The sequence below is a fragment of the Pezoporus flaviventris genome, unplaced genomic scaffold, assembly GCF_033815535.1.
Source record: "Pezoporus flaviventris isolate CSIRO_AGI_PZ_B2104156 unplaced genomic scaffold, CSIRO_AGI_Pfla_v1 ptg000041l, whole genome shotgun sequence".
NCBI lineage: Eukaryota > Metazoa > Chordata > Aves > Psittaciformes > Psittacidae > Pezoporus > Pezoporus flaviventris.
In genome coordinates, this window is record NW_026892589.1 from 13,212,899 (window position 1) to 13,267,933 (window position 55,035).

Below are 55,035 nucleotides of genomic sequence, written 5' to 3' on the forward strand. Positions count from 1 at the left end.
AGAAATCTGCTCTTAATAAACTGTTTCTAGAACGTTGTTGCTCACTTTTTAGCCTCAGTCTCTCGAGGTGCCTGGGTGCTGTGTTGAACAGATGCTGGATGCTGAAGAACTCTCCCTTAGCTATGAAAGGCAAGAGGCAGCCTGTGTGAGGGAGCTGCTCCCTCCTAGGAGCCTCATTCAAGTCTGTGAAGGTCTCATGCCCCCTGCTGCCCACCTGAGCACCAATTCGTTCCACCTCACCGCACTGCTGACATGGAAGGAGCGAGGATGCAGCAGTGTCTCTATAGCATTCCCCAGCATGTTTTTCACCAAGCCACAACGTGCTGTTAACTGCTGTCCGTGGCAGTTTGTGCAGTTCGTTTATCCTGCCTCCGAAGAGCTGCTCTGTCATCATCCAGTTTAACCAGCATCACCTCCCAGTGCCTAAAGGGGCTCCAGGAAACCTGGAGAGGGGCTTTGGACAAGGGCCTGCAGGGACAGGCCAAGGGGAATGGCTTTAACCTGCCAGAGGGGAGACTGAGATGAGCTCTTAGGCAGAAGCTCTTCCCTGTGAGGGTGCTGAGGCGCTGGCACAGGGTGCCCAGAGAAGCTGTGGCTGCCCCATCCCTGGCAGTGTTCAAGGCCAGGTTGGACACAGGGGCTTGGAGCAAGCTGCTCCAGTGGAAGGGGTCCCTGCCCGTGGCAGGGGCTGGAGCTGGAGGAGCTTTGAGGTCCCTTCCAACCCAAACCAGGCTGGGATTCCATTATCTTTGGGCTCACCAACATAGGATGGAACTGCACACATCAGTGAGAAACACCACAGTGCTTTAGAAGCAGCTGTAATTACTCTGTGCATTACTGCAGGAGGTGGTAAACAGCTCTGTCCTCCAACCCCTTCCACCCCCTTTCCCAGCCATTTTCCTATGGAATGCTTACCCCAATTTCCTCCCCTCTCCAGCAGTAACACTGACCTGTGTAACTTTATCATCCTAAGCCCCAAGGCGCAGCTCCGACATCTTCAGTGTAGAGCTGAGGTTTTAGGGACTCCATCCCAGTACAAGAAACCTGCACAGAACCTCAAAACCCTCCATCACCCTGCACGTCAAATATCAAGGGATACGGTGCTATGGGGGGGTACACGCACAACAGCCAAGCTTACCTGATGCCACCCAAGTCCGGAGGAGGCCACGAGGATGATCAGGGACTGGAGCACCTCCTGTATGAAGACAGGCTGAGGAAGTTGGGGCTGTTCAGCCTGGAGAAGAGAAGGCTGCGTGGAGACCTCAGAGCAGCTTCCAGTGTCTGAAGGGGGGCTATAGGGATGCTGGAGAGGGACTCTTCATTAGGGACTGTAGTGATAGGACAAGGGGTAACAGGTTCAAACTGAAACAGGGGAAGTTTAGATTGGATCTAAGGAGGAAATTCTTTCCTGTGAGGGTGGTGAGGCACTGGAATGGGTTGCCCAGGGAGGTTGTGAATGCTCCATCCCTGGCAGTGTTCAAGGCCAGGTTGGATGAAGCCTTGGGTGCCATGGCTTAGTGTGAAGTGTCCCTGCCCATGGCAGTGGGATTGGAACTGGATGATCTTAAGGTCCTTTCCAACCCTAACTATTGTACAATTCTACATAAACCACTCGCTCCCTTTGGGCTGGAAAGCTGCAGGAGGCGTTAAGGCAAAGCAGAGCTAACACACACGACACGCACGCCGAGGTCAGTTTTTAAAACTTTTTTTATTTTTTAATTTTTTTTTAAGTTTTTATTTTATATTATCTACAAAGTAAAAGTTTTTCTTAACTTAAAAGTTACATCACTGTCTCACGATAGTGATCCTCTCATCAAACGTGATTTATAAATAATAACTCATCAGTTTGACGATTAGAATGCTGGGGTTTGGTGGTGGTGGGTTGGTGGTTTTTTTTTTGTCTCTTTTTCTCTTTTTTTTTTTTACTGAACCTGTTTCAAGTTTAGTGAGAAGTAAAAGGGATCTCCGAGTCTTGATTTTTAGTGAGAATAGCAGCAAGAATCACTCTTGTTACTTCTTTCGCTAGCTGATGAGTTCGTAACTTTGAAGGGTCATTAAAAAATAAATAACTTCCAGTTTTCAGCAAGCAGAGTTGGGGCACTTGCAGGACTCAAAAAGATACAGTGCATGGGATTATGGAATAGCCCACAAGTTCCTACATGCCTCTACTCAGTCCGAATCTCTCCCACTGCAAGATGAACTGTTAGCATTCCTAGTGGATGTTACAAGAAATCAATTTCCTTTTTGTGTTTTGTTTTTTTGTTTTTTTTTTTTGTTTTTTTGTGATGGTTTGGTTTGTTTTTTTTTTAAACAAAATAAAATGAAATTCTAGGTTTTCTGTGCTTCCAGTTGGCAGAAGCAGTAGAAGGAGGGTATTTGGCCTACAAAAGGTATCCAGCCTTTCAGTTATTCCAGATGAGCCTTACAACTGCTGTTGGTGGTGGGCTTGTACTGTAAAAAAAAAGTTCAAATGTAAATAATAAATTGGCAAGCCACACAACAGTTTGCTATTAAGTTGGTCACAGGACAACAACTGAGCGCAACTTTGTCTCTTTTCCTTTGCTTCCTTTCTGGTTTTGCTCTCCTTTTCGTCTTACATTAGAGAACCAAACAAAACCCTGCATAGCAAGATGTCCTTTGGATGGTTTCGCTTCCCTACCTAACCCCGCAGACAGCAGCTTTGTTCTGCTCACACATCCCCCAAGAAACAAGAGCAAGGTAACTACTTTGCTACAATAGTTCAGAGGCTGTTTGGAAATGAGTAAGAAAGAAACCTAAAGGTAAGGTTAAATTTAAAGCAGAAAGAAGTCATTCAGCACCTCCTCTTCCCCCAGAAAAGTAAAGCTGCAGAACGTTACTCTGAATTAAAGGCTAGACTTCAGCTGTCACTTTATTCAGTCTAACAGCTCTACCCCCAAGCAACGTTTTCACTCGCATCCTCACGGCCGATCCCTTTGCATTTAATAAAAGCTCAGAGCATTATAAACAGGCTACACAGACAGTCCATCCCCCACGGCCAAACCATGGCAAAACCTGGAAGAACTCATCCCACAGCGTCTGCAGAGTTAGCTTCTCTCTAGCTGGAGTAGAGAAGTCTTTGCTCAATTAGCTGCATCTCGTAACGCTTATCTAGGCTCACATTTGGGTTGGCAATGCACAAACGCAAACGCAGTCTGCCTTCAGCACTCTACCAGGACATCTTTAAGGTTGGTTTTTGTTTGTTGTTCCTTTTTCCCCACATCTGGTTTCTAACAGTTCTTTTCACTACTACGACCTGGCTCAGTTACGGTGCAGGTCTCCCGGGCACACACTCCTCACCTGAAGGGTGCGTCATATAGGGGAAATGTGTTGTTGTCGAGACTGGAATGGGCTGTAGTGCACTTTGAGCGATGGCGGCTTGGGGACCACCAGGTGGCTGTGTCGTCATTAGCATCATTGGAGCATGGGCAGTTGGGTGAGAAGGAACCATTCCTGACTGTACATGAGCCTGAAACAAAGAGCTCTTTAGTATAATGGTCACAAGGAGGCATCACTCCTGGCCACATGACTGTCAAGTTTTTCTCCAGCTGTAGCAGTAAAGCTGGAGATTTACTCCATTTTAACTAGATTAGCGACAGGGATTAAGTCAGAGATCTTAACACAAAAAATAATAACAAAACAACAACAAAAAAAGGGCTTAAATCTTTACTGCTGGCTCCGAGTCACAGTCTTAATTTTAGCCATTTGGACAGTGAGCGCTGGGAGAAAGTGCCAGCATTAAACAGCGGGGTCAAAACCAAAACACACCCAAACAAACAAAACCTCAGCAGCAAATCTTCAACACGTTTCTGTTAGTTAACCTGGATCAAAGCACTTCCTACGCAGAGAATGCGACGGGTACAGACACGAACTTCACACGTGCTGGGAGTCTGGCATCCCTTCCTCATTGCACAACTCCACATTCTTTGGTGGCTCCCTGCCCTGGAAACCACTCTCTCCAGTGACCTGTGCCCACGTTATCGTTCATCGAAGCAGTCCTTCTAAGATGATTTAATCCCTTTATACTGTTAGGGCAGCTTTGTTCTGTTTCCAGTTAAGCTCATCACAGTTAAAGTCCTTGTGTAATCTAAAGCAATCAGAGTTAAGTCTCAGAGGAAAAAAGAGATTACTCTTTAGGATGGCTGATCACCTCCTGGCAAACAAGTTCAGTAACTTGTCAGCTGGCTTCTTTAGCTCAGACTAGGACTCTAGAGGTCATCAAGTTTCTGGTTTTAAAAGCTAGTAAACACTAGTTTCTTAAAAGCACAAAACATTAAGGAACTCTTAGAGCTCTCAGGGGGTTTTCTCCTGGGGGTGGGCGGGGGAAGCATTTATTATCTAAGGCTTGCTTTGTCCTTCTACCATATCCCATCAACAGAGCACCACGGGGCAGGAACCGCAGTCTCCCAAGTTTCACATGCCAGTAAAGACAGATAGCAGGGTGGTGGCTACAATTTTATTTCTTCAAGACAAAAAGGGTTACTTGACTCATCACAGACATTCCTCAAACTCTTTATCAGACTTGCGCTGGACTAGTAGCACTCAAGAAGCCTTTAAAGGCAGGAACTGCAATTCAAATCTCACTCTTGCTCTAAAAAAGGCTTAGAAGATAAGGCTGTGAAACAGAAATACCTTTCAGGATCAGCACCATTTTTCCTTTGACAAACATGCTATTATAGCAGCCATCGTTATAAAGCAGCTATTCATATAGCAGCTGCATTCGATACACACATTGGAGGAAAGTGTTCTGCTGTGGCTCAAAACGCTTTGCAAATTGGCAGCTGACAGGACTCTAATGAATTTTAAAGTACTGTTTCTCAAGTGAGATATCTAACAGCTCCAGATTCATCTGTTCACTTAAAGGGACATTCAACCCATCCCCTGTGTTAGCCTGACTGAGATTCCTACCACATGGTAGTTCAGAGTGGTGTTCGGAAGTTGGAAATGAGGCTGCTAAGGAACTATTAAATCCAGTGATTAGTTTCCCCACCATGGAATAATTACATGCATCTAAAATTTCTTAACACAACTGTAGTTGTTCCTTCACTAGAGATGTCTGAGGAAGCCACTTTGTTTGATAAAGTCAGTTAGTTTGGGGTCAATCTCATGGAGGATAGATCGTAGTTTTCATCCTATGAAAACTACAGCAGAAGAGACTGCGTAAGTCAAAAACCCAGGGGGAGGCAGGCATTCCTTTTAGCAGGCATTGCTAAAAATCCTGACTGAACAGACTAAAAGTTGCATCTGATTTGCTTTAGCAAGTTTTGCTTATTAAGTGCTTGGCACACAGAAAGGAAGGCAATGGTCACATCCGTAGCGCAGGCACGGGCCTGGCCGTGATGCGTACCTCTAAGCTGACCTTGAAACCAACATGTTTCATGTTGCAAGGCACAGCACTGAACATGCCACTAACCCAGGAGCTTGCAGCAAAGACCCTTCCCAAGGGTTGCATGCAGGGCACCCCGAGAAGCTCCTACAATCTAGGCATTCACACCAGTGTCATCACACCAGAGCAGAGAAAGAAATCTTGTTCCTGGCAGAAACCATAGCCTGGGAGGACAGGGCAAGAGTAGTCAAGTGTGGACACCCTCCTTATCCTCCCAGAGTAAAGAAGCAGAGATATTAAAAGCCCAACAGAATAAAAAAGCTCAAAACTCAACATCAGTAAAACAATTCCTAAATAACTAGTAGTTCATTGGCTTAATGAAGGGACCAAAGCAAAGACCTGATCAGAATTCTGCAAGGGACGGGACACCTATTAGACTAACCTCCCTAATTACAGTTAGTCATGATATCCCAAACTATTGTTAACCTGTATGAGAAGACCAAGTACTTGGTCTGAAGAAGAAATTGTGCAGGCAAATTCCCAATTAACTGTCATTCCTTGACAAAGCACACTAAATCCATGAGATTTAGATACAAAGAAAATCTTTGTAAGGCTGCTTTACGCAGAGCTCTTTATTAATCAATCACGTGCTTCCCTTCCCAAAATCCAGGGGTTTTTTTCAGTGAGTTGACCACAAGGGAGCAGTTTAGAGTAGTGGGTTTCTGATCCTGAAGCAAGGACTGTCGCTAGGTTGCCCAACAAATACCAGGGATCTTCTGCCTAAGCAGGTCGTTTAGAACCACACACAGACATACACGCGCACACACACACACACATGGAGGCACACACTGTTTTCTCTTTCAGCAAGGATTGTCTTGCAGTCATCTGAACTGAATCTCACCTATCTCCCATTGCAGTGCCTTGCTATTCCCTAGAAATCCTGTGTTACATCCTTTACTGGATGTACCTGTATATATTTGACTACAATGCAGAGCCTAAAACTGCCACCAAAAGCAGCAATTCAGCCTTCCTCCGCTCAAGCTCTCACCTCCAACCTTTCTGTATGCCAGCTCTTCCTGTGCTCATGCAGTGAACCTGAGTAGTGAACTGATCTGACTGAGGAACAGCCTAAAATGGGGGCAGGGGAGGCACACTTCAGGTGAATCATGTCCCCAGTCTGGTTTGCTGCATGGCCAAAGAGTTCTGTGAGCAGAATGGTGGGGCAGGGCAGGGATGGGAGCCAAGTACTGGGAAGAGAGCTCAATTTCTTTCAGTAGCAGTGCCAGCTTAAGATGTCTTCATTAAACTACAGTTGTAGATGCACTGGGTGTTGGAAGCTGAGGTCCAAATCTCTTGTAAAATGCTAAATAAAAGGCAATGTACAGACAGAAAACCTAAATAACACAACAGGTAGTCTGTGCTGAGAGGTGACAGAATGGAAATCACTTCAGCAGGCCCGACTGTCCTAACTTTTGTGGCATTAAGACATTTAGTCTTGAAGGTTGTTAAACTGTGTTTACCTGGGGGACATGGGCCATGTGTGGCGGATTGGTATATGCAGGTTGAACATGGGAGGGATGAATGGTGAAGACTGTTTGTTGTGCTGTAGGAAAACTATTTTGTGGAGACTGCGTATTGGAGCCTGGCGTCATGGAAGGTGGGGTTGGAGCTAGACCTGCGTGGTAAATTGCCGACTGCTGCTGTGGGTTTGCCAGGTGGAGTGCCTGAGCAGCCTGGTGCTGATGATGCTGCAAAGAAAGACAGAAGATGGTTTAGCTGATGCTCCAGAAGCGAGACACATCTGTTCTGTTAACTACAGTAAGAAAGGTCTGCACAACCGCTCTCAAAAGTGGCAAAAGGGTCACCACATCTATGGGCATGTGGAAACTCATCTCAAATCCACCAGGCTCACTTTCTCCTTGCACTAGGAAATCATGTAAGCACAAATCTGGGAAATAGAACCTACACTGCCAGGTAAAACCAAGGAGAACCTGCCACCACGGAGCTGGATGTACTTCAGATTTGCACTCAGCAGCCCAAAGTCACTACCAGTAGGTAACTCAGGCATGCAGCACTATCGCAAGGACTGTTTCGTTTTCAGCTGCTTGTCTTTGACAAAATACAAGCAAACAATTCTTAGCATTGATCTGCTGTTTCCCATTGTAACCCCACTCGTATTAAAGCTCTGACAGAACTCTGATCCCTCCTTAATCGTTAACACAGAAACAAACTATGCCTCAGCCCCTGCGAACGGGGAGAAATGGATGCTTGGACTCTACGATGTTAGTCCTTACTAAGGAAAAAGGACTTCCATGAGTTTCCCTGCTGGCTCATCTAAGAAAACTACATTATAAGATAATCACCTTGCCACTGCAAGCAGAGAAAGATTACATTATACAGCTCTATTTCCAACCTTCAGAAAATAGAGGGGAATTTAGACAAGTCCCCCATGCGATCTGTCACAGGCAGTTTGTTTCCTACCATTTCTCCTCTCAAATAAATCAATATATCAATGCCAAGCATCAGATGCAATACCTTCCAGCAGAGCATGTCAAACACAATGCAAAAACATTCACTCCCTCAATTACCTGCACGGGGCTAGGAGCAGGGTGGCTTCCAGCATGTTGGCTTTGCTGCTGGCCAGTTGGTGTGGCAGAAGGCTGAGGATGCGGAGGATGCGGATGCAGGGTAGCATTAGGGTGGGCATACTGCTGAGCAAGTGAGCCAGTGGAAACTAGGATGAAAGAGAAAAACATTTAGCAACAGATACAAGACATGCATCTCATCAAGCTACCATCTGCACTTGAAGGTTGCACTACAGCTCAAACTATAAATACTGTAAATATATTCCCTCCCCCTTCTATAAAAAGTATTTATCTTGCAAATAGCTGAGTTCTTACCTTTTGTGTAGTTTGGTTTTGCAGGAAAGTCTATAAATAACCATAATTAGACAGTGCATCTTCCCTAGTTTGACAATGTAACAGATACTACACAGAACAAAGCAGCATTTTGGTTTCGTTTAAAATATCAAATTCATCGTTTTCATACAATTTAGTTTTTCCTGAAGCAGACTTTTCAAAGGTCTTACAAGCCATTTTTATTTCCACCATCCAAAAAATTCTTTGGCCTTATACCTGGCTAACCTCACCATGCTACTCTTCTGGAACTTGCTCACAGTACAGTCAGTGTAAAGTATATGCACTGCATGTAGAAGAGCTACAGGGACACACAGTATATACAAGAACAGCTGAGAAAACTGAGGCTGCTTGAGCATCAAAGTTTTGCTGAAGCCAGTATCTTGTACTACAATAACGTATCTTGCCTTTCCCCTCAAGGCCAATTAGAGCCTGGTCTGGATCTTCACATTCTATGAAATCCTTAATTCCTTGAAACAGTAGCAAATAAAAAAGGAATAACACCACAGAACTTTCACACCAGTAAACGCACATCTGTCGCTACAGCCATACCAGTCTCCAACAACAAACTAACATCAACAAGCTCCTCCTTGAAGAGCCCTGCTCTGTTCTGCTTCGAAACGGGCCACGTTAGGTAGTTTAGGGTTTTTTCCTTGAGGGAATCTAAGTATGAAAAGCCATACTGATAGCAAGCCTTCCTTTAAACACAAAACATGCAACCAGACAGCAAGGCCCTAAGGAAATGAAGATGCTTTGCCTGTTCCCCTCATTGCTTTTAGATCTTCTGCAACAACCAGTTTGCAACTACACTTCTGCACGTGACAATGCACGCTACCCTCTCCTATGTTACAGCTTGCCAAGACAGAGGCTGGTTTTACTGACAAAACAGTCCAAGCAAACTATCAACCTGCTCCTGCTACTCTTCTTTATTTCTTTTTGTAGTTGTGACTGAATCTAATTACTGCTTACTACTGGGTTACAGCTTATTTAATGGGGCGTGTATTAGACGAGAACTTGATAGCCAATGAAGTGCCTGTTGCATACCTTTAGCAGCAATGGGTTTTCAAGTGGTGTTTCCTTCCCCTAGTAAATAAACTTGAAAAGCAGGGCATAGGGAGAAACCTTGAGTTACGCTGCAGCCATCTGCCTGGTGTATTCACAGCTAGTGAGGTGTGGTTTATCTCCCTTTCACAAGGAACTGGTTGCTGCAGCTCCTGAAGAGTGTCACTGTGCTGGCCTCCGAGTTCATGAATACACACAACTGCCTGACTGCATAGAAAGGATGAAAGGCAAGATGGGTGGAGAAAATGGACAAAGATGGAGCTGCATCTGAAAGCACGATACTGTTCAGCAAAAGCAAGTCTCAAAAAGACAGCAACCCTACTGTGCTCCATTAACCAGCCCTGACACAATACTACCCTGTGCAAATACTTGTTTTCCTCCAGTTTGGCTTGCTATTAAGCATACAAATGCTACTTCTAACAATCAAACTTGCCAGAATACATCCAGACAGCATCTTTTTGCCTAACTGAGATTCCTCTCCCAGGCCATTATGAAAGTCTCTCCTTTAGGAAACAACTGCCTACCACATTTCACTTAATCCCGCCCTGCTGTCTTGAAAGCTCCATTAAGTCTTCACTGAGCAAATGGTCCAACAGTGATGTGCACTGCAGTTTCAGGCTATTAATGCAGATGAACTTCATAGATATTTGTATCCCTAAACTCCTACAGTCTGGAGGTGATAGTAACATACATATGCATGAGCATGTAAGTGTACTTAAGCACGAGTGCACATACTCATACACCACGAGCACCTCTGAGAAGTGTTTGAAAACATCTTAGTGTTTTCTATGCATATTGTCAAAACCACCAATATTTTCTTCCACAGCACTTTGTTAAGCTTTCAAATGCAAGAAAAGGCTTTATATATATATATATATATCACTACTAAAACTTATTTTGCAGCAGCATCCCCACCACGCTTCAGTCTGGCTTTCGAACACTGCTCCTTACAATGACTGTGTGAAGATCATCAATGGACACACTGATCATTTTTACAGCATGAAGTTTTTGGTTTCCCAGAGCAGGCAAATTTCTCAACCTCGTTATTATCCACACTCTGCAGAAGGCCAGAAGTTATTACCTCTGCCGAAGTAATAGAAATAAATGCAGAGAGGGATTGACTTGCTTGCCAAAGGGCACTGCTACCAGCAATCTTCCTCAGCTCTCATCCCACTGCCTCAGCCACAGCGCTGGCATGCCTGACTACAAATTGACTTCGACTCCATTCAAGAGGCTTTAAAATGTATATGAAAATTTAATTCCAAGTTGTAAGATATTCAAGGCTCCCCACATCCTGCCACATTCCTTGTTAAGAGCCACTGAAATAATGCAGTGCTCTCCTCAACCATTCCTGCAATTCATCCTTCACGTCTTCATAGCCGAGAGAATAATAAACTGAGTTACTGTGAAACAGATACATTATACAATAAAACTTCACAAAGAACTTCCCTCTTAAGAAACCACTTAAACCTAGGAATAGTACCCTAAAGAATAGATACAGAAGCAGGGGGAGGATGAAGGTTTTGTCAGAAAGCAGCTCTTCCATAACCTTTTAACATCTTTTATCTATAGCTTCGCACTGGAAATACCGGGTATTTTACACTGAGGCATTTTTATTTCCTTAGCTTCTCCTCTCCCCCATTTTCTCCTTAACAAATTACTCCAATAAACTCTGCAAGTTTGGTTAAAACTACTTCAGATGCTGCTGCAAATCATGTTTTAATAGTAGCATTAAAAGTGCCTTTCAAAAAATGGTATTTGGACACTTATCTAAATCCTGGACTGAGACTGCATACAAATGAAGCAGGGCTCAGGGCGAGTGGCAGCAAGTCTGAAATACATGCACGGATCTTTGTTAGCTCAGAAGCAGGGTTCAAACTTCAACTCCAGGGATGTAAAAGGGTTTCCACGTTGAGCTAGTGCAATTAATAGTTCGTGACAAGCCAGTGAGCTCTATGAGACTAGCAAGCCTGTGAAAGAAGCCTTGCAAAACAGCCATGAGAAATTCACCTGCTTAGCTGCAACTAAAGCACTTTCACTGTGACTCATGTCAAGGATTTTCGCCTGCTCATCACACCAGCTCACTCCACGTATCAGAGAGCAAACAAGGTAAGACAGGAGGTGAAGAAAAACCACAATAAATCACCAATTATCCAACATTTTCTCCCAATTCTTAGTGCTTTGGACATTTTCCAAATGGCCATCTAGTATCCAAGAAAGTGCTGAGAAAGCTCTAGGAAAGGACAAAACAGCTCTGTGTATCTCCTTGCTGCAAGTAGCCTCAGCTCACTCCAGTACAAACACACTGTTTTTCTCACCCTTTCTGCCTTAAACTCCCTCTCCCCCTAAAATACTCCCTGGGCTAATAATCTGCTTCACTTTAGCATCTTTTTGATCAAGCTGTTTCCTACCATGAACTATTCAACTGCACCAACCTGGCAGGGGTAGACAGTGAAGGAAAGTGACTGGGTAATGAAGTGAGCAGAAACATCAGATGGACTGAATTACTGAATTCAACTCTACAAAAGTGCAACCCATTTCTCTGAGAGGCAAACAAGGAGCAGGCAGCCATCAAACCCACAGAAGGAGCTGAAATCAAAAGAGGTCAGAGCAGCAGAAATCAAGCAGAACTCCCAGCTACGAGGGTAGATACAAAAAAAAACCAAAACCCATATCCTGTAATTTTGTGCTTGCCCTGGTAGGAAATTTCAATGGTGCCAATGCTGGTCATCGTTGGTCATCGTCCAAAGATGCACTGAAGAGCCTATTTTCAAGAACTGACCAGTGAACAAACTTCAAAACTATTGCCAGACCCAGTAAGATGGTGAGGATAACTACATTTAAAAGACCTGAATGGTAGGAAGCAAAGAAATAGCAAATGTTTCTTTCATAACACAAACATTTCAAGAAGTCATTTTACACAGGTAGAGTGGACTCCACTTAAAAGATTACTCATGAAAGGAACGAGCTTAGTAAAGTTATTTCAGTGCACCAAACCAAGAGGCATGAAAACAGGACAGGTCAGCATCCTCCAACACCAGCTCACGCAGAACCAGGGCTGTACAAGAACCACAGGGAGTCTGTTCCAGAAGAGATTTTTGGAGAACAAGTGGTATTTCTCACATCCCTCTTGCATGAGCTAACTCAAAAACCCCCAGGAGAGTGCCTGGCATGGGCTGCATGGACTTGCAGACACACACAGCAACAAGTCTCACTGCAGGACAGGAGCAAGCACGGAAGTACCCTGAAACTGCAAGTCCTCCTTTCCCGTGTTTCGGGTGACAGCGACAGCTCATCCTGCAACGACACCCCCAAACCCCAGCTTCCTCAAAGTGCCACGATGAACACCAACAGACAAGGCAGTGGGTATCAGTTAATCTGCCTTTCCCAGTATACGTACGTAACTGAAGGCCGTGTTAGCTGTGGCGTACCATGAGCGTGGAGGACATCAGCACCTCTCCCAGTGCTCACACTGATGTAGGAACCACCACACAGGAGTGCTGGAGCCAGGTAACAGATACTGTTCATCGGCCAAGGAGGAAGCATCTGATGCAAGGAGCCCTCATCTACTCACTCTTGTTACAATAAAGACAAAGTACATTGCTCACAGCTCTCCTTCCAAAGCAACTCTACAGAAAGCTTCCTTCACCTCAGCTGCAACTCAAGTTATTTCCTCCCTGGGGCTCTGAACTTGAGCCACAGCGTTTTAAAGAGATGAGGCACAAGACACTTCTCCTTTTAGGAAGATGAATAACTTGTGAAGTTTTAAAAACCCCATTTGAGCCATGAAAGGAAGGGAGTGAGGCAGTTCAGTCACGTTTTAAGGAAAGGCCATCCACATGCAGTGCTCACTTTGGGTTGTGGATGAAAAGGCTGGGTAGTAAAGTCAGATTATTCAACATGCAAAACCAATTTTAAAAGCCAACAAATCAGCCTCCTGTGCTTGTATCAATCTGCTTCACGCCCCTGTCCATTGAAAGGAACCTTCCTGAGTTTTCCACACACTGGTTTGGTGCAAGGAAACTTGTTCCCTCAACACGTCCCATTCCTTTAACATCTGTTCTTTAGAAAGTGCTTTTTCTGTACAATCAAAATTAGTACAAAAAACCCAACTCACTGGCAAAGTAGAAAGAAGGGCCTGTCTCCTTGCTGTATGGTATTTTGGGACATGCTGAATTTGGGAAATAGAAAGGTAAATTAGCCTCTTGCCACGTGCATACTTCCCGTCTTCTGGAAAGGTCAGTGTCAATGCTTTAAGGTTTTCTTTTTTAAGCTTGTAGAACCATGCAGATATTTTTATTTACTTAGGTGCTATCAGAGGTGGATATTTAGTTTTACAAAGGAGTGGAGATGAAACAACACAAGTCTCAAGCAAGCCTTCCTTAACTGTGACACTGAGGTCTTCAGTTCTTACGTCACACAAAAATCAACTTTATGTCAATTAATGGTCTATTACAGTCCACTGTAATAAGAAGGTTAAAATGTCATCACACTAAAACAGAAATTGGCCCCCTGCTTTTTCAGCTAGATCACTGTCATTCTTAACAGTTCCAAGACACCTTTGGTGACTGGTTCACTCTTAGTCCCTGGAGAATCCTCTGAGGCTTATATTATATCCACCATTGTACTATCAGGGTAATAGAATTAACTCTACTGCTGAGACAGAAACCAGATAAAAGTTAGAGACAACACCAGACCAGTAAAACATATGCAGAAGGGGAAAGGGGAAGGGAGAATGGGGACAGGAATGAGAGCACAAAAAACAGGGAATGCATCTGTATAAAACCAAGGTCTGGTTTTACCCAAGTTTGGTTTTAAACACAAAAGGTAAGCTTTCCAGAGGACTCCAGTTATCTGAAAACACAGGCAATTCAGCTACACGGTAAAACTAACACAAGGTCATTGTCACAGGAACGAACATATCCACCCTCTGCTGAGACACCCACATTTTCTCCTAACAGCACAAGACAAGTTTGGGTGTTTGTGCAACACAGACCACGGAGTCAAACTGCAAACCATGGCCAGCAGACTCCAGCCCAAGGACATTGGTATCAGGGAGACCACACAGAGCCGACACTTCTGAGACAGACAATACATTCTGAAACCAACATGCAGTTAGGTAGGGTGAGAACAACAACTCCATGGCCAGGTATGTGAGTATGGCTGTTAAAGGTGCGTGTACTGCTCTGCTTCAGCAGTGCCTGCGTTTCAAGCTCTCCTTGGTAAGGACATCTAAGTGGCTCACGTCTCCAGAAGTTACAAGCTGAAGTGTGTAATTAGATGTGTTTAGCACCTGGCTGGTAGATGGGAAAATAGATGCTTGAATACTGTCCTTCCCAACTGTGTTTTGAGGGGGAAAACCCAATGGTTTATACACTCCTCCATCACAGGTTTAGGTGGGTCTATTGGTGACCACGCTCCTCTGCTTCTCTTGAGCTCTTGTCAACAGCGGGTTGTCAAACAGAAGCAGGACACTGTAACGACTGGCAAGGAAATCCCAGAAGTGCAGAAATATCCCATTAAACAGCATTAGACAAAAAATACTTTTTCTTTAAAGTGGAAGAGTGCTTATCAACAAGTGTAGGTCACAGCATGTGTTTTGGATTCAGCTATCTCTCGCCAGGACAGGAAGGAAAACAAAACCCAAACTCTGGCAGTGAGGGCAGTTCACTCAATGGATCAACAGGCATTTCTCTTCGCTGGCAGGCTGTAACTGCTTGCCACAGACTTGCAACTTGTCCCAAACCATGGGTGGAGATGGGAGTTTCAGGTCTCACCAGAAAACATTTCACACCTTTAAGAATGCTCCATAAGCAGTGCCCCCCAACCCCCAGGTCTCAGTAATGTTGTCCTTGCAGACCTCTTCTACCACACATGCAGGAAAAAAGGGGAACGTTCCAAGAGTCGTCTCAAAGAAAGCACTAGCACCTTGAAGGATAAAGGGGCAGTTATAGCCCACAGAATCCTGGTATCAGTGGGGGCAAAAATGAATTTAACCATAAATAATACATATTTTTAAAATCAAACACCAATTTTAAAGAGCCAAAAGGAAATCTGAGAACTTGTTGGAGCAAGTGCTCCAGAAATCAAAAGCAGTGGTTGTTGCTCCTCAGGAAGTTGTTATTCTCTCAGATTACGTTTAGAAGAGGACCAGAATCAAAGTGCATTGGTATTCTGAGGCCAAACATACTGTGGGCAAACTTAAGATTCCCAAAATACAGAACATAAGTTATGGATACGTTCTTACAGTCACTCAATCAGATGTGAATGATTCCAGCACGTTGTTCTTTAGCAGTGTACTCCACAAGCAGCTTATATTTATCACCTCAGGCATTTCTATGCTTTCCCCAAGAGTTCACATATTGATAAATGGAAGCTGAAGTGCATCTGTTACAGATGGACACATTTGGAGGAAACACAATCCATACAGGCAAGGTCTTCAAGTACTCAGCACATGGAAGACTTGCAAAAGGCTGAATTGAGACAGTGCTGCACTACATCAGAAGTCAGCTCGTGTGTAGCTAACTGTAAACCTTGTAGGTTAAGGGCACATTTGAGCCAATTCATGCTCACCAGGCAATAAACACATCTGCACATGGCAAGAACATACTCTTAAAAGTGTCTCATATGGAGTTCATGATCCAGCTGTGTTGAACGGTTTCAATAACAAGAATTTCAAGCACTTGATCGTTTACTGGGAAGGTTGGAGAACACTTAGAAGAGTCACCAAGTAGCTATTTGAAAGAACACAGGAGGACATGCAACTTCTGTTAAATTAGGTGCTCTTGGAAACGTAGTATTTAATTACATGGCAGAAAATACCAAAGAATTCGAGTTTGACCCAACTTAGTTGTTTGCACTGGTAGGTAGTCACATACCTACAACAGACAAGCTGCAAAACCAACACAGAAATGAGATCTAACAGTTGTAAATGAGGGTATCAGTGATAAAACTATACAGACATCTACAGATCAAAGCCAACCAAGGGTACTGGGCTTGTACTTCAATGCTGTAGAACCCACTGGCTACAGAAGAAAAGGATGGTGCACAATGAGAAATTGCTAGGAAGTCACATGCAACCATTCTGAACCGTATCTCAGATTATCTCATGTTTGGTTTTTATTTTCATTAGGATTTGAGAGGAGAGTTTTCACCAATAAAGGTCTGAAAGCCTTTGATCATTCACTCTATTTAATCTAATGAAAAAGAAGATCTGTTTACATGGACACCTCAAGCACAAGAGTAGAAAAGATCAAAGTTACACAATTAGCAAGGACCTGTGAAAGACTTAATCTCTACCAAGTAACTTCCATTTCAGCTTCAGCGCAAATGAGCTGAAATGTTCTTCCTCCAAGTGTCAGAAAAGGTTTCTCTCTCTCAGTTTGGCTTCTCAGCTCTATTACCATCCCACTGCCGAGATCTGACAGGATGTTTTCAGATGGGCAAGACACAGACTTTTTAAAATCAGGATTAATTCCACACTAAACTTCAGATTCTCAGCCTTTGTAAGTTTTCACGACACATCATGGACTTCCATTAAGCAGCAGTGTAAAACTAAGCACTGGAACACATACAAAGATGTCTAAAGGTACAGAAAATCTTTTATTAGAATCTAAGTCAATAATATACGTGACCCAATAAAAGGCTTCTTCAGATGCTATAACAAGTATTGAAATGCCATGTTTTCAAGAGACCATCTGCTGTTTTGACATTTTATGACAATTTCCAAGCCTTCTAGCAACCTTGATTCTACCTCTTTCAATAGCATGTTTTGCAGTGAGGTTTTTTCCTCCAAACTGGGCATTGATTTATCATACATTTATAATGCTTTAGAAGTTCTTTCACATTTTACTCTGTAACAAGGTAACCCACATTTTCAGCACTTCACTGTATGTGAAATACGCCCATCTGGTAATGCTGGAGAATAACTGTCAAAGTCAGAGCAATACATGAGCTGTTTCATATATCCTTGACTTACCAAAAAAAAGAAAGGTAAGCAACACATGTTTTATTTTGCTTAAACAGCAGTGTTCATACTGTTAATAATGCTAGTAGTATAAGGACAGCATTTCACTAGTTGTCAGAACTAAAGTCAAGTTTTGAAACTGAGGTCATAGCCTTGCAATAAAACAAGTCCTAATTATAATCAAGAAACAATCAAGGGATGTTGTGTCAAGAGCATCAAGGGAACTTGAACAAACTTCTTTCGGCAGATATTCTTTAGCAGCTCCCAGGTTGAAATTTCATCTTGGTCACTGGCATCCTACTGAAATCAGCATACTTGAGTTTTCATTTTAACCCGGTGGCTCAGTTTTCAATGCTCTCTGCTCATCATCTTATGAAATATAAACCACATCTACTGGTGTAATCTGAATGATACCCATGTTTGAAGCTTGAGATTAAATACATCCCTGCGCAACGTTAAGAACTTAAAAAGTTACATATAACACAAAACGTTTCCTACCATACATAGCATGCGTCTGTTCATGCGCACCATACTGTGTTGCAGAAGAAGATACTAAACCAGGCTGTGCGTGTGTTGGTGGTGCCATCATTCTAGCGTTGCCCTGTATTACAGGGCTATAAACATGAGGATGCTGCAGTCAAGAGAAAGAAGAAAACAGTTAATTGGAGGGCTATTACAAAGAACCTACTGTCATCTGAACAAGTATGTACTTAGAAACAGTAATAGCAATAGCTTAGCCTTACTAAAATACAGAGCAAACTACAGATTTCATACTAGCACCATTATCCCAGTTGTTCCTAAAAATTAAAGGGTATTTTCTGCAGTGGGCTAGAAAGTACCAAAACCCACTGGCATATCTGACTTTTGCTACTCGAATTATGTACTAAACTTATGCATCTAATTCTGTATTTATCCAATCATGTCTATTTCAAAGCTTTTGAAGTAAGAGCAGTACACCGAATTGTTTGTTTTTAGAACACCTAACTAGGAGCTGTCCTGGCCTTGACCTGGAAGGAGCTAAAAAGGTAGGATCAGTAATAAATGCCAACTTCTAAACTGACCTTACAGCCTGTTACAGGCTTTGAAGCACACCATGACACCATCAGAACACAGAAACTGCTCTAAGCGACTTCTTATGACTGAAGACAACTTAGGACTGAGCCATTTAATTACTTCTGGTTTGACTTACCACGTAGAGTGAAAGGACTCTTACCTGAGATTGGTAATGTGGCACATGCTGCACAAGAGGCTGATTAGGAAACTGTTGGGGACTATATGCAACATATTGTGTTGAATAAGCAGGTGGCGTAGCTACAATTGGAGGGCCTGCTGCTGAGGCAGGATGCATCATGGTGCTCTGATGATGTTGGTCTTGCCGTTGCTGTGGCATATTTGGTACTACAAAGCAAACAGTGCTTCATATTAGAAACACAGGACAACGAATGACCATCTTCCTGAAGGGTTTTACATTACAATGTCACTGTGACCAAGTGGAACACCCTTGCCTCAGCTTTAACCACATAATAGAGCTCTATGAAAAAGGAACAGCATGAAAAGGAGCTCCTCCAACAAACATCTGATTTTCATCACCGCCTCTGAGCCGTGTATACATGCACAAACCCAGGCCTGCTCTTTTTGTGAAGGAAGGAACAAAGGTGGAGGGAGAGAAGGACTGTCAAGAATAAGTAGAGAAGAGAAAGGTTATATCAGCATACCTACGTTATTCAAATTTGATCCTGTCCCCTTCAAAAGGCTTAATTCACCCTCTATGGGAACTACTCAGCAACTGTTCCATCAACTGGAAATCTGAGTCTGTTAAAATTGCTTGTGCTTATGGCTGAGGAGAGCAGAATGAAGGTCTCCACACAGCCACAGTCAGAGCTATTCACATCTTTTAAGCTCTGTGCTACCCCTCAGGATAGCAGAAAGCAACTTTTAGGTCACAGTCAACACTGAAGGGGACAAATCAACCTACAAGAAGAAAAGGAGTAGGAATAATTAGAGGAAAGAAAGAGTAAGAGAGCAGAGCGCTGTAGTGTGGGACCACCTGGGCTATCCTGGTAAGACAATCAACCAAACCACAGCAGCCAGGCACTGAGCACAAACTAATTCAGCCTACTAAGCAATAGGGCATGAGAGTTCAAGGTGAGCTCCAGCTTGCTGCAGCGAGACTGCAACTAATAACTATGCTAACCCAAGCACCTGTGAACTCCACTGCAGTGCGCAATGTAGACAGAGCCCTTAGAGAGAGGCAAGGAGGGAAATGTTGAAGATGTCAGTAAATTCCCTCAGTGATGACTGTATTTACACTGAAAATCAACAACAGAGAAGAGTAAATACAGGATGGAACTGGAACAGCGTAAAGGCCCTGACCTTCAACCCATGCAGCTCCGTCAGGACTGTGCTGCACACAGGATGGATATCCAAAACTAATGGAACTTGAGAAAGGAATTCAGAACAGGAGAGCAGCCTCATGCAGCAAGTGGGTACCCAGCAACATATCTCTGATTAAAACAATCAGTGTCACCAACCAGAAGATTTCCTGGTCAGACCACAGTGAAGTTAGTGTGGTTTAAAACAGAATTACATTGTGGGGTTTTGTCTTCCCTCCATTCATAAAGGCTACTTGTTTATTTCCACACAGCAGAACTGCTCTTTTAAACAATTTCCTCCTCCAGTGACTGGAGCTGCAGCACTGGAACCTATCATCACAACCCACTGTATAAAACTGCAAGAAAGCATGCACTGTGTAGAATCAGAGCATTATGTGAAAAACGACTATCAAAACAAGACCAGCATTTTTCTGCTTCTTCACTGCACTGCCCAGAAGAGAGTGCATCTCACCACACATGTTCTCCCCTCCACAGCCACAGGTGTCACTTCTTAAAACCATGGCATTGTTAGTCCAGCTGTTCAGTGTTGCAGAAGGAATGCAAAGGAACAAACTGGAACCAGCAGTAAGCTCCTTCCAGAAGAGCAGCATCACATACTCTTTCTGAAGTATCTCCCTCTTACTCTGAATTTCTCTCTATACTCTGAAGCATGAACTCTTTCTGAAGAAACACTGATTTTGCTTGTTGACCACAACAACCCCCTCTACTAAAGCACTACTGAGGGCTCTGCTGTAAATCAGTGGAGAAAACTGGTGCAGAAAGGTTCCCTTTACACAAACCCATGATGTTTATGAAATATAGGAAATGATCACCTTACCCTAACATTCCAAGTGAGAGAGACATTTTCCTGTTTGACAAATCAGATTCCAAACTAAGCAACTCCCCATTACTCCAACTTAGCATGTTTTGGCTGAATTAGTTTATCTAGATTTTCCACTTACTTCTCTTTATTAAAAATAGCATTTAAAATAGCAATTGAAAGCAAATTAACACAGATTTGAAAACACATAAACATCTGTAATGTATTCATGCTGCATGCAGACTAAGAACCAAACAGGCAGTATTATTCTCACCTTTACCTGCTCTATATGTCTTGGCTTGGTTCACTGGCATGGGCGTCATGGGAATTGGATACAAAGGCTGAAACAGAAGGAGGTGAAGCTGTGATATGCCTTCCAAAAGTGAATGTGTGTCAGGGTGGGGGCCCCACTCAGCTTTGATGTGTTTTACTCGGTTATGTTACATGGTTTAGTGAACTCTGTCTAACATAAGGTATTTTCTTGGCTCACCGTGATTAATCTGTGTGTACAAACAACTAAGGGCATATGGTTTGCAACAACCACTTAAGTCATGCTACTACTGCTGCTTCAATGTACTAAACCAGTCTGCTTTATAACAGTTAGATTTGTTATTTTAGTAATCCCTACAATGACCAGAAACCAGTGGGACCCAGCTGGAAGAAACAGTTGCTTAAAATTTAAGAGAGCTTGGAGGAAGGGGAGGAAGTCTAGCTAAAACTTAACAACAATGCAACTGTGCCCGTATTTACAAGAGTATTATAAGCTGTACCATCTCCCTGTTTTAACTTGGATCTCCTAAGTGTCCTCGACTTGCTGACACCCATCTGAGAAGTGTAAGCTTGCATCTTACCTGCACGCCTGGACTCACTGGAACCGGGTACATCATATTTGGTGCAAAACAAACGGGCTGCGTGTACACTGGGGTTGGCTGCTGATGACCCACCATGGAGGGGCTAGGCTGAGCTTGTGGACGAGGGGAGGTTGGTGTAGTAGAAGGTTTCGGCTACAAACAGAGTTCAACGAGGCATAAGATTAGTTTGATTACCCTCCAAGTACAAGTTTTACTTAGAAAGCTCTACTCAAAAGCAACAATAAACAGTATCAAGTAACTTACTTGAGCAAAAGATCGAGGGTTGAACTCTTTTGCATTAGGATTAAGTGTTGATTTTCTAACTTGCCTAAACATAACAAAAAAATGACATTCAGCATTATTCTTCTATAAGCATATCTGTAAAACTCCCTAATGGTTAAAAATTTAGAGATTAAAAAACCTCATTTCCATCTGAGAGTCAGATTTCTGAGAAGACAAGCAACACATGGCATGCAAAAAGCCACCCTTGGTGACAGCACTATTACTATACTCATCCATAAGAAAGCTTTCCTGCTGTTGATACTACAGCTCACATGAGCCAGGAAAACATTCAAATAAGCATTTAGATATGAATTAGGCATCAAGAGTTCTACATGCAGCTCTGCCACTGACTCATCAGATGACTTTTAGTAGTCACTTCACCTGTTCTCTTCTCTGTGTAACAGAGAGTACTGGTATCAGTATATAAACAGTAAGATATTACACATTCATCACAGCTTTATCCACAAATGGCTAAATGCTAATAACAGATGTGCTTATTCTAAAAGGCATAATTACTCACTCAGAAGTATCTTTCTTCTCCTCTTTATCCTCTTTATCTTGTTTACTTCCAGGCCCAGATGTCTGTACACCTTGTGAAGTTACCTCAGGCCCTCGCTTTTGCTCAGAACTATTACTTATTGAAGGAGAAATACTTGGACTATTAGGTTTGCTACTGCCACCATTAGAGTTAGTATTACTGCCAGTTTCTATGATAGATTCTTTAGGGGTTGATTCTGTCTTTTCTTTAACTACATCTCTCGCTTTTTCACCTTCTCGGGTTTTGTTTAGCAGCTGATCCACTGCATCTGAAGAGGAACTCGACTGTAACTGAAAAGGAAGAACCCCAAGGAATATATTCAGTAAATTGATATGCAAAACTAGGGAGAGACAAACCCAATGCTATCACATACACAGAGTAAACCACAGTCCCACAGGCCTCAATCATCTGGAAATGACCTTTTAAAGCATACATTTCCATCTCTACTAGAAAAGAAATCTATGAAGCAGGATGATGTGTTAAGCCTACACTGTGAAAGAAGCTATTCAGCTACTCAAATGACCTATATGTTGATTAGGGAGTGACAGGAAAGCTTAAGAGAAACCTCTGGACTCATCCCCATGTGATTTAACAGTAACACTTGAAAAGCCAACCTGATTTAATAAACCAATATAACCATTTTCAATTTGCCTCAGCAAATCCCTTTACTTAATTTTCAAACAGCTCTTCCACATGGAGTTTAAATGTGATAATTATTTGCACCTAATAATCAAACAGGCTTCAAGTACTGTTTTCAGTGTACAGTCAATATGCACATTCACATGTATTAGGCAATTCTACTAGCAAGAGTCAGCATCGATTTTATAGTATCTAGCATGAATTCTTCTGTTTTCATAAATGAAGCTCAAGTGGTGAAGACCTGTTCTCCTGTTTAACACATGCAGTTTATTCAGTTCATTAAAATAGTCTGGATGCACACGAGTTAACATCAGTAAGTTAACACACAGAGAGACTTACCCTAAAGTCATTCTTAAATTTCTTTAAATCATCAATCTGTTTTCTATGTTCTGAAACAATTGGAGATACACCTGCCAAATATAAGACCAACATTGTCCAGGCATTTCTAATACAGGACTGATACACAACACGTACACATTACTGATTTTGCAAAAATGTTTCACATCTAAAAATGAAAGTGTTATCACTTCATCTGTAACTTGCTGTAATTCCATGAACTACGTGTATGAGCACACAAAAATACACTGCTGAAACCACAGCATTACATAACTGGCATATCTGTAGTTCTAATGCGTTGCACCAAGACAGAAGCCCTGAGGTGCAGGGACTGCAGAACTCAGCTGAACACAAAGCAGCATGCAGCAAAACCCTCAGAACATTAACAGACCAGAGTTTCAGATCATAGCAAGTAAAGGCAAACGCTGAACATGGTCAGGTTTAGAGCTGGACTTGATCTTAAAGGTCTTTTTCAACCTAAATGATTTTATGATTCTAATTTCAGCATGAAAAGATGTTTTGGAGAACTAAATGAACAAATGATGCTGCAGAGAGGGACAAATTTAAGGCATAATAGGAAGAAGCACAGCTACAAAACCTATGCTGACCATGATGCTCAGGAGTACAGCTCTAAGCAGAAACACTCATTTAGTCCAGACAGCTAAAAACCAGCTTTGTGAGCAGCAAAAAGAACCACCAGAGGAAAAGAAAGCCCACCATCCACATGAGCATCTCTATACTGTGTTGATAAAATGAGTCAAGAACACCACGTAAAATTGCAGGCCTGCCACTTCACACCTGCATGACCAAGCTCTCGATGTAGAACACCCCAGTCAGACTGCCTCCAAGTCTTCCTCAAAATGCTAACTAAAGCAGTCAGTACAGCAGGTTTAGTGGGTGGAATTCCTATATTACACAAGAATAGTTGAAAGCTTGATACAAACCTTTGTTTTCAGGTTTAGAAAAACTAGGAGAAGTCTCACTTGGCTTTATATTCTCCTTGTTTCCAGTTGCTGAATTTTGCCTCTGGTCTTGAAGCCTAGTATCTTTAGCTAGGAAAGAAATTACCAAAGTTATTCACTTACACACAACTCAAACTAACCAAAGAGAGACAGCAAGAGAGACAACAGAACTGAGATTTAACCATTTTAGCTTACAAAAGAAAACACTGGGGTCTGGAGGGTTATCCTCCCTCCTTCCCACTCTACTGCCTTTAAGCTGAAGAAGTCCCTGTCAAACACATCCCTCCCATCATACACAGAGCCTTAACTAGGCTGGGAAATGAACTATAAACTGAGAGTGGACTATTTTCACTAGTCCATTAGACAGTGCTGGAATGATTAGAGTTCTCAGACATCTTGACTGTGCTCTTGAGTCTTTAGATTATTCCCCTTCCTTCTGCTGTGTCCAGAATATTCCTTGAAACCAGCATCCCATGTTTCTTTAAACAGCCAGGAACTCAGTTTGAAGAAAAAATATAATCCTCAATTCAAGTCAAACACCTATAAGCCCATTCTCCTAAAAGAGCAGAAGAAATCAAGCATACAGACTTACCAAAAAGCTTTTCTCCAACCTTAGTTTAAAGCTAGCATCATGACAAAAGGGGAACTTGCTACACAGTGAAATCAAATGCATCAAAAGTCTTCCTATCATTTAGGAAGCAGCTCTGCTCTTGCAGAGGCACATTCTTTGTCAGGGAGTAAGGAACAGGAGCATTTGCAAGCAGCAAGGGTAACTTACCTTCACTGGAAGGGGTAACTGCTCTGTTGGATGCAGGGCTGGCAGGTGTAGGAGAGGCAGCTGGAACAGGCATGGCAACAGATTCAGTGGGAATAGTTCCAGGCTGAGGAGAAGGCAGAGCTGGTCCCATGGGAGTGCTGCTCTGCCTTGGAGACCTAGGCCTGTGTGTTTTAGGGGATAATCTCGGAACTAGAAACAAACAGGGAAAAAACAGTTATAGGATTAAGTTTCCTCATCTGCTCAGCAGTTTGCTTCTTTATAAATCACTAACGACATGCTTTAAAATACTTAGTGAAGCATTATATAGTAATTGAAAACCTGTTTACCTTTCAGGTTCATCTCCTAGTTCCTTACAATGCAGCATTGCAGATAAGTGGTGCAATTAATTCTGCAGACTGTCCCCTAATACACATCACTGCCCTGTAGTGCCACCATGAAACTGCAATATTCTCTGCCCAGCCCCCAACAGCTCACATTAACACAAAAAAGGTGGCCAGGTCTCCACACAAACAGCTGTAAAACGTTTAAAAGGGCTGAAAAAAACCCACATCCATTTTACAGCGTCCTCTTTTGGAGGTTTGCCAGCTGGAAGAAAAACAATATCCTATTGAACGAAGATGGTTTGATGTATGGTTTTGCCCCTGTGTAAAGCAGTGAGGGAAGCTGTATATTCTTTGAATGGTAAGTTGTACCTCCTGCTCACCCCACCGTGGCTAGTTACGTGCTTTACATCGCATATTAACATCAAGTGAGCCAGGAGAAAGACAGGTTGTTTTAACAATCCTACTTGCATGTTAATAACATATAAAATGGGGAGGGAAGATGAATCAGACATAATGCCATGACAGAAGAGGTTAAATCTTTTCCACAAGGCAACAGGTCTGAGGGGGTCTAATTCCTCCCTTCTTGCTGAAACATGCATCCCCACTGCCCTCCTCTAGAACTCTAGCACTGCTAACATGGACCAGCCCTCAATCGGCTGCTCACTTGCCCTTCAATTCAAAGAGAGTGCCCAGCTGCTGACAACTCACTAGAACACAGCCTCAACTACAAAAGCTTGAGCCTAGGGCCTGTGTCATGAAGTATTTAAGAAACATGTTAATGGAACCAAAAAAGAAGAGACACTGACTATTATCTGCTGCTACAGCACTGAGACAAACACAGAATAGCCACTTAAAACCTGACCAGTTTTTAAAGGAAAAATACATCCAACTTAACTTGAATATCATTTCATCACCCTTCCAACACCAGCCTTCCTCTATCCAAACACCTCCTCCATTGTAAACCACAACTCAGTTACACTGCCATTAACCAAATTCAGTGATGCAATGGAAGACAAAGAACTTTTCCTGTCTCCTTCAATAACTTCCCTGAAAACTGCTTTTTTCAACAACCAATTCCCACATTTTTCCTTCCTTTCATACAGCATCTGACTTAACCTCTCTGCCATTAGGTCAATACTGCACCTGAAGGACCAACTCACCAACTAGTTTACTAAGCTACCTGGGAACATCCTTGTCCCACATCATCTGAACAGGCTAAGTTAGCAGACCAGTGTTTATTCAGAGGCTGAATTGTCTAGAAACGCAGTATTCTGCTTAGCATTCATACTCCAGAGTGCCCCTGGCAAGCCATCTGCAATAAGCCAAGCTTTACCTACCCCCACTGACAACTGATGACCACGTCCCACCTGAAGGGCTGCCTCGTGCCACTGCAGTAGTAGATGCTTCCCCTGGTGCATTATGAGATACAAATTCTAAGCCACTTGAAATTGTACCCCTACCAGTAGAGACTCTGTGACCTCGAGGGTGCCGTTGTGCCTTAGGAGACATCCGTGGAGGCCCTGAGGAAAAGAAGACAACCCCACACAATAAGTACTTCATGTCCACCACTACGAGTACCCAAACATACTGCTTTTAAAACTGGGTTTAAGCTAATAACTCTCAGTATTATAGTCAAGCAATTTACACTGACATCGACTAGAACCAGGGATCCATGAGAGTAAAGAGGCCAAGTCATTGGTCCAGCCAGACTACCAACACTCATCGCCTTGCTCTGACAGCTCAAGTTCATTGACATTTAGAAGCTTTATCAGAATTAGAACAGGTATGCAGGTCCTGGATGTAAAAGATTTGAATCCAAGCATCCAATATTGCTTACTGCCAGACATGCCAAAAAGGTGAGTGGCCCAGCTCCCTCTGGATAAGCACAGCTCCAGGCTATCAAAGGTTTTCCAGAAAAGAACAAATATCCATTGCTTTTGTCAGGTGGTGATACCAACCATATATTTACAGTGCAGTCATCACTGGCTGACCAATGCTCTTGGGGAATTTCAGCAGAGCATCCTGCATTGAGGCTGAACTGCCTGCAGCACGTCGCAATTCATTTACAAGTCAGCAAAATTGCAACCAAACAAGTTATTGTTATCCCCAGGTTCAAGTCATGCATGTTGTAACGCCAGAAGCTAAAGTCAGAAGTGAATACAGTGATTCCAAACAGCTTATACCACTGCCACAGAACAGTTATGCTCAAGTCTAAGCAGCAATACAGTTCCTACAGCCTAAAATACATTTCTCTGTACAAGATGAGACTGAAATGTTGATACTTCAAAGGAAAAACGGTGTATGAACAGAAGACAACGTGGCCGATTACAGTTCACTTTTAATGTAGGTCAGTAACAGTGAAAAGTTCAGATAATGGCTTTCTGGTTTTAGATAAAGTTCTAAAAGATCAAGTACCTCTTCTGGTTACATAAATCTTTAAATGACAGCCTCCATTTTAACCATGACTCTCAAGCACACTTCAATCCAATTTATCTACAGGCAAGTCTTTTAAAGAATACACACTTTGTCCAGCAATGCCCTAGTCCATGTTGTGCAGGCTACTTTTTAAGTGCACTTAAAGAAGATTAAATAAACATTTGAGAATATGCTCCCTTCCTGTACCCTCAGAGGACAAATTTAGCTCTGATACTTCTGCATACAGCTATGGAGACTCATGGGTTAGCCTTTCCCTGCATATTCCTGGCTGCTAATGCAAACAGATCTAAAGTCTTCTACAGATTCACCTACAAAGCAGCTTATCCTATCCCATTCCACAGTGCACTTCTCCAAACATTGGTTTTTAACAAAAGGATTTAGTTCAATTTGGAACTGCTTTTTGTGGAACAACTGTATTAAAATATTTGATATGTTATATACAATTCATATTCCTAAGAAGGCCCTTCCAAGTTATCAGGTCCTGCATGTTGCTGTTGGTTAAGTTAAGACACTGAGCAGCGTTTACAAAGCTGAGTTGATTTCATACCAACTTGGGAAATGTCACAGCTTTATTTTGTTTTTGTAAAGCTCTTCAAATAAAAAGGTTAATAGAAATAGTCTGATAAAACTAAAGTTAAACACAAAATATAGGTTAAGTAATGAAGAGGAAAAACAATTTTGTAATTAAACTCACAAAGGAGTTAAACAAAGACAAACAAAAACATGAACAAATCGTGGTATTGTACCTTCTGAAGACATGCGTTTAGGCATAGTAGAGACAGGAGCTGGAGAACCATGAGCAGAGGGGTGAGACGGGGGCCTGGAGGGCCGCGAGGGGGGCCTGGAGGGCGGCCGTGTAGGGGTGGCTGCCCGAGGTGGAAGAGAGTTGGGACCTGACTGGTAGCGAGAAGGTGGGCGAGAGGAAGGAGATGGGCAAGGCGATGGCCAGGGAACACCTGACAGAACAAATGATATGAAGGAAAGTATAAAAACTAAAGAAAAATTATGGGGAAAAAGGTCAACAGAAAAAAAAAAGTAAAATATGACAAAATGATTTTTCATGTTTAACCCTTTGGGGATAGCTCAGTTTAGCTCGGCAACCGAGAAAATCGGTCTCTGCAAGGTTATTTCCTCCACCTCAGGTCAAATTTAACATCTGAATGTCAGAAACTCCCCAAAGGGTTAATTAGGATCTACAAATACTACTAAGGAATAGACAGTAAAGTTTGATCTGTTAGCCTATTATATATATGTTCTACAGTACGCATCACTCTTGACAAGATCCTTAAATAGCTACTAGAGGTTCTCAAACAGCGGTTCACATATAGTATTGACTCTACAAACTGCTACTTTCAAACCAAATGATGAGCAGTATCAATTCTAGGAACTGTATCTTTACAAAAAGCAGCGGTGTTCAGTGTCTGAATCCTGCCATTAACGCTTTTAGCAGTTATCTGAAGTATTAATGTCGTATTTTAATCTAGGATATAGGGCTCACTGTTTCCAAATCAAAGAGATTTAATTCACAAGCCATTCTGAATATTTTAGGTATATGATGTTCATTCAGCAGACTAATAGTATGACAGAAACCACGACTACTATGAACAAATGTCAAGGCTCGCACTGTTTGGGCAAGACTCAGTTGTTCATCCTTTATACAGCTGACTGTATTTAAAAAGGAAGTCTCACTTACCTTTAGATGGTTTCTCAGACTTTCTCTCCAGATAGAGGCACTTGAGTATTCTACATTTATCATTTATTCACAGCCATCTCTTGTAATAGCAGTTTTAACTTTGAAAAAGAATGCCTCTAGGATAGGCTACTGCTGAAATCCATCTCGGCTATGTGGTGTCTGGTTTACAGAACACCAATCCCTGCTATACAGTGACTATGTCTGTTTATAAATATTACCCATGTGTATAGCAGCAAATACTCAAATAGCTATTTGGAGAGAAGGCTTTGATTCCTCTTCCCCTAACACTTCTTTTGATTTATCCTTTTTCATGGGAAAGAGAACTGATCCATGCACCAGAAAGGAAGAAAGATGCCTTGTCGGCTGCCACCTCCCTTTCACTAGGTGTCAGCATTGCTACTCCTCCACGTTGAGCTCAGCAGCAGTACTACACAAAGCAGGTTTTAACCTTTAAAACCTGATACTGCACCATCATCTAAGACAAAGGTGACTGAGAGGGAGAACAAGTGACACTTCTGCTCTGAAAAGCTTCGTACAGCGCAGCCAAATGCGCGTTCCATTACAAATTAAACCCAAATCAAAATCACAACCTCTGAGTTAAATGATGGGTGCTAATCTAGCTTACGAAATACACATCCAAAGACCACATGAGATGCAGTTGCAACATAATTAGGTAATTGACTGCAATTTTATAAAGCACATTTGTTTAGACTTCAGATACTTGCCTCCGTTAACTACTCTTTGATCTGCTCCAGAGTTAGGACTGAATTCTGAAGTATGGGATCCAGACCTTGAAATTGGTGGGCCTGATCCAGACTGGCCCATCCTTGGCGAGTTTTGTCTTCCACTTCCCCAAGACAGGACATCTCTGTTCCTCTGTCCAGGTGGAATGTATTTATTTTCTCTGTAAAAACAGCAAATTTCTATCAGTGTCAAGACAGAACAATGAAAAGGACCTGACCAAGTGCTCTGCTGCCATTTTCTGTCCTTCTCAAATCAAGCTAAAGGAAAATTCTAAATACTATCAGATGTTGACCTAACATTCACCTCCTGAATTGGCTTTTGATACTGACCACAGAGTCCACTTTCTATGAGCTCACAGACACTGAACGCTTTAGTCCTAATGCCTGAAATTCCCCACAACATACCATAACCACTGCCTTTTCCTGTAATTCGGTCTGAATTCACCACAGAGATAATACAGGGCCAGGCAGAGGTGCACAAGTTAGTGTGAGTGCCAAAACCAGCACAGGACTGTTTACACAAGGTTCCTAACCTCATGAGCCCTGCTGAAAAAGCAGTTTCAATGAGTAAATGGTACCAAAACATGTACATCACTTAACTCAAACTACTATCGACAGTGTGTGCAAGTACCTAGTGTTCACACCGTGGCCTTCTCGTTCGTTAGCATTTCTCTGAACAGCAGTGTATTTTTCTTCTTCTGTTCTTTCATCGTTTTCCAAGGCAACCCGAGCTTTGTATTGGGCACTTGATTCGATTTCCTCTGCTAATTGAGTTGCTCTGGCTTCCCGTTTTAAAAACTCTTCTGAATTATCTCTTTCTAATGGCACCCTAAAAGACAACGAAGAGAACCTCTGAAATGCATCCAAAAGCACAAAGGAGCTACAAAAATGACACTGTGTTAATTCTAACCAAGTCAAGAGGAAAGCAAATTGCTTTTAAGCCAGCAGACTTGCTGTCTTTTTTAGTATGTTGATATTCCTGGACTGATTGGATACTTGGTGTGAATTCAGTGCTATGTACCTGCCTGGAGAGCTGAGGTCAGGCTGCAGAGCTCTTCCATAGGACTTGTAAAATCCCCAGTCCCTAAAGCTATGCAAAAGCTCCAAATTTTCACATGGTTGAGTACATTAGTAATAAAAAGCCCCAGCCTGTTGTTTAGATAGGAAGCTGCTCTAAAAGACCACATTTGAATTTCTTTAGCTATTTACACATTCCCAATGGACACAAGAATCCCCAGTCCTACTGAAATTAAACAGTTACATTCCTAATCCTTTGATAATTCCAGCCATAGAACTGCAGCTCTTCCTGTTACGAGGAACTGCAGAAAAGATGAATGCAACACATTAGAGCACAGGACCAGAAACCCATGACTCACTTGCCATGTCCTAGGACCTCAAACTCGTTCATTCCACGTATCTCTATTAGGTAATGGCGTGTTGCGAAAAGCATACGTAGATTCCATAGGAAAGCCACCAAGTATTAAACACAGAAGCAATGAAATACTGAAAGATGACTAGGGATGGACATCACACCCTGCAACTCCTTCTGTTGACCCATGGTTTTGGTTTTTACCTCTTCTAATTTGTGTTTAAGAATCAGGATTTAGAAAGCAACTTTGCACTTTTTCCCCAGTTCTAATACTGAGTTCTAGAAGTCATTTCATCCAACCTTACTTCAGAATAAACTACATAAAGAACACAGCTGAGGCTTGGACCACGCTATGCTGGGCATTATAGAATCACTACTGCACGTACTTGGAATAATACAAAAAAAGAACAAAGAACGTAGGTGGAGACACAAGCCAAGTATGTACTAACATATGCAAGATTACTCAAGTGTTGGTGGCACAACCAGGAAAACAAGTGGCTTTGCCAAATCCAAGCCAGCACTCAGCTACTGCATCACACGTTTTTCCTCATACACTTCTGGCCAGTCATCTGCTGGCCTTATCAATGGGAACTTCAAGGATATGAAATAAATCCCTTACCCTTCAGCCTAAAGCTTTGGCTTGGCTCAAACAAGCTAGGCAAGAACATAAAGCAGACAAACCTGAAGTCACAGGCCTTGCTTGCCCTGTATTAAGCTTACACTTAAGAACACCCAATACATCCTCATTAATTTAAAGTGACTGAAACAAATGAAGGGATGTATGGTAGCAGGGATGTCAACCTAACCAAGCAAAAGAACTCCTGATGGAACATACGGATTTATGTTTTCTAATGGAGAAAAGCTGGTCTGAACCCCAGTGATGAGAGAAGCATGTACAGCAGGTGATGAACACAAACTTGCACCTTCATGCAGTTTGACAAACTATACGTGCTTAGCTCTAGGAAGGGAAAACAATCAAACAATAAATCCTTCACAATCCTTCAGCTGCACATATACTCATTTAGCTATGCTGCTGCTCATCACATACTTGGGAGAACCAGGAAAAGAGCTTCCCAGTTTAGCAGCCTGAGATGCAGAGCAAGTTGCTTGACAATGGCATTAATTTAAAGCCACCTTTGTGGTTTTAATCTCTTTCCATTAATATCCATAAAGCAGAAAGATGGAAGACTAAAGTTCAAAAGTACAAAAAGTACTTAGAGCAGTGAAGTATATGAAAGACCAGCTTCTCCAGGATTCAAAAGTAAGCCGATTAAAGCACTTAGATGATCACCCTGTCACAGGTCTATTTTAACAAAATAGTAGAAATAAAACTGTTGAACCAAGACCTGCAGACTAGTAAAAATCGAAATACTCCCTGCAATTCCTTGCCATTCAAAACCAAGTTTACACTTTGGGGGTTAAAAGAGTGGGAAAACATTAAAGACATTTCACAATGGCTGCTGAACATCTGCAATTGATTTGTTTTGCAGTTGCAGTTAACATTATAGCTGCAGACTATTGGGAACAGGTCCACGCTGCCAAAGTAGCCAGAGCAGGCTTTATACTACTTCTATATTCAAGTTGTTATTATACTGTAAGTAAAACTTTACTTTAGATCTGGACAAGTCTGCTAAACAAGTCACATCACACAACCGCCCCCCAGTCATCAGCAGCATTCCAACATCATCCAGATCAACTGGCTCAGTAAAATCAGGATTGAGTGAAACTGCTCTGTTAGGTTAAACACAAACTATGGATACAGCACCTATGCAAAGTTTCACAATTCGGTATTTTCCACCTTATTCATAAAGGGTTTTGTGAGAAACAAGTATTATAGCATGCCTAACTTCAGAAAATGTTGCAATAGGAAGGAATTGTGTCCATTTAAGGGAACATATAATGATTACTACATCTAACTATTCACAAAAGGCTGGCAAGGTTTCTTAAGCACTATTCATTCACTGCATTTTCAGTTACTCGATTCCACAGCTTTAGAGAGTATGCAAAATTCTCTTCAGAATACAGTTTGTTTGAAGCAGGGAGAACATGAAATACAAATCTAATAACAAAATATTTTGGAACTTACGTATAAGAAGATAAACTGCTGTCATAAGTTGATACTACACCATAATTTTCTTCATTGTAACGAAACATGTCATTGGGATCCCATCCATTAGACTAGAAGAAAATGATGTTTGTTTTTCAAAATGACACTGGAAACACAATTCCCTCAAACTTGAGGGCTGATGGCAGAAACGAAACCTTTTGCCCTTTTCCTTGGGCCTATAAATTCACTGTCCAGATAGCAAAGTTACTAAAGCCACAATTTATTTCAGAGACATTTGTTCACCAGATGCACAGATTTTACCTTCAAAAGCCAGGTTTTTCTTGTTTGTTGTGTGGTTTTGTGTTCTTTTTATGATGGGTTTTAAGTACCATGCTCACTCTGGTACCAGAAGATTACTGGCTAGCAGGGAATACATAGATGAATGCCTTTTTCCCAAGTGCAAACCGATGCTTCTGAATGTTAGAAGTGTCCTCTGCTGTGGCAAACGCTCCAGCTTTTCAAAGGCACTATTAATGCAATTATGTGAGCCACACACCCCACAAGCAGAACACCCCTGTTGATCTGCACAACTTCCCCACTTTAGTAAAATTGCTATTACAGCACTCAAAGCACAATGGTAAACGTTGTGAATGTTTTATAAAAGCACTGACAGTCTTAAGTATTCTAATAAATCTCAGCTGTACAATATGTACACTAAAATTGACAGGATAACTGTTCTACCCAAAGTTAATAAGCGACACAGTAATATGAGCAGATTCTCCTGTAATCAGAAATACCATCCTTTTTCTTTAATATATTGCAGTCTGAATACCTTACTAAGAAGAATGAATGGTTGAGTAAGAGCTGACTGCTATGGTGTATAAGGAAATGTCACTTGAGACCATACTCTTCATCTAACGATTCATAATCTACTGAGATTGTATCTGTGCTTATTAAGTCATGGGTCATACTTCCATCCATTTCCTTGATCTTAGCCCAGAGACAGTTAGCTAAGCACAATTTCGCCATAATTTCCAAATGCAGTGATAGTCAGACAGGAATGCTCTGATTAAACGTAAATCACTTCAGTGTACTGCTGAATTTGGAGTCCTTAATCAAAGCTCCTCTTTCAGCCAATCCATGAGTCAAACACATCCCTTACCACAGCTGCTGCCATTTGTCAATATTTGCCAAAACTGGCATTTGAAATCCAGCTATTCTTATTGAAATGGTAAAAACCTACTGTGGCAGCTGCCAGCAAAGACTGAACATCAACCCATACAATGGAGGCAGCAGTTTCAGTCCAAAGTTCATTACTAGATTAAGATTAAGGAATTGTTGCAACGCATGTCCAGAGAATGAGCTGATCTACAGGCTGCCATACATGATAAAAAGCATTACTTACAACATCTGTCTCTAATGCCTCAAGCTCCTCCGTAGCAGTGTTCTCTCCTCCATCCCATGGTTCAAGATCCTTTTCCTTGTGTTCACCATTGACTTTAGCACTGATGGCTGAATCAGTAAAAGCATCTACAATGGAGAGGGGAGGGATGGGGGTGAAATTAATTTGGTTATGTACAGGAAACATACACATTAGTTTCTCTGAGGAACAACCAAATACAGCTGAATCACAAGCAGATTAAGTATCATTCACCTTCTCTTGTAGTTGCGGTATTCAATAGGACTACGTTAGAAAGGCACTTAATGCTCAGAATAGCTGTGAAAGTACAGGCTCAATTCTAACGTATCAAAAAATAGCAGTAATTACTTTCAGTTATTTCAAGAGGCAGTACACAAACTACATGTATGAATTTTGGGGAAAAAAAGAACAAAAGAGATGACCTGAGGATCCCCATTCCTCTAGCAAACCCAATCCTCGTAGTAAGCACTTTCGGAACAGCCCAAACTGCACACTAACATACTATGCAAATGTCAAAGAAGCATGAGTGCAACCCAGTCCCTCTCCTTTAAATGGGTAAATTACAATTTTCTCTTCAAACATCTGAGTTTCTTCTATTTCTACAACTCCTCAGCACACCAGCATGCATGCACACGCTTCTATTCCCTTTGCAGTGTAACTCAATTATCCATCAGCTTGGTGCACCATTCACTGTGAGGTGAACAGAGATGACTTCCTGCCTGCAAGAGCTTTCTCAAGCAGCAGCTTACCCAAATCCCACAGCATGATTCAGAAACTCTCTACCTCTTGTTCACAGAATCCCAGACTGGTTTGGGGTGGCAAAAACCTTAAAGCCTATCCAATTCCAACCCACAGGGATGCACACCTTCCACTAGAGCAGCTTGCTCCAAGCCCCATCCAACCTGGCATTGAGCACTGCCTGGGATGGAGCAACCACAGCTTCTCTGGGCACCCTGTGCCAGTGCCTCAGCACCCTCACAGTGGTTGTGAATAACGTATGAAAATAAATAGGCAGAAAGGGTCTGCTCCTGTTTATAAAAGATATTAAAAGTATATAAAAAAATAAGGATCATGAGCTTTGATTTTCACTTGTTCACGTTTCATTCAAACCAGACTTAGGAAGGAATAACACTAGAATGTTGAAGCGCTGTAAAACACGTACAGAGCCATTCATCAAGGAAGCCAAGCTTTGTATTTGTAAGCAACCAGATCTCAGAGCTGCCACACTTCAAGAGAAGGAACTTTAGAAAACAATATAGGCTTGTTATAAGCTTATAAATAACAAAATAAGCCTAAAATAAGTAAGCCTGCAATCTACAATTTCCTATTATCATGCTACTGCTACAATAAGGAGTAAACATTTCAGACCTTTAGCAAGGATGAGATCAAATCACCAGGCAGTGCCAGATATAGAAGAATGTGGCTTAAATTAACTTTTGGCAAGATACAAAGATCTTACTAGGGAAAATGAACTTTAAAGCCATCATGAAAAGAATTCACAACATATGAAGCCGGCCACTGATGTTCCAGTTTTTAAACCAGCACAGGAGACTGCTGACATAGCTCCTTATTCCTGTTTTACCCAATTTCACAGTGAGGTTCTGCACATATATTGGTATGATCTGTCACTAACGTGAACTGGGCTCAGTCTGTCTAATGACATTCAGCACTGTCTCATGAAATGCTTGCTCAACACAAAGACCAACTATGGGTAAGGGATTAAGCACTGTTAATAAGCTCAGATGGAACAAAATGTTATAGAAGATGTATGAGAAATAAGGAGTTTATTAGCTAAGTATTAATTTCAAATACAGAAGAATCAGTAAAACAAGAAAGGCAAATGGAGGAAGGACACAAGAGGAGGCACAACACTGTTAGGGCTCACATGGAATTCCATAAACCTGCATCCATCACCTTGTGTGATGTGACCTGGGACAGCACCAACACAGCTGGAGGCCAACACTTTTAACTGAGATTGTATTTTAGCTCATCACTAAACGTGATGCCTTTAGCAGGCAAGTTCTGGGGTCACTTGTTAACTGTTCTGAAACAATCACTGTACCATAATACTGCTACCTTTGTGCTGATGCACAACCCCAATCCTTGTGTTTTCAACTGCTCAGAACAGGTAAAAGTCAAGGGTGAGAAGTCACCAACTAACTGCAGGATACTCTAAACGATTCTGGGAAGTTACACATGCATGTTTTACAGTGCCATAAATGTGCGAGCAAAGACAGTGAGTTGAGTTTCTGTTACGTATTATGGTAAGAAAAGCAGTACAAAAGGCAAAATGCAGAGACACAGAGTGACTGCCAAGAAAGTTACCTGTTTCTGAAGGAACTACAACAGATATGGAGAGAGAAAAAATTGGAAGACATCAGATATAAATACAGATGGGTTTTTTTTCTTTCACATTATATTGCTGAATTCAGGCAATGCTTAGCTATTTCAGTCCCTCTCACAGACACGTTTAAACCAATTATACATCTCCCACCCTGCAAAAATCATTTCCATAGTAAAATGTTCCCATCTATTAACAGCCCCACTTTCCTTCACAAACCACCCCCTTCCAAATAGCCTACAGAATTCCAAGATGTACCAACTCAAAAGGAAACATCTCTTGGTTACCTTCACACAACCAGCTTTTAAAATACTCTATATCATGTTTAAATGTCCTCTAAAACTACACAGTAACACAGTGCTACCTCATTCCACAGTTAAGGAGTAACTGAAGAGCGTAATTACCAGGAAGGTAAGGCACATGTATTTGGAAACTCTACATCTACCTTATCAATACCCCATAGCTCACGCTGCCACAACCCAGACAGACCAAGCTGCTGCTGTGCCCAGCACCAGTGTTTCCTGTTTGATCTGCTCATGTTGGACACTTTACATCAAACGCAGGTTGGAGGCTGCTTATGTCACTCAGGGAACTGAAATTTGCTTCTATATTACTTCAATGAGAGCACAGGGAGCTCTTCTTCAATGAGATGAGATAAATATGAGTTCCAAGGACTGGTAACAGCACCTGATGGAGATAATCTGTATTTCAGCACGGTGTTTCCTTAGTTTCTGTTAAATTACTTCAAACTCCACACAAAACTCTGCCATTTTGGATAAAGTGAATAAAATACCAGCTTAATAAGACACATCTACTCAACCCACTAATTTTCTTATTTTAAAAGCCACATAAACATTAAGCAGAGTGCTGTTAAAAATCATAGTGATACTGTGGGGAAAAAACCAACCCAACTCAAAACAAAAACTCCACTATCTAACAAATCCTACCGATCTGAGTAAGACCTGTAGAGTCAGTGCTGTTTCCCAGCAGAATCCACTGTACCATGGGGCACAGAAGCTCCAGTGCTCTTCACTTCTCTCTCACTTCAGAATGAAAGCCACAAGAAAGACTGCAACAGCAGTTTAACCTCTACGACTCAAAGGAAATCCAGAAATACAAGCTACAAAGGCAGACTTCTAGTCAGACAATATGGTCTCAGGAGCACCCAGACAAAGTTTAAGTGAGGCAGAATGGTACCTCAAGGCACACATCCCTATTTTTCTGGAACAAACAGCCAGGTGGGGACACGGGACACTGAGATGAAAAATACTGGAAGTCAAACAAGGCTTTACCAAAATTCATGAGCAACAGAATTCGGAACATATGGAAAAAACCAAATCCTACAGATAATGGTTTCCAAGATAAAAACACTGCTCTTAAGGTTAGTGGCAAAGTAGAAGCTAAACCATGAGTTGCTGCTACAAGTGCTGACTGGCGGAGTAATAACAGACAGGATACTGATTGCACAGGCTCAGCCTCTCCTTTATCTGGTGCCTCCCATCTCTGAGCTGTTGAATGAGCAATTCACAGGACACCTTGACATGGCCAAAGTTTTAATCAAGTCCTTTTCTACATGGTAATACCCAAGTTAAAGAGCAAATGAAAACTGGCCAAAGAGCTCAAGCTGTAACACTCAATCAGCCCCCCATCCCACCTCTGTACCTGCCTAATGTGACCTCTTCTAAGCAAAGGAATGTGATATCAAAGACCTCACTTCTTGTTTTAAAGCCTGCTGACCAGGGCAAAAAGATCCCAAGGCCAACTCTGCGCAAGAGAAATTCACGTTAAGGCAAATTAAACAGAAACACTGAGATAAAAACTCTGCTTGGGCAAAGTCTTCAAGTATTGAATGAGTTAAAGAAAAAATGGCCAGAACAGAGCAATTAAGAGTCTGGGTTTAATCAGTTTCAGTGGTTAACATGCATGTTTGCACAAACATATACTGAGCTACTAATGGTGAAGAGCACAACTATGTAATTAAGTGCAACTCTGCAGTTCAAATGCTATTTAGGCAATGGGCCTCACGTGTCAAAGGTGCTCGTGCAGCACACTGCAAGTTTAGGGTCCAAAGTAAACTGAGCTTTCATCTTCAAGGTTTCAACTGTAAACTCTCATCTGGTTTGTAACTGCTCAGTACTGATTTGAAACATTAAAAACACTTACCACCAGCCCTGCAGAGCCAACGTTTCCTTCCTTTGTTCATAATATGCCTACTGCTATTCCCCCTGCAACACTTTCCCTGGAAAGATGCCACTTTCAATGCTAATTCAAGGAAAAACTTAAACAGCCAATTCTCTTCTGCTTTTTTTCATTGGATTTGTAGTATTTTTCTCAGAGTGCAGTAATGGTGCCAAAACCCCAATAAAAACATTGTAGAAGCCTTTTACTTTAACAGTAGTTATGATGTTGAATTGCCTTGTCTTTAAAGAGAAGCCAGGAAGGCAACTCTGAAGCCTTACTCAAATCCGAATCATATGCAGACCAGCACTGCTGACTGATCACTGGTTAGGGCTAGAGGAAACACTGCTACAACCTTATTCTGCCGAACACAGGAGAAACAGAACCTCCTATTTCAATCACCCAGCCCAAGTAATCTACAACAACAGATGCAGGCACTTCACCTTGGCTTCAGAAGGTGAAGCAGGAAGATGCTACGTGCCAATGTACAGCTTCCACATCAGAGAGGGTTTTTAGCAGCCAATTTCCACTGCCACATGCAGAAGACAGAGCCTGTCCCTATTTAAATGCAGACAGAGTAGTCTGAAAGGGGGGAAGAATCTAATACAATTTCACCTGAGTTTCCCAACGCATGTTTCATTCATCAGCTTGCCTGTACTGCAGAAAGGCCTAATTCCACAGCGAGAGACCCTCAGGTGGCTCATTTCCATTCATTCCAAAGCCTAACAGGACTCTGCATGAGCAGGAAGGTCTGTGCAGGCTGGAAGAGTTGCAAATAAGGGCCCAGGAAGTAGAGACAGATTTAAACATAAAACACTCGGAACATCCCTATCTACACAGACCTACTGTTTTTTATCCCAGGCCTTCTAGTTTCTACAATCTGGGCAGGCACCACACTTTCACCACTGCTGTGCCTAAAGGTGCAATGTCATGCTTGGCACAAGCAAATCTAACACTGCTGCTCCCAAACAGGGTGTTTTCACCCACCCCAAGCCTATACTGACGTTACCTCCCCTGCCCTCGCAACACTGGTGTAGCTGCAGGATGAATTATCAGCTCAGCACTCCAAAGCTGCACAAGCATGATAGTAATGAAAGGCCCTTGGTAGACTATTTCAGATGGTTCTTTCAAACACAACTGTGTTTTCTACTCCTCTGAAAGAAGAATCCATCCCTCCCCTTTCTCCCCACTGCCTGCTCTTTCCCAGTTTCTTCTGTCTGCAGTGGTCTCACAAAGGAGTTAACATCTCTGCTATTCAAGTCAGAGGGCAAGTCAGAAGATCAAGACCCAGTCAGGAGCACCATTTGTCCACACTCCTCCAGCTCCACAGAGAAGCAAAAGCCAGAATAAAACTCCACAGAACTCCAGACACTCGTACTGAAGCAAAAAACCAGGATGCACTAGAACTTCCAAACCAGTATCTTATGCAGATAATAAGTTCGCTTCAAGACCTTCTCAAAGGCTGAGTAGCCTCCTAAGAGGTAGAAGAAACTACCTACAAAGACCTCAACAAGCCCTACTCTCTAGGTAAGCCTCTCTTATGGCAACAGAATGCTTGTGAAGTGCCCTTTTGTTTGGCTACATGCTTAAAGAAGCGAGAGCAAGCTGCCTTTCCAACCATCCATGTCCAAATTGTCTATTAACTTGTCTGTGAAAGCCAAGGCCATTGAGGGCTAGGGAATTTGGAAGTATTTGGTCCTGAATAGGTGCAAGACTGTCAAACTCCTCTGGACACCAGACAGTGTCAGGAGCACCACCTCCTCACCTAGGAGTTCAGCCTCAGTTTTTACTGTGAATCACACAGGCTTACCATGAAGATTTGGGTTTGTTTACAAGAACACAAGGCAAACAGTTCTTGCACGCACATTCATGCACTTGCATTCTATTGAATCCTTGCTTATTTAATTTCCCAGGAAGCAGAAAGCCTTTCATTGCTCTAATTTGCAGGTGTGATCAGGGACTGACGTGCGCTTTCAAGTGTCATTTCAAGACAATACACTTTTGAGACAAAATGGAAAGCAGATTCATTTACCCACTACGAGTTATGAGTTTTGCAGCCTTCCAGTTTACCTTGCTCCAAGTCTCTACAGCTTTATTTCAGCTTTCCTCTTCAGCTACTTACTCATGAGATTTAGATTCAAAGCCATTCCACCTAATAAAGGGAACCGAGTGACTGTTCAATCTGAAGCAAACGTTTTCTTCTAGAAAACTTGCATTGAGTAATTATTCCTGGAAGTAGCAGTATATTCTTCATTCCATCTGCTCCAAATCTATAAATATTGGGTAATGGAGAGCCCGGTTTGCATTTACATTAAAGTGATGTTCCTAGCAGACCCGTTATAAAACAGCTCTCGTGTCATTTAAATTCAAAGTCCCATCCAGAACCTGGGACTTATCTGCATTTCAATGCTACATTTGCTCTGACATTATGCATCTTCTTCTGGGAAAAGCAAATTCCTTGAAACAACAAGCCTCTCATTCTTCAGCTTTAAATCAGGCAAAAACACATGCACGTACAAACACAAGGTGAAAAGAGAAAGAGCTCATTAAATGCCCATCAGTCCCTACGCATCTCTACGTCACTGCTACAGGGGAATAAAGCACGTGTGTTACAATGACCACTCAGCTCCCAGGGACAGTTGCTGATCAGCCCAAAAATGCACACACACAGGCAATTTCACCCCATGGCACAGCAAGCTATGCATTTGCTATGTCTTTAGCCCAGCAAATTGGGAATATATGCATAAAACCCCTTGAGATTTGTTGCTCCCCCCTCTCCCAAAATCTGCAAAGGAACTAGGCTTATAAGCTTTTTGGGTTCCTGCAAAGTCATTAGGGTGCTGAGGTCAAGCATTAGAGGATAAGTGTGAAGACTGCCTGTAAAACTGCTTCACTCTGACAGTTTCAAGACACATCTTCAAGATCTCAAGACTGCTTGCCTGCTTCCTCACTGGGCTCTTCTGTAGTTTGTAGAGCTTTACCTACAGATCTGCACGTTGTAAAGCAGGAATTAAAACCACAAAGAGTGGATTTTCTAAGAATATTTAGCTCCATTTGCAGTACTATTTTTAGATTATTCATATGAATGCATGTTTAGAGACAAAAAGTTACTTAACTAAATATAGACTTTATATACATCAAGTCTGAACAGCAGTATTTTTATAAAGAATATGTGTATTCATGGAGTCTCATAGAACATAAAACAGATTAATTTAGAAAGACATTTAGCAAAAAAACCCCAACCTCCCACCAAATCTGTAAAATGTTTTCTAACACCAGTAGGGATTTGCTTTCCAGACACCAAAACCAGCCTCGCAAAATGCCCTCCCAAAGGTTCTGCAACCCACTTGAAATATTCTTACTAAGTTCCAATCCCAGGAGGTGCTGAGCATCCATCAACTTTAATGGGATATTTGCATGCTTCACACTCAGTCTAAATGTGAACTTCAGTTTTTGGATTCTAAAGCATCTACTTTAAGAAATCCTGACTGATCATTTTAAGATACAGACAACTTTAAACCCAAGTATACCTCTTCTTGCATAATTGGTATCCATATCCTTAAAATGCACCATCACAAAATCTGAAGACTTGAACAAGATACTCTCGAGTATGTCTTCACGTTTTGGCCCCAAACTGGACTCTGCTGTTTTCCGATGAGCAGCATCGAGCACTAAATCACACTGTTAGAGACAGAAAAAGAATACCCTAACTTAATGCACAGTAAGCTCCTCTGTAACCTCATGTACTGGCAAAAAACAAACACTTAACAACAGTTTTTCTGTAAACCCAGACATGAATAGGCAAAATAATAATAAATATTAATATTTTAATCAAACATTAGGCTCTTTTAAAATAGGGACGAGTCAAGATGAACTTACCTTAGGACTGTAGGTTTTAAAAACTCCTTCATATATACCACCATTTTTCACCTGTACTTCACATTTGGATCCCTAGAATGCAAGAAAAACGGAAACACAGCTTTCCACCAGCTTGACAAACGGCATTTGAGTGTTCCTCTCGAAGATGTATTTTCTATGTTTAGTACAATGTGTAAAACTACAGCTCAGTTTTTAGTCAAACCATCTATTCAACACTTGCCCATTTCTAAACATGCCACTGTGTTCTGCAGATGCAAACAGCTGGGTGTGCAGCACCATTTGTTCTGACAGGATCTAAAGATACTCACAGAAGCACATTTGGTGCTCATCAGACTCCTGACTAGTTAATGCACACAAACAGGGGGGTCTGTACGAAAGCAAAATCTGTGCCTCTGTGTGCGTACATGCCAGGATGAAAGCCTCTCCTGGGCTCAAGCAGATGCAGGACAGTCTGCCTTAGTTAATTTTGGCATGCTGGGACTTCCCTTCAAATCTGGGGTTTCCATTCCTTGCACAGAGACTCATTTTATTTAGCCATAACCTCTATTAAGGCACAAAACCTCAAAATATGACCAGTGCACCTAAGAAACCTGCTGGAACTCTGCAAATTGTATTTGAACCTTTCCAAGCCACAAATACAGAACGGCTATTACTGTGCTTCTTTAAAGATCAACCTGGCAAAAGATACCCACTGTTAGATTTTAATATTCACTCCATTATATCACAATTAGTGGGCTAGTTAACAATTCTATGTCTCTATGGCAACTGTTTCCCCCCCTTCTAAATAGGAAGACTTACAACAACTGATGTCAGTATGTGAACCATTCTCATGTTTGCATAGATGCCATCAAAAGAAATCTGAAAAACAGAAAAAGATACAGTCATGAATACAGGAGAAACACTTGTAACAACTCAAAAAGCAAAATAAGGCAGGTTTTCATCAGTGTGTGCTAATCCCTAGCAATACTGGTCCCAAATCTTACTCAAGTCAATATACATAGAACTTAGGCCAAAGGAGATTTTGAGATGACTCTTACCCCTTTCTCTGATCAGTTAAAGAGCTAACACTCTTCCAAACAAGATAAACAGCACAGAGTTTCCCTAACGTCACAAAATAAGGGAATTCTCCTGCTGGTTGAGTAGCTCATATGCACAGGCTCCTAAGTGAAAACCCTGCTAACATCCCTCACTGGTTTAAGAGCCATCAATAGGATAAGGTACTTCAACTGCTGCAGAAGTAAAAAGAGGTGCTTTCAGGGCCTGCTGAAGTACATCCTTCCATCTAACTGACCTGGTCACATGCACTAACAGGAGCTGAAGTCATCAAACTGTGCAACACCAAAGAGCTGCAAAACCCATCATGAAATTAGTCACAAGTAATTCACTGCAGAACCAGGATGTGTGGTCCTACACCAGGAGAGCTGACCAACTATCACCCAGGTTGCCAGATGATACACTCACACAGGCATACATGAAGTGGTCAGGATGTCTGCGTTCTGTGGCAACATCTGGTATCTGTCCTTGTCAAATTCCTGCTTGTGAAACAAGAGATGCTGAAACATGCAAGGACTCCACCACGTTTTGAGCTTTTTAACCAGCAACGTATCTTTTAAACTGTCAGCTGCTTAATCCACTTACTCCTCCTGCACCTTCCTGGTCTGAAAAGACATGTTTAAGGACACTCCTATGCTCAGCACTCGGTACGGAGGTGATGATTAGTGTTTGCATATGACTTTTTTCACCACCCTTCCTCAAAGCTTCTTTCTTTTTACTGAGGTGTCGTGATATATCCAATAAACATTTATGTAAGTAAACTCCAGTCCTTTCAAACCTTCCTACTTCTGCCCCATTCCCCGAAATTAGTCATCCTTGAAAACCAGGCCAGTAACATTAGCAAACATTTGATTAGTGCAGTTCAAAGATCCACATCTTCAGCTTCGATAAAACTATGTTCTACAAGTCAAGGCACACCTATACTTCAACAACATACAGCCTTGACAATAACTACAGCTACACATTAGGTTCCTGGTTACCTATTTTATAGTAAAGCTAAACAAAATTGTTATTTTTGACTGAATGTTGTCTTACTGTCACCTATTTAAGGAAAAAGACAATGTTACAATCTTCAGATAGGAACTAATTCAAAAGCAGTGCCTTCAGTTCAATGTTATATTGCAATACATTGCTAATATATTGCTATATATTGCTATAACTGCAAGAAAATGCAGACAATTTATACTGGTGCAATGAAAAGTGGAAGTGAGCCTTCCCCCCTTCACCCTCCCAGGAGTTTTAAAAGAATGCAAGATGCTACATCCTTAGAAAATCATAAAGCAGTCCAAAATATTCGTTATGGTATCCAAAGGAAAAATGGAGAGGATAACCCCATATCTGCTATTCTTACACTGATACTTGGGTTCACTGTACATTAATTGTTTCCTTATGTGTGTCTATATATATATATATTCCTTACGATACCTAGAAGTGGTAGAATGAGGAAAATATATACTTACAGTAGGCTGAGGCGGTCCTTTGCCACTGCTGCGACCTCTGAAATTAAATACATACATGGGATATGGTTAAAAGAACTGCTGAAACCAGTAAATTTCTTAACAATTAAGAATGCAAAACCTCATCTTAATTTAATGGGGAGAAAGGGATCAGAGAAAAACAGAGCTCCCCTCCAGCAGAACCTGACAACTACAGGGCCCGCTGCATCTATCCTCCAAATTACTGACCTACAAGCAAGTAACACTGGTTAGTAGGCAAGAGGGTTACCTACAATGAATTAAAGCACAAATGAAGAAAATACTAACCCTGGGTCATTACAAAAACCTAAAAATATCATACCTTAATCAGAATCATAGAATTATAGAATGGTTTGGGTTGGAAAGGGCCTTAAAGCTCATCCAGTTCCAACCCCCTACCACAGGCAAGGACACCTTCCCCTAGAGCTGGTTGCTCCAAGCCCCATCCAACCTGGCGGGCTGAATCCTATAACTAACTAAAGCCAATTCCAAAACTTACTGGCACCAAGATCCACTTCCAGGCCCAACCCCTACACAGCCCAGGGTCCTCTCTTTGAGACCAGAGGCTCAGTACATTGTCAAGATCCATCTGATTAAGGGCCACCCAAACAACAGAGCCCGGATGCACGCTGCAGAGAAGCCCTGATTGTAAGGCCCTACCTCCAGAGCTCGCTTGCAGCTACTACAGCCCCAGCAAGGGAAGCTAATGGAGTCTATCCATCCCCTCAAAAACACTAACAGCTTTTAATAAAAATCAATGTGCAGCACTTGGGACACTTCAAAAGGCTTTTAAGTTAACCTATTTGCCCTTAATTCCTTGCAAACAGATGCAATTGTCCCCTCCACCTCAGACATCTGAGTCCCAACAGCACCCTTGCAGCCAAGCAAGTCCCCAAGAGCTACAACTCCTCAACCTCATAGTATTTCTCATAGTGATTTAGATTTGTTATTGCAATGACTTCAGAAACGCACACCAGAATGTGAGGCAAAATGAAGTCTTCAACAAAAAACAGACCCATCTTACAGATTAAGAACCATTTAATTAAAGCAAGTCACCAAAGAGTCATGGTCACATTTCATAACACCCAAACAACGCTGAAACCTAAATCCAACTGAATGTCAACTGCATTCAATGACTTTTGTAAACACAATTCAGGAGCTGAATACAACCTTGCTCTCAAAACAACGTGCCCTTCTAAACAGGGCTCAGGGCTCAGTCAAAAAATCAAATGAACTTCTCCCATTGAAACAGACATCCCACTAAATTGTGCACAAATAAGTCCATCGGAGAACCATGAAAGGCTGTAAGGAGGTAAAAATGAAACCCCACTAAACCTTCACCTGACTTGCTTAAGAAAAGGAGCTTCTGAAACAGCACTATAGTCTCACAGAGCACCAGGCACCGTGACATTTGCTGATTGGCACTAACTGCAGATTTCGGGTGCCTAGCTGACATTTCAGGATACTTGCAGAGCACTCATCTCACAAAAGGGAAAAAACCCTAAAGCAAATAGCCTTTATTTAACTATCTATCAGCCTTAACTTCCCAACTTCAGGCTTGCTCTGGAGACAGGCAAGCCCCACCATTTATTACAGCTGCCATATCTCAAATGGCTGCCTATGGCACAGTGCTGCAGTGAGCCCTGCACCAGCCTGGAACATCATTTTCAGACAAATGATCTTCTTTCTGAGAGTCATTTCACCAGATGTGATGCCCAAATAAGAGAGAGCGGCAGCCCAGGTCTGATTTCTCCTTTTCTTACAAGCAGAAGTGCCAACAACACGGTCTTTGAAAGAACGGGGTTTAAGTCAAGCCATTTCACCAGTTCCCTCTGTTGCTCTCACAGATTTTGGAAGATGCTCCTACATCAGCTATAGAAATGGCCAAAAGTGAAAGAGTTCGGTGTCTTTGACATAAAAAGCCCTCCCATTTTTAGTGACCGGTATTCTTAGAACTTAAATAACTGGGTTGCTAGACTGGTCAGAAGGTTTGGAGTATTCCCTTTAAGCATCAACGTAAGTGTTCCAGATTTTCCATCTCCTACCCCATCTCCAAAATCACCGTTCCTACCCACATTTCTTTAAGAAACAATCAGATTGTGCTCATCCACGTTGGCAAAAGGTCTTAACCTCTACACCAGACCAAGAGTTAAGCCACTTGAAGAAATACTACACGCTGTTCTGGTCTCTTTACAGACTTGACCTCTTGTTTTCCAGCTACAAGTGTTAAGAACAAACCATTAAGAACAAAAGGAAAGGCATTCACTAAGATGAAAAGGAAAAGACATTCACCAATCCTGCCAGTGCTATGTTCAATCAAAACCATGTTTCTTCTGTTAAAATCAGGACCATCAACTTGAGGCTTGTATTCCTACAGGTGAAGACTCAAGTTCGAAGCACCCCTCGACACACCTCTGATGTATCATATGGGGAAAAAGTGGGACCTTTACAAGGTGGGAAGGAGATGGTCTTTGCCAGAAGTTGACCACCATTTAAAACAGAGGTAACACTAAGAAACGGTGGGAGAAACCGGAAGGGTCAGCGGCAATTTGGTGCTGCCACCTAAAACCACATCTTGGAATACACCAAGTATGGTAAATAAAAACAAAACCCCAATGTTTTGTATTGCAGAAATGTGGTTAAAGGAGGTGGGAGGAGGCAGAGCAGCCTGGCAAATTCAACGTGTTAATCCTCTGCTTTGGGGCAGCAAAGCCCCAAGTAAGGAAGATGCTGCACCAAACAAAGCAACAACCAAGCAAGTAAACTTAGCAGCCAACTCAGTGCAGGCCAGCAGCTACACCTTTACAGTGAAAGTCTCTGTCAGGACTTAATCCCAAATCCTGCACCATCAACATTCTTCCCCAGGAGCAACTTGCAATCCTTTTTCTATTTTTATGAGCATTTACTATCCTGCTCCTCAGCATCCCTCATGTTTACATGCCAAGCGGAGCATTTGTATAAGCAAAACAAGGTCACACATCTCTATTTTCCCAGTTAAGTGAAAACTAATGCAAGGTTCACAAATCTTCCCAGGATGGGAAAGGAAGTCTCGGGATTTCTCTCCAGCAGCAGCTTCACTTTGAGACTACGAAACAAGCGCAACCACACTGCGATGTCTTGAGCAGAGGTGCAGCTACAAAGGCTTGAATTTAACAGCAGTGAAGAGATGTTTCTGGAGCACTGGTGGACATTACTATGGCTTTGGAAACAAACGTACAGGACACTTGAAAGGACTTTACAAATACAGAGAGCTGGCAAAGCTTTCTTCTAAGGGAGAAGGCAGAAATACAAGGGTTTAAGTGCAGCACTTGTCTGTACAAGTCAAACGAATCGAAGCAGCCAAATGAAGAAGTCCTCCAGCGTTGTTTTCTGTAGTTTCTCCCCAATACTGACATTAAGAATGTCAACTCCTGTCTTCTTACAAGATGACAACTTCTGTAGCGTCTGAATATGTAAGTAACCTGACTCAGGTCTGACCCAGTGCACATCTGTAGCCTGCTGGTGGACTTAGTCATTGAAGAACCTTCTCCATATACATTGCCATGAACCGGTTGTTAAATTAAAACCTACTCCAAAGCACATCTATAATATCAGACTAAAGTGCATTAACGACAATAAAGAAAGAGACCTGCAGGTTACCCATTCATTTTGCTCAGCAGTTTAGCACTGCTACATCAAAACCAACACACACACAGAGAGATGTCAGAAAAAACTAGAAACCCTGAATGAACCGTGTTGATCAAACCTCCAGAACAGTCCCTTCCATGAGAGCAGAGTGCCTCGGCATGCCATATTCCCAATTACTTCTATCTGAGCAGAATGGACACTTCTTTTCTGCCCTTTCCTTAAGCCTTCGGTTAGGCTAGTGAAAAAGGATGTCAAGGGAAAAGGAACCTAAGAGTAGGCAAGAAGTGTTGAGGCTCAAAAGCAGCTACACAACATGGGATCATTTCAGTTTTAACTTTCTAATGGCCAGAGCCATTTCTAAAAGGACAGTAACTGAGACTACCCTTTAACAGACTTCCAAGTCCAGTTAGGCAAGAGAATTACCCAATAAAAAAGGAAAAAGACCTTCTGCCACAACGTGAACTACACACGTAACCATCCAAACCTGGCCTCTGAGGCGCTTTGCCTTCAAGACAAGGTAACAATGGGGAAAAACTGAGAACAAAAATGGATGCAGTGCTTGGAAGGATGCTGGGGCAGATGCACTTCCACCTCCTGTGCTTCTGGAAGGGCAAAATGGAACTAAACCCCAAAACGTAGGTACTAGATAACGTTCTGAGCAGCACAGCAGAGCAGGTCTGTGTATGAGGTCTACTTCTCCAATTGCAGCTCTATGTGCCATTGGCATCTCCCAACAGCCTCATTTCCCATCTGCCATATTGCACAGGCACTTGCATACAGTATTTCACTTAGGGCTTCTTTATAAAATGAGGTATTAATCCTTCTTGTTTTTCTTGAACACCTTTAAAGAGACCTTCATTGGTCATTTTACCCCTTCTGTAAAAGAAATTGGTATCATGAAAACAAATACTGCAGTATCTTAGTTGTTGACACAAGATTTCATCTTTTCTAATAGGAAGTATGTGTATCCATCATTACAAAACCATGGAAGCAGATGCAGTGAGCAAAGCTGACCCTGCTCTCACTATCAGCCCTACAAGGCCCAGGTGCTTCACCCACCTCAGTCTTACAGTGCCAAACACATAGCAGAACATCAGGTCCAGGACAGTTCACTATCACTGTGTTTTCTACCCAAACCTGAGCCTTTAAAAGCAAATTAGCCACGAAACGTAACATTTTTTGCATCTCAAGAATAGAATGTTGGTGCTGCAGGGAAATTAACTGCTACAAAGCAGGCATGAAATTGAGATGCTCAAGTTTATATTCAATAATACAATGCTTCAATTTGAAACCAAAAGGCAGGCCAGCTGAAAACCAACTGGATGTTTCAAGCAGAAAAACCACTTGGCTTTTCATTTCCATGGACACGTTTGCAGCATGAACCACCTTGGGATCTGCACTCCCCAACAGACCAGACTTTCCTTTAGGACAGCAACAGGAGCAGATCTCTGAAGGGGCTCCATGGGGCTCCAGCAGCCCAGGGCGCTGGGATTTTATAGACCCTTCATTCAGAAGTAAGTGGGAAAATTGATTAACAGAGGGGAGCATGAACAACTCAGAGGGAACACGTCAGCTGCTGAGCAGCCCCACTGGAACTCCCTAAGGAGCTCTGGAGCGGAATTTATACAACAAAACTAGAAAGGCAACACCGGGAGGAGAAACCCAGTGGCTTTCACCTTAAAAACGTCAAAATTGAAGCCCACATCCTCTCCTGTGCAGGGCCAAGGGCTCACTATTGTACTGTACCTAAAAAGAAAGCTGTAGGTTTTGTTGCCCTTCAGGTTAACCTCTACAGTGCCACTGTGTGTTGGCAGGGATAACTGTTTAACGAAGCACAGTAAAGATCACGTTCAGTGTAAACAGCAATATGTAAAGATTAGTAAATCCCTGCAGTGAGCTGCTGGGGTGTTACTGGTATTATTTAAATGTATTTTGTCCTTTGCAACCCGACCAAAGCTTTCCCGCTCCCAGTTCCACAGACGGGCACCAACGTAAACCCCTACTTCCAATGATGTCCAACAACGGGAGCACCGTAAATTCTGTTTTATTGCCAGGGCACAAAACTGAGCAGAAGGATAAAAAACAAGTTAAAGAGCAGGATGAATAAAACTTGAGATGGAAGTGCTCGGAGTGCCTGTGACCTTCAGAACCGCTACCGTCCCGCTCTGATTGTTTGCCCTGACCCCCGCAGCACGGGGACTATTCAGAACGCTGGGAAGTTTATTCTTTCCCTTCCCTTTTCTCCCTTCAAAGTGTGAATCCGCAGAGCCCGGAGCAGGAGCGGGATCTCCCTTCCCAAGGCGCTCTGAGGCAGCGGGGCCTCCGCAGCCTGTGCGGGCAGGGCGAGAGGCGAAGCGGGAAGGGGGGGGGGGACGACGGGGGACGGGGAGGGACACAGAACCCCCCCTCATAGCCCTCACCCCCCCATATGTGGGGAATAAAGCGAAGCCGTGCTTGGAGCCGCCATCCACCGGCGAGGCCAACGGGCGCTGCCGCGGCCTCCCTTCCCGCGAGAGTTTTATCGCGATTTAAATCAATCACATTTATACATCTATCGGGATCAATAAAAACGCGCCCCAGTGCGGGGATGGGGCTCGGCGCGGCCGGGACTCGCTGCTTCCTCCCCCCCCTCCCCGCACCGATCCGACCTCCTCCCCCCCCCAGCTCCCGGGGCCGGCCCCGCCGCCCCCCGCCCCGCGGCCGCCGCCATCGCGGCCGGCCCCTTCCCGCCGCCGGCCCCCCGCACACGTGCGGCCGCCGGCTCCGGCGCCTCGCCCCGCCGCCCCCCGCTCCATCCACCACCGCCACCACCACCACCCCCCCTCCATCCCTGCCGCCGCCGCCTCCTCCTCCTCAGCAGGCGGGTCACGTTGGCCCGGGGGAAGCGGCGCCCCCCGCCGCAGGCCCCCGCCAGGCCGCGGGGGGCTTCACCCGCTAAGCCCGGCACGGAAAACGGAGGTCCCGCCGTGGCCTCCCAGCCCGTTCCCGGCAGCCTGAAGGGCAACCGGCCGCGGCCTGGCCTCGCGGCCTCGCCCCGGCGGCACTGCGGAACCGGCGGGCCGCTCGGCGGGCCTGCGTGCGCCCCGCCCGCCGCCATGCCGGCTCCCGCCCCGCCGGGCGGAGCCCCCCGCGCCGGGCCGCGGCCCCCGCCGTGCAGCAGGCCCCGCTCCCGCCCCAATCTCCCCCCCCCCCCCCCCCGCCGCCGCCCATGGAGGCCGGTGCGGGAGCGGCGGGGGGGGGGGGGTGAGGGGGGCGGCGGGGGAGGGGGGAGCAGCACCCGCGCCGGGCGCTCCGCAGCGGGGCCAAGGCCAGGGCCGGGGCCGGGGCCGGTCCCGCCGCCGCTGTCGCCGCGCACCCACCTGCCCATGTTCTGCCTCCCGCCGCCCGCGGCTGACGGGAGGCCGGGGCCGCCGCCGCCGCCGCCGGGGGGCTTGCGGTTGTTGCCGGCGGCCTGCGGCGCCGCCGCTTGCTTGAGGGACATGACGAGAGGGACGAGAGCCGGGGTGCGCGCCGGGGCTGGGCGAGGGCCGGTCCGCGGGACCTCGCTGCGCTGGCGGGGCCGGGGCGCCGCTGGCTCGGCCGGTTGCTCCCAAACAGTGCGAGCGGGGCGGAGGGAGCGGAGCGCGGCGCGGAAGGATCCGCGGAAAGAGGGGAAGGGGAGGGGGGGAAGCTGGGGAGGGGAGGCCGGAGCGGGCCGGCGGGTGAGGGTCGCGGCGAGGCCGAGGGTGGCAGCGGTCTCCCCCGCCGCCTCTCGGGTACCTCCGCGGTGCGGGCCGGGGGGGGGCCGAGGCGGCTGCGGCGGAGCGGGCGGCGGCAGCCGCGGACTCTTTACGGGAAGTCGGAGGGCGCCGCGGCGGTGCTGCGGCGGGTGAAGGGGCGGAGGCGGGAGGCGGGGAGGGGAGGGCAGCGGAGCGGAGGGGGACACGTGAGGCGGCGGCGCGGGACGGCGGCAGCTCCCGCTGCAGCCCCGCCGAGGGGCCGGGCCGGGCCGTGAGGCCTCCGGGGAGCCGCCCCCCCCCGGTCCCGCAGCACCGAGCCCGGTGTCGTTCCCCGCCACCCCCCCGGGCTCACACCCCGCAGCGGGGAACGTCCTCTCGCACCCGGCGGTGCTGCGGCCCCCGGGCCTGGCGCTGCCTCCCCTCCCGCCCGAACCGGAGCGCGGCGGGCTGTGAGGGCGAGCCCGACATGGAGACACCGAGCTGAGGGGAAAAATGGCCGAGGCTGCGAGAGGCGCCGTGGAGCGCCCCGGTCCCCCCCGCGGCCGGTAGCCAAGCTGCAGGCCGGCTCCTGCCGGCAGCCACAGAGCCCGACTGCGGCCGCTGAGCGCTTGAAGCCATCGCGCTCGGGGCCGGCTGAGGCAAGGCAAGATGGGGCAGAGGGCTAGCGCATCCCCCTGTACCTGTGGGGTGTTTTCCCCCCTCCTAAATCGCTGCAACCCAAAGGAATTATAAAATTAACACTGAATGTTTGAGCCCTGCTCTCGCATCGCTCCGTGTTGGACCCAGACACCAGAGAATCAGGTTGGAAAAGCCCTGTCAGATCAAGTCCAACCCTTACCTCACCACTGCCCAGCACTAACCCATGGCACCGAGGCCTCGTCTCCACGGTGTGTGAACGCTTACAGGGACGGTGACTGCAGCCCTGACCCGGGCAGCCTGTTCCAATGCCTGAGCACCCTCTGGGGCAGGAATTGTTCCTCAGCTCCATCTAAACCTGCCCTGGTGCAGCTTGAGGCCGTTTCCTCTTGTCCCATCCCTTGTTCCTTGGGAGCAGAGCCCAGCCCCTCCTGGCTCCATCCTCCTGTCAGGCACTTGTAGGCAGCCATCAGGTCCCCCCTGAGCCTTCTCTTCTCCAGACTGAACCCCCCAGGTCCCTCAGCCGTTCCCCATCACACTGCTGCTCCAGGCTTCCTGCAGACATCCAAGCTCCAGCAGCTATCCAGCCCTGCCGCGTCCGCGGTACCCACTTCACGAAGTGGGTTTCACCAGCTCAGTCAATACACAAAAATAAAGCCTGGTCTCTCCTATTAAAAACCCCCACATTTATGTACATACAGGATTAGTAAAAGCAGATGTAACTTGAAAACCAAGAGCTAAATTGATTTATAGCCATGGTTACTCCAAATGCTCAGAGTTTCATCTATTCATAGAAATGCTCTAGAAATCCCACAGGATTCAAACGGAATAAAAAGGAGCGGCATTATTTATACACCTTGCTTGTAAAGCAACAGCTTTCCGTGCGGTCGGGATTGCTGTGGGTGGCAACGCACAATGGTGAAAAGATAACATATTTAACAGCTTGCTTAAATGAGCAGGGTTTGCACCCTACACTTTCGACTCAAACTGTTCTGCTTCACCTCACGGGCCCCAGTTGTGGTTAACACATCCAGAGCCAGAGGACAGCTATAGCCCAAATGGTTAACACATCCAGAGCCAGAGGTGTTAAGGACACTGCCTTTTCCCAATCACTTCAGTGAACTCGCTTTGCTATTCCACAGCTACGGAGCAGAGAGAAGAGGGTATCAAGGACTTCTGCTGTCCGAGGGATTCTGAAGGAGACACTACCGCCTGCAGAGCTGAAGACAAC

The 55,035-nt window shown here is 43.8% G+C and overlaps 1 protein-coding gene across 11 annotated transcripts; it reads right to left on the bottom strand.

The window, feature by feature from the left end:
• Window positions 1-1,689: 1,689 nt before the first annotated feature.
• ATXN2 (ataxin 2) lies at window positions 1,690-53,299 on the bottom strand. Of its 11 annotated transcripts, none has more exons than XM_061466394.1 (25): window positions 52,809-53,298; window positions 45,808-45,844; window positions 44,093-44,152; window positions 43,295-43,366; window positions 42,946-43,096; window positions 34,882-35,006; window positions 33,516-33,607; window positions 30,692-30,889; window positions 30,043-30,221; window positions 28,371-28,580; window positions 26,526-26,708; window positions 24,866-25,054; window positions 24,070-24,177; window positions 23,129-23,199; window positions 22,133-22,440; window positions 21,595-21,658; window positions 21,331-21,483; window positions 20,754-20,820; window positions 18,501-18,685; window positions 17,786-17,918; window positions 13,439-13,492; window positions 7,933-8,078; window positions 6,865-7,092; window positions 3,319-3,487; window positions 1,690-2,451 (listed from the first exon to the last, which is right to left on the bottom strand). In XM_061466394.1, the coding sequence occupies exons 1-25, from the start codon at window positions 52,928-52,930 to the stop codon at window positions 2,423-2,425; spliced, it is 3,333 nt and encodes a 1,110-aa protein (XP_061322378.1). In that variant the 5' UTR covers window positions 52,931-53,298; the 3' UTR covers window positions 1,690-2,422. The 11 variants fall into 11 exon arrangements, with proteins under 11 accessions (XP_061322378.1, XP_061322380.1, XP_061322381.1 ...); XM_061466396.1 differs by having other exon boundaries at window positions 20,760-20,820; window positions 52,809-53,297; XM_061466397.1 differs by having other exon boundaries at window positions 1,690-3,487; window positions 26,556-26,708; window positions 52,809-53,299.
• Window positions 53,300-55,035: the final 1,736 nt, after the last annotated feature.

Excerpts from the sequence above, each read along its gene's own strand:
- ATXN2 (XM_061466393.1), bottom strand. The coding sequence starts at position 52,930 with ATGTCCCTCAAGCAAGCGGCGGCGCCGCAGGCCGCCGGCAACAACCGC. Across the intron at positions 33,608-34,881 it reads AGGCATTAGAGACAGATGTT|TCTAATGGATGGGATCCCAA; the intron begins GTAAGTAATGCT and ends ATTTTCTTCTAG. Across the intron at positions 8,079-13,438 it reads CCCTTCTTTCTACTTTGCCA|TTTCCACTGGCTCACTTGCT; the intron begins GTGAGTTGGGTT and ends CTTTCATCCTAG.